The sequence below is a fragment of the Trifolium pratense genome, linkage group LG5 (genome assembly GCF_020283565.1).
Source record: "Trifolium pratense cultivar HEN17-A07 linkage group LG5, ARS_RC_1.1, whole genome shotgun sequence".
NCBI lineage: Eukaryota > Viridiplantae > Streptophyta > Magnoliopsida > Fabales > Fabaceae > Trifolium > Trifolium pratense.
This window is the reverse complement of record NC_060063.1, coordinates 43,175,101-43,247,189: the sequence shown is the minus strand read 5'-3', so window position 1 is coordinate 43,247,189 and position 72,089 is coordinate 43,175,101. Positions and strand designations below refer to the sequence as shown.

General features: G+C 32.0%; 4 protein-coding genes and 3 long non-coding RNA genes across 7 annotated transcripts; 5 read left to right on the top strand and 2 right to left on the bottom strand.

The window, feature by feature from the left end:
* The first annotated feature begins 4,222 nt into the window (after positions 1–4,222).
* Positions 4,223–7,820, top strand: LOC123883053. Its single transcript, XR_006800105.1, has 3 exons — positions 4,223–5,407; positions 5,534–5,612; positions 6,054–7,820. It is a non-coding gene; the product is annotated as an uncharacterized LOC123883053 (long non-coding RNA).
* Positions 7,821–11,971: 4,151 nt separating this feature from the next.
* On the top strand, positions 11,972–15,189 carry LOC123883051 (DEAD-box ATP-dependent RNA helicase 35-like). Its single transcript, XM_045931745.1, has 2 exons — positions 11,972–12,232; positions 13,154–15,189. Exon 2 carries the CDS (start codon positions 13,165–13,167, stop codon positions 14,926–14,928), a length of 1,764 nt encoding a protein of 587 aa, XP_045787701.1. The 5' UTR covers positions 11,972–12,232; positions 13,154–13,164; the 3' UTR covers positions 14,929–15,189.
* Positions 15,190–18,277: 3,088 nt separating this feature from the next.
* LOC123883050 (linoleate 13S-lipoxygenase 3-1, chloroplastic-like) lies at positions 18,278–26,489 on the bottom strand. The gene is made up of 8 exons (XM_045931744.1): positions 25,762–26,489; positions 24,876–25,156; positions 23,248–23,488; positions 22,344–22,676; positions 21,071–21,264; positions 20,281–20,582; positions 19,592–19,858; positions 18,278–19,305 (listed from the first exon to the last, which is right to left on the bottom strand). The coding sequence occupies exons 1-8, from the start codon at positions 26,165–26,167 to the stop codon at positions 18,549–18,551; spliced, it is 2,781 nt and encodes a 926-aa protein (XP_045787700.1). The 5' UTR covers positions 26,168–26,489; the 3' UTR covers positions 18,278–18,548.
* An 11,014-nt stretch (positions 26,490–37,503) lies between these two features.
* LOC123886736 (bidirectional sugar transporter SWEET5-like) lies at positions 37,504–39,721 on the top strand. Its single transcript, XM_045936028.1, has 6 exons — positions 37,504–37,543; positions 37,882–37,918; positions 38,516–38,732; positions 38,943–39,113; positions 39,221–39,361; positions 39,587–39,721. Exons 1-6 carry the CDS (start codon positions 37,504–37,506, stop codon positions 39,719–39,721), a joined length of 741 nt encoding a protein of 246 aa, XP_045791984.1.
* A 12,715-nt stretch (positions 39,722–52,436) lies between these two features.
* LOC123883049 (bidirectional sugar transporter SWEET5-like) lies at positions 52,437–54,687 on the top strand. The gene is made up of 6 exons (XM_045931743.1): positions 52,437–52,476; positions 52,815–52,851; positions 53,449–53,665; positions 53,876–54,046; positions 54,154–54,294; positions 54,532–54,687. The coding sequence occupies exons 1-6, from the start codon at positions 52,437–52,439 to the stop codon at positions 54,664–54,666; spliced, it is 741 nt and encodes a 246-aa protein (XP_045787699.1). The 3' UTR covers positions 54,667–54,687.
* A 39-nt stretch (positions 54,688–54,726) lies between these two features.
* On the bottom strand, positions 54,727–58,463 carry LOC123883048. The gene is made up of 3 exons (XR_006800104.1): positions 57,896–58,463; positions 55,197–55,267; positions 54,727–55,013 (listed from the first exon to the last, which is right to left on the bottom strand). It is a non-coding gene; the product is annotated as an uncharacterized LOC123883048 (long non-coding RNA).
* A 7,698-nt stretch (positions 58,464–66,161) lies between these two features.
* LOC123883047 lies at positions 66,162–69,221 on the top strand. Its single transcript, XR_006800103.1, has 4 exons — positions 66,162–66,448; positions 67,551–67,639; positions 67,729–67,844; positions 69,030–69,221. It is a non-coding gene; the product is annotated as an uncharacterized LOC123883047 (long non-coding RNA).
* Positions 69,222–72,089: the final 2,868 nt, after the last annotated feature.

Genomic DNA, 72,089 nt, shown 5'->3' with positions numbered 1-72,089 from the left:
TAATATTTGTACATATATATATACCGGGTGACTTAATATCATTAATAATTTTTTCCCATTAAAATTCGCTAATTTTACAACAAAAAAGTAATAAAAAAATATTGAGATAGGACTAAAATTGCAACAAATGTGAAAATATGGGACTTGAAAAATTTAATATTAATTAAACATATTTTTTTATGTCATTTCATATTTATATATGTTAGTTCAATTGCTAATTTTATCTATTATTATAAATTCAATTAATTATGAACTAACATTTACACTAATACTTGAACTAATATGTGTACCGAATTACTTATAATCATCAATACTATACTATAAATTAATATTTACATTAATATTTGTACATATATATATACCGGGTGACTTAATATCATTAATAATACATTTAAATTAATACCGTACATATAAAAAAAAATTATTTTTTGGGGGTGGGGGTGGGCCGTGGCCCACCTCAGCCCACCCCTAGGTCCGCTGCTGACAATAACTGTACCTGTATCATATCCTGCCGCAATCCAGTGTTTGGTGATACAACAGGATATGATAAGTTAATCCTGAAGCTTATCCTATTTTGTCTCTCTAGTTATAATTCTTATCCTGAATTTGAGCTGGGTTACCAGCAAGATAGGATAAGAAAAAAAAATTACTGACTTATTTTATAAAATATATTTTAAAATACATAAAATAAAACTAATAAAATATAAATAATAAAATAATTAATTTTTAAATATATATGTTATTTTCTCATAGGGGTAATTTTGTAATTTATATATTCTAAAAAATCAAAATCTTACTAAAATAACAATATTTTAAAATAAAATGATTATTAAAAAAATTGACAAATAGGGATATTAATTTAAATTTTATAAAAAATTAAATATAATTCTTTTACAATAGTAGTTTTATTATTTACGTATGAGATATATAATATATTTATTTGGCTTATCTAACATGTATATATTATTGAGTTATTTATTTGATCATGATTCATATAAAAAATTAAACTTGATTATTTTCTCATGATTTTTATTCGAAATTATATAAAGTTATTTGATTACTATTATTTATATTTTTTATTTATAAAATTCAAAGTATTACAAAATAATTTTAAAAAAACAACAATTGTTTTACAAGAGTAATTTTGTAATTTAAATATGTTATATATCTTATCATATTATTATGAGCTATTAAAAACAAAATATAATATTTATCATGTTTGTTATCCTGTGTGCACCAAACACAAAATATGATAACTGATCATAACTGTTATCCTGCTGTTATCCCATCTTATCCTTATCCTGTTTTATATCCTATCTTGTCACTATACTATCATGCGCATCAAACGGACTCTAATGGTTTATGGACTTTTATTGAATACCATTAATATTGATCTATCTCAAAATCATATCAAATGATTTTAGAGTTTTATAAAATTCAACATAAATAATCTATATAATATAAACTTTCAATCCAACGGTGAATTTTGTAAAATTTATATTTGTTAAAATGTTATTGAATGGTGTAACATTATATTTAATTATAGGGAAAATTACAATGCTCCCTTGAGATCTCACTCACACCCCTCTAGTTTAATAAATAACAATGACCTCCCTTAATTGATTCTCTTATTGACACATACCTCCCTTGCAAGTTAACGTCGTTACTGCTCTGTTAGCATAAGTTTTGGTAAGTCATGATGCTTCCTTTTTGTACATTACAAGCAAAAGCAATTCCTTTGAGATTATTTTTATAACAACTTTTTTTCTAACAATTAATGTTTAAAGTATTCCAAACAACTTGAAAGTCACGGTCGGAGTAAGCAAGTTCTTGGCAAATATATAAAACTTTATTTGTTAAATAAATTGAATAAGTGGAAGACCATTGACCAATATATTTTTACGTTTTAAAAAAGACTTAGACTTGTCATACTAAAAAATACCAATATATTCTGGGTTGTTGCCATTGCAATTTCACAGAAATTTCAATATTGATTAATGGTCTTAGTATTTGCGAAATGGTTAAATTATTACATTGGCATGATCATCTTGGGTCCATATCCACTGAGTGTGATGGTGTTATTTTTGTTTTGTACTCCTTCGTCCAAAAGATTGTCATAGTAGGTTATGAATTAGGCTAGATATTTTGTAACACACTATCTAATTTCAATGATTAAATTTATGTAGGACCTATAAGATACAGTGGAACCTGTTTTCATTTCAATTAAGTTTATGTTTGGTAAAAAAAATTTTGCGGATAATAGATAAAGTAACTCGGATAAATAAATCAATTTAATTTGTATTATATAGTAAAATTAATGGTTGAAATTACCATATAATATAATAAATATAAAATGATATAATGTTTAATGATATGGCACTGCTTGAAAGCCGTTTGACTAAAGTTTGCTCAACTCTTCTTGGAGATGTCATGTGTGTTGCCTAATGATGTGAACCTAAGATAATGGTTCATGGACAAAGACTTCTTTTTCATGATTGAAATCAAATTTTCCCGAATAATTTTTCAAGAGTTAACCTAAAATCACAAATCAAAAATAAAGAAAAGAATTCAAAACTTACAAAGGTGAATTTGACAAGAAAATGAACATGGGAATGAATGATAAACAAACACTCCTATGAGGTAGATAAGATCAAATGATAATATCTAAGAGAGTTTAAATAAGATGGCGCAAGTTTCTTCTATCTTAACCGACATTTTTAGTTTGGGCACGCAACAACGTTAAAAATTTAGTGAGAGTTTATCATCCATTTAGGTTCACAAAACTCGAGGATTAATCACTGTAATTACGTGCGCAAGATATCCAATTTATGCAAAAAAAAAAATTAAAATCAAATGATGTTGCAGAAGAGAGTTGGAAAACCCCTTCATAATATTCTCAATGGTTTAACCAAAACTCCTAAGAGAGAATTTTCTAACCCAAACACAAGATTGAAGATAACTCTTAATCTTATTTAGTATTTAGAAATGAATTTATGTATAACCTATTAATCATAAAATTTTGGTGTTCGATCCAAGTCACAGCGAGTGTGACTGCAAGGTCCAACGATCCATGTCAAATCAGTTGATGAGTTGAGTAATTTATAGCAACCCATCTCATAGGACCAATATATGAATAAGAATGGTTCATTTGATGTTGCACTTTTTACTTATCTCACGGTCGAACTTTGAATTGTTAAGGTTTCTTTTCTCTATGAATCAGAAGGTTAAAAAAAAAAAAAGAGGAAAATACAACCCATGGATTGTATCCTTTTGGGACACCAAAAATTTGGATCCTCTCAAACCTTTATTATCCTTTCCATTCTGTCATAATTTTAAGAGATTAATTGATATGCACCAACAATGTTAAATAGTTTTACACGATCGTTTAATAAACAACCACCATTTTGTCATGTCATATCAATAAAGTGGGGTGATGTGGCGTAAAACATGGTTGATATTAATTGACGGTGTAAAGTTATTTTACACCATCTATGTAATTTTACACCGTCTGTGTATATAAATTAAATCCTAATTTTAACCATTCATCTCTCTCTAATATGTTTAATTTTTCTTTGTGGGTCAATCGCTGATCTAAATTCATTGTTCCAATGTATGAACAACTAGTCTTATATAGAGGTAGAGCTGTCAAAACGGGCGGCCCGACCAATTTCGGGCCTGCCCGGTCGGGCTTCGGGCTTCGTCGGGCCGGGCTAAAAAGCCCGGATAAAAAAACGGGCTACCAAAATTAGTGCCCGAGCCCGGCCCGGTACGAGTAGTCGGGCTTTCGGGCCGGCCCGGTTTATTTAATTTTTTTTTTTACTTCTAGTGCTCAAATTCAACCATATAAATAGCATTAATCACTACCACAAAAATTAGTTTTAATAGCGCCTATTTAATAGCGCTTATTTAAAAAGAGCTATAAAAGATTAACACGGAGGCCCTATAATAACGCTTTTGAAAAACCCGCTATTGAAACTACTAACACTGATACTCTATAATAGCGTTTTTGAGAAAGCGCTATTAAAATCATGTCTTACAATAGCGTTTTTCATTTAAGTGCTATAATATGTGAAATTAGTAAATAAAAAATATGATGTTGCTGGGTGTCGAACCTGTGACCCTCTCATTATTGTTTTTTTTTTAAACAGATCTCTTATTATTGTTAATAAAAAAAACAAATTGATATCAAAATTAAAATTAAAAAATAAACATAGAGTCATTCATCTCCGTCGAACCTCCATCGATGTCTTCTTACCTTGTCAAGGTCCACCGATCTCGTCGTCTATGTTGAACCCTATGTTCGTCGTTTCGACCCATCACCTCACAATCGAACCATATATCATTCGTTTTCTCTCCTTCAAACCCTAAATTGCTCTTCGTTATTAACACCTCTATCAACCATGTAACCAAAAAAAAAACACCTCTATCAACCACGCCCGAACACCAGATTTGTCGCCCTCACCCCTTCTTCGATGCCTTTCGTTGACAGAAAGAAAGAAACTATCACGCAAAGGAGCTTTTTGCCAACCCCTTCACTGACGACATTCTGCCCTCATACACGAGTTTGATTTGAAACCCTAATCTTGTCTGATCCTTTGGTTTCTTGATTTTTCAATTAATTTAACTTCTTTCAGTTCAATGTTGCAAATTGACAAGGACCAGAAGCTATAATCTTTCCACCTCCTTGATTTTTCAATTGCTTAAATTTCAGGTGTTGCAAACTATTTGATTTTGGATTTTAGTGTGGTATCATCTATTTGTTTTCAATCGCTTAGTATTGTTTATTTTGAGGTGTGTTCATTTCAGGTAATTCATTTTTTAAAGATAATTGTTTGATGATTAAGAATTTGAAACACCCTCACTTGCTTGTTTGCTTGTTGTGTGGTTTGTGAATGTATTGAAGAAATTGAAGTTGTAAATTTTAATCCATGTTTACATTATCTTCTTGTCATATATTAGCTTAGGTTGTTCTATCTTTGTGTGATTTTAGACATAGATTGTTGATCATCTTTGCCACATGAAAAAGTGTAAATCTATTAATCTTGCTGTTGTGTTTGAACAGTTGGAATGGTTCTTGTATAAGAAGGGTTGCTCAAATGCATCTTCTCCATAAATTTGTAGGTTACATTATAGGTGATGATTTTCAATTTTAAGTAAAAAAAGCTAAATTTATAATGTTTTCAATCCCTATAATGATGCCTCTGCTACTGGAATTTAATTTAACTTACTCCTATTTCTAGTTGATATATTATGATTTCTCTTTGTTTTCATTGTACAGGAAACTTGACATGCTTTGATATATAAATTAATAGGTTCAAGTTCTTTGAAATTTGGTGGATGAGAATTTTCTGCATTTCCTCATAGGATTGATTGAAAAGGAGCATTTTTTCCTGTGCGTTTTTAAATGGTAGGTAGATTGGAACCGCTGCTACAACTATGAATTCAATATGCATCTTTTCTCTCCGGTCGAGCCAAATTATTGATTCTTCCTCTTCTATTCTCTTTCGTTACCTCTTCTTTTTTCCTTTTTCAGTTAGAACGGTTATTGAGTCCACCAAACTACCTCTTATTCCTTTCTTCGCTGTTGTAGGTTTCAACCGCACCAACTGAAGGTATTTGTTGCTCTTGTTTCCTTTCATTGTTACTGCTCTTTTGTACAGTTTATCTTTTAGGCATCATTTTCCACTTGATTATATTATTGGGTTTGAATTTTTGCTTATATTTCCTCTTCATTGTGGTTCTCAATTTGGATTTTCAGTTTTTTCTAGTTAATTTATAGTGTACTTATTGTGAATACTAAATCATAAGTAAGAATCTTGTATATATGTGTGTGTATTTAGTGTAGGATATTTGTTTGTTGAAAATGCTATTGTGGTGCATAATTGTATGCCTATGTGTAAGTCGTTTGAGTTCTGTTTAGTGTAGATTCAAGTGTGAATTGTGAAACTAGTAATGAATTTAAAATTATAACTGTAAAGTGTAAATGTTGAAGTTCTTCAATACTAGTTTCATTTTGTTTTGCTAGTTCTCAGTGTTTTATTCTTATTTTTCAGTTCTTTCATATGTGGGGAGATCATATACTGGTGATATTTACCAAGTCTTTAAAAAAATCATACAGGTACCAAGCTACCAAGCTTACTTTGCACATGTAACTTATTTTATGGTAAATCTTGTATGTATCTGCAATTGTAAATGATTCAGGAAGATAATAGGTATGCCTCAAATCACACATTGGGAATGGATCTGCCACTCTTAGGTAAGTTTTAACTCAAAACACTATATATTAGTGTCCTTTCTCTATTTTTCTGAAGTTCCAGATTACTAGTCCTGCATAATATTAGAAGTTTAGTATGCTTATTTTGTTCTTCTATTATTTTGAATGACTTGTGAAAGACACATTCATCATGACCTTGTAAATCATTCGTATACAAGTTTTAATTACTTAAATTTATATTGTTTCGTGGTATTATGTTCCAAGTTTCAACTAGCAAGTTTCATATTTTGCCTTTTATTATAGTACCAGTATATTTTTGTTCAATATGAACAATTTTCAACAAAGATAGCATATTTGGCATTGTATGAACTCTCTCCTATTGACAAGTCTTAATTCATAACATTTTGGTTCTCTTGCTTTCTGAATGTTCAGGTAAACAACAACTCAGACTGGGGCCATGTCAGTGATGCCATAGTTGTTTAGCTAAAGTATGTTATGTAGGTTCTACTAGTTTGATAACTACAATCAATGATCTCACCCGTTTTTCTTGTTACTTTCCAATTATGCTTTACTAGATAGAATTATCTAGTAATTACCTCTTTTTCTTAGAGACAACTTTTTTGGTTACTTTCTTAGAGACAACTTGAGTATGTATGTATTGTATGTCTAGTTTAATTATTTCTATTGATGAATTCTATTGTTAAACTGAAAACCAGTAAGATTCTTTAATCTTATATATATGCCACTATAAGACCAAGACACTAAAATCGGGCATACGATTCGTAGTTAGAACCAAATTTTAACAACAATGAAAACTTTTTTATGGTATTCTTTGTTTTGAAGTGATTCTAGGCAAGCTGTCAGAGGCAGCAGTACTGTACTTCACAAGCCGACAAAGGTGTTATCAAGGTTTCTTTGTTTCACCTCTGCTCTCTGTTCCTTTGTGCTTGTCTCTTGTGAGGTAGTGTTTATGATTTTACTTCCTCTCTTATGGACTCTTGTCTATCCCTAGGATCAAATTTCTCATATGTTATCTATCACATACTCACATGTCAAATTTTATGGCTACTTAGGAATTTGGACATGTGACACTAAAATTTTAGAGTAATGGGGATAATCATAATGTCCCCAAGGTCATAATACTATTTTTCCTCTTAAAAAGATTATTTGTAAATGGGCTATTGAAACACTAGAATGAATTATGAGCATGCTGATGCACCAAAGAATGTATTATCTAGCAAATGCCTATGTACTTGATTTCTTGTACATCTATTATATACAATGACTATGTTTTATTATACAGGTAGTTTGAGGCCTTCCTTTTTCAATGAAGTGGGTGGTTCTCATCAAGTGATAGGTCGTAGAAGAAAGTAGGGCTAGAGTTTGACAATCTCTTTTGTAGTGGTCTTTGTGTTTGTACTAAAATTTGTCATTGATTTTCTCATAAGAAAGTATGGCCAAAGTTTGACAATATCTCTTTTGTAGTGGTCTTTGTGTGTGTACTATTCAATTCGGATTTGTCTTGTACTCGGATTCGTATTGTTTATGAAATGAATGTATTACAAGAGTTTTTATTTTATTAGAGTTTGCCTTGTGTGGTACATCACTATTTTTGTTTTTTACATTAATAATATATGTTTTGAAAGTCTATATATATATATATATATTGGTACTATTTTAAAAGTTCAAGAGCAAGTTGTCAAACAAAAAAATGCAATTTATTGTAAAAAAAGAGCAATTTTAATAAAAGGGACATGATTAGTCAAAAAAAAAAAAGGGAAGGACATACAATAGCGTTTTATAAAGGGGCGCTGTTACAAGTTGGTCCAGACAAGGAATTATAATAGCGTTTTATAAATGCGGGCGCTATTATAAATAACATATAACATCGCTTTTATAAAAACGTGCTATCGAAAGCCGTCTCCATAAGCCTGTTTCTTTGCGCGGGGGTACATACTACAGCGCTTTTTTGTAAAACCGCTATTAAAGGTGCACATCTGATAGCGCTTTTAAAACGCTATTATAGGCACCCAGACCTATAATAGCGGTATCAGTAATAGCGTTTTTAACCGACGTTAAAAGTTAAAAAAAATGCTATTAAACACCTATTTGTGTTGTAGTGAATAATTCTCGCGCGTCCAATTTTTTACTCATCCGCTATATATATATAATTCTCGCGCGCCGTATTTTTACTCATCCCCTATCTACGAGTTTCTCGCGCGCCCTATTTTTACTCATCCACTACCTACGAGTTTCTCGCGCGTCATATTTTTACTCATCCGCTACCTACGACTTTCTCGCGCGCCCTATTTTTACTCATCCGCTACGTACGAGTTTCTCGCGCGCCCTATTTTTGTTCATCCCCTACGTACGAGTTTCTCGCGCGCCCTATTTTTACTCATCCACAACCTACGAGTTTCTCGCGCCCTATTTTTACGCATCCGCTACTTACGAGTTTCTCGTGTGTCATATTTTTACTCATCCGCTACCTACGACTTTCTCGGGCACCCTATTTTTACTCGTCCGCTACGTACGAGTTTCTCGCGTGCCCTATTTTTATTCATCCACTACGTACGAGTTTCTCGCACGTCCTATTTTTACTCATCCGCTACCTACGAGTTTCTTGGGTGCCCTATTTTTACTCATCTGCTACTTAAGTAGCGGACGGTGTTTTATAATTTATATTACAAACTAATTTCAAATCATTCAAAACAAATTATTTATATTTATATTTTATTTTATTTTTTTAATTTTAATTTTTTCGGGCTTGCGGCCCGCCCGCCGCCCATTCGGGCTAGCTCATATTTTAATCGGGCTTTGTCGGGCCGGGCTAAAAAGCCCGGAAATAATTTGGGCTAGGATTTTCAAGTTCCGAGCCCGGAAAAAAATCGGGCTTGACGGGCCGGCCCATTCGGGCTAGCCCATTTTGACAGCTCTATATAGAGGTAGGACAATATATGGAACGAATTGGCATATTAAAATTTATATTTTAGTATTTATTTTCTAAGGAATAACTCCACATTTTGACACTTATTTTCTTTTTCCTCTATTTATTTAAAAAACTACTCATAATAGTTTCTTATTTACTGTTATTTTTTTAAATTATGATTTATTTATTTTTTAAAACATATAACAGACAGATGCAATACTCTTAAAAGTAAGTGATTTACAAAAAAAAATAGTGATATCATTTTTAATAAAGTTGTAACCATTTGGCTCTAAATATATGTTAACAATCTCACTCGTACCCTTGATTATTCAGTTCTTTTTATTGATAATTTTATTTATGTCTAGGATCGACATACATGACAGACAATTGGAGCAGGGAGTGAATCTATAGGATTATATATATCATCTTTCACTACGGATGGCACGTGTTTGAGTGTTTCTGTTGCATCGCCTTTTGCTCTAATTCATTCATATATTTGGGGTCCTAGTCATGTCAAGTCAACTTTAGGTTTCTATTACTTTGTCACTTTCATTGATGATTTTTGACGATATACTTGGGTATTTCTAATTAAAAACGTTCAAAAGTTTTCCATATATTCCAAGAATTTTATGTGGAAATTTAAAATCAGTTTGACACTTCCATTAAAATTTTATGCACTGATAATGCCCGTGAATATTTGTCATCCCGATTTTAACCCTTTTTAACTTCATATGAGATTATTCTCAGTCTTCTTGTCCTCATGCACCACAACAAAGAGGTGTCACTGAACTAAAGAATCATCATTTAGTGGAAACCGCATAGACCTTTGTACTTCACCACGATGTTCCTTTTTGCTTTTGTGGTGATGCTCTTCTTATAGCTTGTCACAATCAACCGAATGCCTTCGTATGTTCTTCAAGAATCGATTTCCATACTCTATCTTGAACTCGCAGGCTGTAACATGATCTCTACCTCATTCCTCTCTGTGTCTTTGGTTGCGCATGCTTTTTTCATGATCTTACTCATAGCAAAGAAAAACTTCCAGCCAAATTTCTCAAATGTATTTTTTCGGGCTACTCAAGTATACAAAAAAGGTATCGTTATTTTTGTCCACAACTTCAGCGATACATTGTTTCCGCTGATGTCACATTTTATGAAACTTGTCCATTCTTCTTTGCTTTCGTGCCATTCGTTGACAGTCATACTTCATATGTTCCAGAAATCCCTCCCATTCGTGATTTTGATAAAATATGGACCAAAAATGCAATTAAGTTAAAATAAATTAATACTCCCTCTGTTCCTTTTTAATTGTCTTTTGACGCCGGATTTATCGTTCCTATTTAAATATGTTTTTGGTATTTTAAGAGTATGATTTGTCAATTATACTCATTGTCAATTATTATCTTTTTCAATAAAACTAATTATTGCTATATATTTAAAAAACTAAAGTTTGTTTTTTTTTTTAAAAAAAAGTTGTTCATAACAATTTTTTTTGGTACATAATATATTAACTTTTTTATTTTAAAAATGAGCTGGGAATCGAACCCAAGGCGTATAACGTACTACACAAATCCCTCACCACTAGATCAAACTCAGTGACTTCATCTATACTTCTATACTATATATATAGAGGATACATGAATTTTGGTGTGGACTTTTCATAATACCAATAATACCTTATATTTTTTTTAGTAGCAGCAAAAATCTTTTATTAACAAATTTTTTTTTTTGACGTTGGCTCCTCCTCCTTCCACCGTCGCTCTATTTACGGTGGGCAACCGCCGCCCTCTTTTCTTTTGGATTGTAATTTTACTATAGTTTCTTGACTTCTTGAGATTTGGGGATTTTGTGTTGAATGTTTAAAAAAATCTATTTGTCTTCTATCTTCAAGAACCCAACCGGATTGTGGGGTTTCAACCAATAAAATTGATTTATCGTGCCCTCTTGTTTGTTGATCAATCCAATTTTATGTTGAGGATTTTTTTAATAGTTTGGATCTGTATAAGATTATAAATAACCAATCCAATTTCATGTTACGATTAATTAAAAAAAATCATGTTACAATGAAGATCTGTGAAATTCATTTGATTTTTTATAATATTGGACATATTTCAGAGTTAATGCATGGTAGATTTGGTGTGGTTGTGCAAAATTGGTTGCTCTGAATTTGAATTTTGAGAATTCAAGTGTTGTATTAAGGGGCTCTGAATATTGGTGGCCGAAATTGAGAAGAATGAGATGGGAAGACGGCGGCCAGAAATGAAGAGTCGATGACGGAAGACAATAGTCACAATGTGAAGAAGAAGAAGAGAATTGGTGTGAAGGAGAATGGATAGAATAGAAAGAGCACATGTTATTGTTTTTAATCTGAACCATTTATTTTAATTTAAAGGCTAAAAATTCATTCTCATATTCTCATATAAATATATCATTCTCATGTGATACATTCTCTATATATATTTTTTTTTGACGCAATACATCCTCTATATATATATATATATTTTTTTATTAGGCTTAATTAATAAAATGGTCCCTTAAAGACATTTTTGGTTTCATATTGGTCCCTTAAAGAAAAAAAGGTCTAAATAGGTCCCTTAAAAAAAAAAAGTCTGAATAGGTCCCTTAAAGACATATCCGTTAATCAGTTTGGTCCTGTTTATACCTCTTTTTAGGGACCAAACTGATTAACGGAGATGTCTTTAAGGGACCTATTCGGACTTTTTTTTCTTTAAGGGACCTATTTGAACCTTTTTTTCTTTAAGGGATCAATCTAAAACCAAAAATGTCTATAAGGGACCATTTTATTAATTAAGCCTTTTTTTTTTTTTAATGAAAACAAAAACAGAAAAAGAATGAAGAGAGAGTAGTTTGCTTTTTGCTTTCTCGATCCCTCTCTCTCAAAATCGCTGCTCTGCTCTCAATCCCTCTCTCACCCGCCGGCCGCCGCTCTCAATCCCTCTCTCACTGCTCTCTATCTCTCTCCCTCGCCTCGCAGTTCAATTTCCGCCGCAGCCGCACGCACACTGCTCACCAGTCACCGCGCCACACAGCTCTCACTCTTTCTCCTCGTCTCGTCACAAAGTTTTGAGGTAAGCAAACTACAAACCTAAAATCCAACATACTGCAATTAATTTTTAACAACCTAACCTTCTCAATCTAGAATCTTTGTTTGATGACTTTGTGTTGTTTTGAATTTTAAATTTATGAAGCTGTTTTGATTGTTAAGTGATTATATAAATAAGCTGTTTTGGTTATATAAATAAGTAGTTTTGGTTGGTTCTGCAATAGGTAGTACTTTGGTATGCACAAAGAATCTCTTCTTAGTTTGTGTAGCTCTTATTTTGTTAAGCCTTAATTATGTTGGAAACATAGCTATACTCTTGCTTGTTGTTTCTTGTTAAAAAATTCCTTCCAAAATTAAATATTGAAAAATAGGATTTAAATATTTCTATATTCGAAATTTGTGTTGATAAAATTGTCTCCAAAAATTTTCCCAGGCTCTCTAACATTCCTGGAGTCGCCACTGGGTTTAGGTAGTAGTGTAGTACGCTATATGTCCTGGGTTTGATCCCCAGCTCATTGTAAACTAAAAAAAAATGAAAAATTGATTCTTTTTTCAAGAGGAAAATTTGCATTATAGTTTATTTTTGGCCATCCCAAATTTTGTAGTTTAGTTCTGCCACTATGTATAAGCTATTTCGGTAGCAACTGGTAAAATAAAGTTAAATTGTCTCCGAATAAGCTATAAGTTGTTTTTATAGGCTATCTTTGATAACTTATGAAATTAAGCTAAAAACAACTTGTAAACATGTCATAACTCATAAGCTGTTTATATAAGTTCTCATTGGTCTCACAAAACTTATGTTAGTAGATAAGCCCATATAGGCCCAATATGATATATCTTACTCCTTTTTGTGTTGCTTGCTATTTTATCATCCATGACTCCTTTTTTTGCTTCAATTTATGTTTGAAATGCAAATAAATTAAAAAAGATGTTATTTTGAATTCAGTGGTAGATAAAATGGAAGAAGATGATTATGAGGAGTATGTGCCTGTGGCCAAGCGTCGTGCAATGGAAGCTCAGAAAATTCTCCAACGAAAAGGGAAGGCCTCTGCTGCAATCGACGATGAGTCTGAAAAACTAAAAGTGGTTGAAACTAAGCCAAGTCTTCTTGTTAAGGCGTCACAGTTAAAAAAAGATCAACCTGAGATCAGTGTCACAGAACAGATTGTTCAACAAGAGAAGGAGATGATTGAGAATTTACCAGATAATAAAACCCTAAAGTCGGTTCGTGAATTAGCTAAGGGGATCACTTATACAGAACCTTTGCCTACAGGGTGGAAACCTCCTTTGCATATAAGAAGGATGTCGAAGAAAGGTTGCGAATTGATTCAAAAACAGTGGCATATAATAGTTGATGGTGAAGAAATTCCACCCCCGATTAAGAATTTTAAGGATATGAGGTTTCCAGATCCTATTCTGAAGATGTTGAAAACCAAAGGTATTGTGCAGCCAACACCCATTCAGGTGCAAGGTCTTCCTGTTATCTTATCTGGGAGGGATATGATTGGAATTGCTTTCACGGGTTCTGGTAAAACTTTGGTTTTTGTGCTTCCGATGATCATGATGGCAATGCAGGAGGAAATTATGATGCCTATAGTTCCCGGGGAAGGTCCGTTTGGTCTGATTATTTGTCCATCAAGGGAACTTGCTAGGCAAACTTATGAAGTCATTGAACAATTCTTGTTACCTTTGAAGGAAGCTGGATATCCGGAGCTCAGGCCTTTGCTTTGTATCGGTGGAATTGATATGAGATCACAACTTGAGATTGTGAAGAAGGGGGTGCATATTGTTGTTGCCACTCCTGGGAGGTTGAAGGATATGTTGGCCAAGAAGAAAATGAATCTTGATAATTGCAGGTATTTAACATTAGATGAGGCTGATCGGTTGGTAGATTTGGGATTCGAAGATGATATAAGAGAAGTTTTTGATCACTTCAAAGCTCAAAGGCAGACTCTCTTATTTTCTGCTACTATGCCAACAAAAATTCAGAACTTTGCTAGAAGTGCTTTGGTAAAACCGATTATTGTCAATGTGGGACGTGCAGGAGCTGCAAATCTTGATGTAATTCAGGAGGTAGAGTATGTCAAGCAAGAGGCGAAAATAGTTTACCTCCTTGAGTGCCTACAGAAAACCCCGCCTCCTGTTCTGATATTTTGTGAGAATAAGGCTGATGTGGATGACATTCATGAGTATCTTCTCTTGAAAGGAGTAGAAGCCGTGGCTATACATGGAGGCAAGGATCAGGAAGAGAGAGAGTATGCCATTTCATCTTTTAAGGCTGGAAAGAAAGATGTGTTGGTTGCAACTGATGTTGCATCCAAAGGTTTAGATTTTCCTGATATTCAGCATGTGATCAACTATGACATGCCGGCTGAAATAGAAAATTATGTTCATAGGATTGGACGTACTGGAAGATGTGGCAAGACTGGTATAGCGACAACATTTATAAACAAGAACCAAAGTGAGACAACATTGCTTGATTTGAAACATCTTTTGCAAGAAGCAAAGCAAAGGATCCCCCCAGTTTTGGCTGAGCTTAATGATCCAATGGAAGATAATAATGACATCACAGACATAAGTGGTGTCAAGGGATGTGCATATTGTGGAGGGCTCGGTCATCGTATTGGTGATTGTCCCAAATTAGAACACCAGAAGAGTATGGCAATTGCAAATAATAGAAAGGATTATTTTGGATCCGGAGGTTACAGAGGGGAAATTTGAAAGGTGTTGATCCCTTGTTTACTGATTTTTCTTTCAATGCTACTGGCTTATATCTGCAAATTTAAAGTGTATTCTATGAAATCTTATGACCATCCATCCTGACATCTGTACTGCTATTTATGATATGTATCAGATTTTCTTTGAACACTACTGTGGTATGTACAATATATTTGCAACCTATCTATACCATGAAGTTTAATGAATTTCATTATCTGTACCAGTGCGTTTGGTAACAATATGATTGAATTGGCACGTGTTATAGATTGTTTGGACTGAATTGTAGATTGATTTTTTTTTTTGACACAATTGTAGATTGATTTTGATCTGTATGATTCATTCATGTTGTAGTCAGGTCTGGACCTGGTGGCTTCTGCTCTCAGTTTTTTACCAAGAATGTTAATATTCTTATTGCATGTTTTTTCTAAGCAACAGTACAAAGCCATTTTCTCCAATGAAATAAAACTAATGGTGTGCAGTGGAATGAATCTGTGGAGTATATCTAGCCAAATTACTTGGCCTAAATTTAATGATACAACTGTTAAACACTCTACAGAAAACAATTAAGGCAACCTGTTCATTTCAGTGTTTGAGGTAACGAAGGTTTTTGTTGAGTTCATTGCTATTGTCTTTGTCTATAGTATAAAGCTTCCAGGTTTTTGTCCTTGTTGCAGCTCTGTATCTTTTTGCTTTTACAGTTTTACTCAATTGTGAATAGCTGACCTTTGTGCAAACGTCGGTGCTTTTATCCCTACCGGATAGGAAATATTATTATCTTAGTCAACTACATTGAAGAGAATAGTTAGCAATCTTGGCTTGTGGGAATTTGTCCATGATTTTGCTAGAATGTGTAATGCTGGAATGTGTACATTTAATGTAAAAGAGAATTGTCCAGGAGTTCTGCAGGATCTGTTTGTTGTTGGCAACAGGGGATGTTATTTTGCTGCTGTTCAGGTTGTTGGCCACGGATGGTTTGTTTTCCTCTAGGTCCCTAGTCGATTTTGGAGCCTCACGGTTGGTTTATTTTTGGAGTTTGGGTGATATAGGAAGCGGCACTGTTTTGTTCTAGTTGGTCCTAGCTTTTCTTGTATGGTTTGAGACTTAATGGTGTTATTTTTTTGACTCTGGTAGTTCTTCTTTATGGAGCTATTAGAGTTGGTCTTTTAGTTTATTTGCTCTTGTAAATTGCGGAACTATCCTGTTAGTGCAGTATTGGTAACATCTTGTTTTTATCATCCAGTACGTCTTGTGCTCGGATTTGAGTATTAATAATATTTTGCCGTTATAAAAAAATGTAAAGGAGAATGGAAGATGCTCTTTTAATGGATTTGTGCTGGTTTAGCAGTTCAGTTTCCACCATTTTGGTACGGTATACAACTTTTTTATTGAGAAGTCTTGATGATTATATGAATTAGTTGATTTTAGTTCTCTTATAAGTAAAAGATTCATGTTGATTGTCAAATATCATATACTCAAACCCAAGAGCACTTAGATGAGATGGCGCGGGTCTCTTCTAGCTTAACCAAGGTCTTGGGTTCGATCCCTGGCTTGGGTATGCAGCAGTGTTAAAACTCTTAGGGAGAGTTTGCCACCCATTTGGTCCCACAAGGCTCGAGGGATTAGTCTCTGCAGTTGCGCGCAGAGGATACTCAGTTTACACCAAAAAAATATACTCAAGCAAAAGGTACTTTAGTTACCAGATAATTCATGATAAGAGTCTGGGCACACATTTTTGGGAGTGATTGAGCTAAGTTAACTATAAACTATTGCTTTGCAAGTAGTGGGTAGGTTTAGGTTAGACATTTGGTAGTTTTCAAATGTTTTTTGTTGGTTCTCAATCTCATATTGGAGAGCATGTAGGAATGGAATGTGAGTGTTGTGGGGATCAACGGTCGCTGTTTTTGTGAGGGAGGGTGTGGGTGTGAGGAGAATTGGTATCTCATCATTGTTTTTTTTTTAGTATCCGATATTTTCAGGGTTTTGGTATTCAATTTGTCAATGGCTTAGGATTAAGTTGGTATTTCAAAGGGAAAGCATGGCACATATGGAGCAGTTCACATATATAATCGATAATGGCAGAGCATCTCCAGGCGAGTCAGTGTAATTTGGTTTGCTTGCATCTGGACTATCTGGAAGGCAAGAAATGACAAATTGTTTCGCAACAAAGAGGTAGGCCTCGACAGAATGACAGAGAATGTAAAAATCACTTCATGGAATTGGTTGAAAATCAAATCAAATAGCATTGCCTATAACATAGCTTATGTGGTGTCAAATCCAACAGCATGTCTCGGTTTCATGGGGTCCTAAAGAATCCAGGCAATTGTTTCAATTCCAAGGGGCACTTAAAATTGATTCCTCAAGTTTTGGTGTCTCTGTGCGTCAGTGGAAGGGTGGTGAGAAGTCTCTTTGCTATAAATGGAGGCTTAGTAATAGTTTATTTAGAAGTGGAGTTGCACTTTCCTGTTTGATAGTGGCAGACTGGTGATTTGCTTGATATCATGAGTTGGTATAGTTTTGTAGGGAAGCGATCTTCTGGTGTAGCCTGGTTTTTGAGACAGGTGATAGTTCGGTATCGCTTAATTCGTTATATTTTGGTCGCATCTCAAAATCCATGTTCAGCTGGCAGCGGTTATAAAAAATGTTTTTCTCGCATTTTCTGTGTGTCCGCCGACCGTTAGTGACATGGAGCGAGGTCCCTAGATATCCGAATTGGCATCTCAAATTGCTCAGGACAGTTTTGGAGTTGCTGTCACTGATGAAGAGGTTGATTGGGGGCAATCTTTATAATGCCACATTGCAAATACAACATATCCTATCTTCAGTTTCAAATAAGACAATTTGCAGTATCAAAATAGTTCATTGTTTAGCCTAATATATTGACGGGAGTTCTTTAAGTTTCGCATTTGTAAACAACTAGGCCTTTTAAGTTTTTAAGATAACAGTTAGGTCCTTTAAATTTTTTAGGTAACAAATAGGTCATTTAAGTTTATAACTTGTTGCACCATTACTCTTCCCGTTATCTTCTGTTACAAAAATTTGTTGCATGGTTACTCTTTCGGTTACCATGTTGCATTGTGGCCATTAACATTGACTTCCACTATGATGAATAGTTTGATGAAAAAGGCACATATGTTGGAGGAGATTAACTGGAGGGTTAATAGTGCAACAAGTTAAAAACTTAAATGACCTATTTGTTACCTAAAAGACTAAAACGACATAACTGTTACAAACATGAAACTTAAAGGACCTTTGAATGCATTTACCCTAAAAGAAAATATATTGAAGTTCATCGAGTTAACCAATAGTCTGCATAGTTATTAATGTCATCACTCATTGTGTTTGAATATCATTTGGGAACTTGGTTTCTAATATTTTCAATCAATAACTGAAAAATGGTGCAAATCACACACTGATAATGATCTTATAATGCTATACAACACTACATAATTAAGTCACCAATATCTACTAGTAATATTTATCAAATCTAAGTACAAATTGTGAATTATCCTCATAAGTACCACTGAGTCACTTACCATAACTACTACTAAATAAACCAACCAACCATAATGCTTTAGCAAAATGTGATTTATATGTGACTCATTTATTTACTTTCTAACATTTTCTTATACGGACACACTATTTGGAACCCCTCTGCATGTAACACCAGGTTCAGAACTAGGAGCAAGCAATTCATAAGGCAAAACACCAGCACCACAACGGTTCCTCAAATTCCTATCACTGTTCCTACTATCAATCACCTTCTCAATCTTTCCAATTTCAGCAGAAAATTCATGAAAAGCTTCGACAATCTCAGCATCACCGTTCCAAGTCGAAGGATGTTGCCTCTCACCTAAATACTCTTCGTCAGCCGAATGAGTGGAAAGAGTATCAACAACAGCCATATATTTTGAAGCTTGCAACAAACTAGGCAATGCATTGAGGAAATACTTTTGTGGATCAGATATGAAACTTGCATATTCAGGATCACTTTCTTCAGGTATCAACCTTCTCATCAACGGTGGACGATTTGGCACATACCCTCCATAAGGATACTGACCGAAATTAAGTGCGGCATGTTGCGCGGATGCATTCCAAATTAAGATTGTTAGCACCGAGACAAGATTGTCACTGTCATACAATTTCGGCCACCATGTTTCGTCCTTTAAATCAGCATGGCCTACATTGATTGATTCCGAGTACCAAGCTTGTAACTCTCTATCATTGATTATTAGGCTTGGATTTGGATAATAATAGCTCACATATTTTTGGACCCAATTTTCGATTGCTGACCAAATTAGAAGACCATCTTCTGCATAAGGGTAATCTTTCATTGTTAGCTTTAGGCCATGTGGTTGCGTTTGATCAGGAACAGCCATTCCCCTGCAATGTTAAAAAGTGAAAATCTTAGTTAGATTTATTTGTTATTTTCTTACACCAAATAAAGCAAACATCAATAGCTTGTTGAGAAAAATGTAGGGCCTTTTTGTCTTTTCACACTAGCCCAAGCTAAAGTTAGGCGGGGTTTCTGAGTGAACCAATCATAAAGCAAGCGATCGGCCCATGAATTTGGGTCGGCCTTTGTGAGTCCTTAACTAGTTCTTAGAGATAAGAACTGGTTATTGAAAGATCTTATATTTAGAGACAGAGATATTATAAGGAATTTTACCTGCGGATGAGATCTTGAGGGAGGCTTTCTTTGTCAAAACGCCAAGAGGTTTTGTAAGCAGCTGAACTAATCTCCATTGCATAGCGACCAGGAGTGAAGCAAGACTCGATGACACCGTCTGCATTGATCAAGCTCTGGCGAGCTAAAGCATTGATCTCCAAAGTGTACCTCATGTGTGGATCCAATAACTTGAAAATTGGATGCATTGCACTTAATTGCCTATGAGCAGACAATATAAATGGTTCCATGGAAGCATGTGTGCGTAGCCTATATAAATTTCACAAAAAAAAAAAAAAAAAAAACAAGTTCATGTCAGGATCTGATACCAACATACTTGCAAAATAATTTCTAAACATTTTTTCCAAACCTATGTAGCATCGACATTTTCACTGAAAGACATGTTTGATGTCCAACACATGTCAAGTTCTAGTACCAACATACGCATTTACTTTCAATTATTTCATTAAATTGTTATCAGTGACGACATGTCAACATAAATGTTGTGTCTGGTGTTCGTGTCATGTATCAATACTTCATAATAGAGTCTTGTGTCAAACTGTCAATGCTTCATAGTTGTGTCTGGTGTTCATGTCATGTGTTAATTTCATACGTCAAAGTATTCGTCACATGTAATTTTAGGACTAAATTGGTGATTAACTTAATAAATGAAATTTTGGGTATTTGCTTACCAATGGTGAGCAAGTTGGTGCACACCAGCATCATTGGAGCAAACATGAGCTTTTGCAAGCATCCAAGTCCAATTAGTAGTTGCATCTAAAGCAGGTGTAACTACACGTTTTGATGGGGTGTTTGGTCCAGATGGAGGTAAGCTAAGTTCTATAGCAACTGGCTTTAGAGTACCAAGTGGTGTCAAGAAATATATGGTTCTTGTTGCATATGATTTTCTACCATCCAAAGCATTGATCCTTTCCAAAAATGGAAGATAGATGTCATGATAATCAATTATATACAGCTTATTTTCATCTATTGCCTGCAAAATTCCAAAAGAAAAAAATGTAAGTGGGAGTTTGGTATACATAAGTAATGTATTAATAAAAAATTCAAAATTTATATGATGTACTATTTTTTATTATTATTCATTCACAATTTCACACAATATGCAATCTCAACCGTTGATTTGAGATTGAATGATTTAAGATTGAATGATTCAGATTATACAGTCAGTTTCCTAATGTTAATCAATCTTGACCATCAATTCAGATCAGACAACCACAACGAAGTACTATGTATGCCTAATCCAAATCCATTTAGTACATAAGTTATGTATTTAATCAATCATGACATTATCACCGTGTATCGTCGTGATTTTGTTAAATTATGAAACTTATAAAAGAAAATCACGGTGTCGCTGTGATTTCGTCGAACTCAGGGTCCATGCAAATGTGCCCTCAATAAGACCATTATAAATTTGATTGCATAGCATATGGTAAGCAAATTTATGATTGCTTTGATGAGTACCTCTTGGACAGTCATGCCATTAAGTTGATGTACAATGTGTTCTTCTTTAAGGGCAGACTCTTGTGAACCATAAATTTCAGGATCTAATTTACTAACTGGTGGAAAAACTGTAAGCCTCTCAATGGTAACAGGATTAACTCCAGCTATTGCTTGACGTGCAAATTCATCATCTCTCAACCAAGCAAATTTGTCCTCTACACATTAGTCACATGAGTTGATTAATAATTTAACAATTAATCAACAAAAATATAATACACATTAGTCACATGATTTGATCAATAATTTAACAATTAAAATAAAAAATTTACAATAACTAGACACACATGTGAAACATTTAGAATTAACAATTGAATAGTACAACTTTGGATACAGCTTAATTAATAATTTCATATAATAATAACAAATTGGCCCAATTGTAAACATATAGTATTAGTATAGTATATAGAAAAGGAATAATATGAACATTAGATCTAGCTTTGAACTGAAAAAAAAAATTGGGGTAAAATTCAATTGTGACAAACACTAAAAGCCAAATAACATGTTGCAATGTGGCCCTCTTTAGAGCACTATCTTTTGATATGGCATGCTTAATGCTTATGACATACATGCAAGCCATTATAGATATATATTCATGACCAAGGACCCTACCACATTGCAAATGAAACGAAAGTAAAAAAAATAGAAACTTTCCTTTAATATAATTGATTGATTGATATATGATTTGGACATATTTGAAATCTAAGGTGAAATTTTTTTAATAAAGACATAATTCAATCTAAAAATCTTCTACTTATTTTTTTATCAGCTATCTTATCAATTATCTGCTACTTATTATTTTTTACCGACCCGAGTATTTAATATGTAATTACATTCGCAATTGTGTAGTCAAAGCTAAGGATCCGGATACTCTGATGTCATTGATTGCATGCAGTCGTTCAGTCATGAATTCATGACTGATTGATCTTGATCAGACGGTCCATGATAAAGAAATATTCTGATTTTATAAAATGTGAAGTTTCAGTCATAAAATTTTAGACTGTCCATTGAGATTAGATGGTCATAAAGTCGTGATTGCACAACTGCATGCATCCAGTGACCGCACATAATCAAAATCCCAAAACCAATGAAAGCAGACCTGACCCTTTAAAGCAGACCAATGAAATCATGTCATTTGCCTGAATTTCGGGTGGGTCGATACGGGTCTATGGTACAAAAAAGTGAAAAGCTATTAGTATAAAGGACAAGAAATTAACAATAAGAAGTGCATACTCACTTGATATAATCTTGGGAATGTCATACTTAAGAATACCCTGGCTGGATTCTTGAATCTTGCTAACAATTTTAGGCAATGGGAGTTTCTTCAAAACATCATCTTGCAAACCCAACTTAATGAGTAGCCCTACACTATAAAGGCCATCAACATCTGAGAATTCATTGAAGTCTTGATTGTGAGCAGAAAGACTTGATTTAAGGCCAGGGAGCAAGTTATGTAGCACTCCTTTAAGCCTCTTCACTGAAAATGTGTTCTTTTTAGATTCCTCAAATCTTTCATCTCTTGGTATATACATAGGAAGTGGCTTCTCTATTCTACTCTCACAAGTAATATCTGCAGCACCATCCAATTCAACTTTGCTTAGTTATTTAGAATAAAAAAAAACAAAATAATATATTACTACATCTTAATCAAATTAAATTACTACTAATAAACAACAAAATAAAAGTACAAGTGTAAAAAATTTAAATATATATAACCCACGAAGTAAAGATTTGTACAACTAAGGTATCAACTCAATCCGAAGAGTTTGACATTATAATATTAAGAGACAACAATTTTTAAATCCCATTAGAAATGGTCGTATCACTTTAATTAATAATAATTTTTGTTCTTGCCAAATTTTTTAAAAGAAAAATATGTGTGCAGTTTTTTTTTTTTTGGTACAAAAAATATATGTGTACAGTTATTTTAGAAAATGAATATTATGACATGTAATATAATTGGAAAAAAATAAATGCATCCTCCTCATATATTAGTCTCTATAATTTTAAGTGCCTATATAAATATTAAACTCAATTATCCAATTAAAGTTTTACAATGCAACATTATTTACTAATGTAAAATTGTTTATTAATTATATTGTACCAAAAAATAATTGCTTATATATTTAATTTAAGATTACCTGTATCACTTGGTCCACGGCCAGTACGACACCGTCTTGGGTATGGATACATTTTAGAAGCTCCAAGAGTTGGTCTAACAAGATCAAGTCCTTTATCTGGATTTCCCAAATCATTGTATATATCATAATCATAAATTCTATCAGATAATTTTCTAACTCCTCTTCCATCACCTCTAAGATTTTTCAAATCTTTCTCCCTCAAAATTTTAATCCCAGCAGGTGTATCATCGGGTAAATAAGCCTGTTCAAATTAAATCACAGTAAATTAACAAAGGTTAATTACCAAAAGAAAAATTCGATTTTATTTGTGACGAAACAACAATTAGGGAGCGATACTTGTTACATGAACGGTGTGGACATGTGACACCGGCACATATGTTACCAATGTGAAATTGGCCTAAGAAGAGAACTTGTGACTAAAATTTCAACTCTTATATATGTGTGTATAATGTGATATCGCTACCAACTAGATTAGACTCGTGTCAATGAAAATTATTAGTAGTAATTTGTTGTTGGGTACAACCATTATTAGTAGTACTGTTTACATTGAATTAGATGGCGTATTTGCCCAATTGCATAACGTAGGTAGTTGGTAGGTCAATTCAATGGGGCTTGGTCCATGCATAAATCTGACTAAATGTTTTTCAAGCTTAATTTTTTATTGACTCAAAAAAATATTTCGTTTATTTATTATAATCACTTTATCCAGGATAATTATTTAAAAAAATACAGTGATATATATTATAGAATTTAATTTATATGCATGCACTGTTAGTCTAAAGTTATTTTGCACATGCGTCCAATAATATATCGACATATCATGTATGATAATTAAAAATACATGATGTGTCACATTCATTAAATGATGTTGCAACGCGTCATTGGATATATGTGTAAAAAAAAATTACACCGACGGTGCACAACAATTAAACTCTATATTTATATATAGAAGGATAATAATAAAAGTAATCTAAAATTACGGACTGTTTGCCATTCAAAAAATATATAAATGAAATTAATTTATTTATTTTTCGTAAAATGAACTTTGATGTGTTGTCCTTTTCAAGATTCTTCAAAAGAAAAATTAATATTATGTAGCTTTTAACTTTTTTAAGTTTCATATTTTTCACGTTGAAAAAAAATGAATCACAAAACATAAAACAAATATTGTTGCTTTATCATATTGCTATTTTTTTATCATTGGTATCTGGTCCACTGAACCGTCTAATTTGGTTCGGGAGTAGGTACTAACATCAAGTAGTTTCATCCCTCTTCAATCGCAGTTGCGGAGGATCAAACAGTGGTCCTTCCAACCAAGTCTAGCGCCAATCACAACCAAATCAACTAACTATTGGTTATCATATTGCTATTGACCGTATTTTTTTTCCTACTGGGCCATGTTATTATGACAGAAATAAAAATAAATTAAACTAAATAATAATAAATAACATAAAACAAACACGTAGTAGTTGAAGACAACCCAAGAGCCTTTAGAATATACCATCGTCTCTTCTAGCTTAACTTAGGTCTCATACTCGAACTTGAAGTTGGACATGCAATAATCGTGCTAAATATATATACAATTTACAATAATAAAAAATAGTTGAAGAGAGAATTAAATTAAATACCTTATTAGAAAAGAAAATTCTTTTTCCAGGAAGATCTTTTCTAGCTTGAACCCAAGAATTGCAAGGAAAATGAAATGCTCCAGTAGCAAAACCTTCAATGGTTATACTTTCCAAAAAAAATTCTTGTTGATGATTATTTATCATAGTAATAGCACCTGGTTCTCCAAAATTTGAATCAACTGTAAATTCAGCTGTGTAACTAACTCTCTCTGCCTTAACATTAGTCTTCTTTGACCAATCCTTAAGCACAGCTTCATTACTCTTCTTTGGGCCTTTTGTTTCTGTAGATCACACCCAAAAAAAAAAAGTCAATTAATTTAATTTAGTTTATAAAATTCAAGGTTATTATTCCAAATAAAATAAAAGTAGAAAAATGATTAAAATTAAAAGTATTAATTATTGAAAGTGATCATGATGAACAAAATTAATGAACTATTTCTTGATAAAAAAAAAGTATATTTTTTAGGAAATTAGTGACATTTACAAGATACCCTTAAAGAGAAAAAATTATGGGGTGGCTTTAAATTTGAAATGATTTTTTTTTTTTAAGTAAATGTTTTTTATCAAAAATTGGGAATTATTTTTAGATGATTTTTTATTATTATTATTTTAGAAAATTAGTGACATTTCTAGAATATACCCTTATAGAGAAAAATTTATGGGGTGCCTTGAAAATTGAATTGATGAATTTTTTGAAATAAAATATTGATTTTTAAACAAATTAAAGAAAAGTTTTACTTGGATCAATCTCAGTATTTTAGGAAATTAGTGACATTTCTAGAATACCCTTATAAAGAAAAAAAATATGGGGCTGCTAAAAAATTGAAAAGACTAATTTTTTAAAAATAAATATTAATTTTTAATCAAATTAAGGAAAAAGTCTTACTTGGATCAATCTCAGTACTAAAAAGTTCAAGAACAACATTTCTTCCAATTCTATCAGTCAAAGAATCAAGATGTTTCACAAAAGTCTCTTTGAAATCTTCTTTGATCTTGTTCCTCACTGTAACAACAGCTCTAACTTTGAATTTCACTGGTTTCTCAGAAGGAACAGAAGAAGAAGATGAAGATGAAGATGAAGAAGATGAAGAGCCTTTCATCAAATCTTCACTTATAGCTGCAACAGGAAACATAGCAGATTTTCTTAATTTCAAAACTTTTTTGTTTCCAAAAGGAACAAAAACAGGACTGATTAAAAATCTTCCATTTTTCTGTTGAAAAATTTGTGATGAAGAAGGAAATAATGATCTTTGTATAAATGATGAACCCATGATTTCATTTGTTAGAGCCATTAATCAATGGTTTCTTTGAGGTTTTTTTTTCCTTCTTCTAAGGTTGTTTTGCTCTGTTTGAGGAAGTGGAACAGTGAGAAATTGTTTCTATAGTTGTGTCGGTTTTTTAATGTAAATAATAATATAGCTGGCTTAGAATTGTGTTTTATATATATAGAGAGAAGAACTTAAGAAAAGTAGATTATATTAAAGGTGGCAAAATATGAATCATGAATCTCTCTTCACCGTCCACACACGTTTATTTTTCCGCAGCTTATGTTTATGCATATCATTTTTTTTATAGTTGACTCGTTTCTAAGGTTTAGTTTGATGTATTTGGTTTAAAATTTGAACTAAAAATATTAATTGATTTTGAAGTTGAATTAATTGATAGTTGAAATAATTGTTGATCAAATTATATTTATCATTTTAATGAACTCTAAATTATCAATTATTTATTTTTAATTTTTTTTTGACTAAATTATTTATTTTTAATGTTGACGGTAGTTGTTTAAGTGATCTTGTTCGAGTTGAATTTGGAGAACTTCTTTGTCACCCTTCCAAAGCTTAGATCATAGGCTTCTTTGGATTCCTCTTTGGATCTTTTGACATCCTTCATGTCGGGCTACATGTAATTCATCAAGGTTGTTATTTGCTAATCAACTTTTATATTTTTTATTGTCCAAATAATATTTCTGGACATATTTTAAATGTGTTCGTGGATTGAGTTTAGAATTTTAGTCACATTTATTATCCGAAACGATTAAAATTAATTGGCCTTTGAGTAAATTAGTATTTTTTTATACCAAATTAATTGGTCTTTGGGTTAATGAGTTATTACATATAGTTTTTTTTTTTTAAATTAAAAACCCAAAATAATTTATAATTAATTGATGTTTTCTTTCATAAAAGTTTTAAAATTTAGACTAAATTTACTATTTAAAATTTTAACACTTAAAATCACTTGAAACATTTCAAATATAGTATCAAAATTTAAGATTTTAACACATACAAATTTTACACTATATTATCATAAATTAAAAAATGTAATAATTTTTTAAACAGATTGCTGCATTCGTAGGTTCATGAGTTTAAAATTATAAACTCATTACCGGAATCAAATCACTTCAAATTTGAACGGTTGGTTCATATCGGATCCACACTTGTACAAGTACTAGTAAAATAGTAAAATACAAGTTGAATTGGGTTAGGTCAATTGCATTCATGAACACCCAATTTAATTTGATTGTTTCTTCTCGTGCCCTCTCCCTTTCTCGTGCTCCCCCTAAAATTTCAAAAATAGTCATCTCGCAAGATAATCAGCGAGTGTTGAAGGGGTGCAAAATCTAGAAAAACACAGTTTACTACTTAAAGTATGAACTGAGTTCACACTTTAGCTAACGAACCTTATAAAAATAGTTTTATAAGGGGTGAAGAAATGGTGAGGGGGATAATAATATTAAATTTTATAAGGAGAAAATTTCCAAAGTTTAACACTCAATAATTATTTGGCAAAGGAGAAAATTTCAGAGAGCGCGCCAGTAACTCTCATTTAATTTAATCTTAATGGATTCGTGTTACTAGTGGATAAGTATAAAGTCACATTTATCTGAATTTTTTTATAAGCTCGTGTTAACCGGTGGATAAGTATATTTTTTTAGGCAAATGCTAACGAGTGCCCCATGACACTCTTTAAGACCTTAAATAGTAAGTTTTTTATACAATTATTATGTACATGCGTAAAGTCAATGCAATGAAAATTGTAGTGATTATTTTTTTTAATAATTTTTTTTTAAATGTAATACTTAAAGAGTGCCCTGGAACCACTCGTTAGCGAGACCCATTTTTTTATAAGCCCAAGACGGCTCAAACTCGATATTTTTTAAAAACCATATTTCTCGTCATTTATTAGAAAATTAAGGCATCTCATGCTCTTTAATGAAAATGTAATAGTGTCTCACATTGGCAAGGTTTTAAGAGGGATGAAAGAATGTTTAAAACACTTTTATCTTTTGTGCTATAACTTAGGGGATGTATTTTCATCGGAAGGTGTCCTGTGTAGATCTTAGCTATTCAATTGAGATTTAATAATGTTGATTAAGTTAAATAGTAGATGTGATTTCACTGCACTCTACAGTAACTACCGAGCCTTTTTCTTTATCTCTTAATATAAGTTCATGTACATATTTTCCCATGCATTAATGGAAAGAATATAAAATAAAGAATATCTCAACTCCAAAAATATTCTTACTAATTTATCATTGAAAAACGTAAATACAATTTCTCTCTTTTGCACCCTCCGTCTCATTATAAGCGTCATTTTTGCAATATTTTTAGGTTTCAAATTATTTCCCTTCTTTAACATATCAATCTAACATTTATTAAAAAAAATTCATCAATACACATTGTTTTGTATTTCAACTCACATAACCACTCCACTAACTACTACTATAATATAATATCACAAACATAATGTGACACAAGTGGTAGATATTTGAGTCTGATCCCTGGCCGGTGCCCCTGACCGGTGCGTATGAAGAAACATTTGTTGGGAAAGGTCAACCCATTAAATGGATCTCAGTTAGCTTGAGGGGATTAGTCTCTGCAGTTACGCGTGGATAATACCTTTGGTTTACAAAAAAAACTATAATATAGAGTTCGTTTGTTATAGCTTATTTTAGAAAAAAAAAATATTTTTTTATAAAAATAATCACTTTTAATTGTTTAGTGTCCGTTTGATACATATTTTTAAAATAATCAAAAGTTAAAAATAATTAGAAAACAGCTAAAAATGAGAAGCTACTTAGAGTAGCTTATAAAATAATAGTTTTTTTTTAGAGGAGAGAGAAAAGAAATGTTAAAAAAAGAAAGTTGTTTGTAATTAAAAAAATCACTTTTATAAGTTGTATCCAAGCAAACTAAAGATTATTTTATTTAAAAAAAGTGATTTTTATTATAATAAACAAACACAAAGTAAATTCAACTTTTCTAAAAATTTTTAAAAACTAATCTCTAAATTATTTTACATCAAAATCACTATTTTTTTAATCTGTAACAAACGCACAGATAATATAAATAAGAGTAAGTCTAATACATATTGTACCCATGAACTTAGTTCAGTTGGTAGAGACATCACACTATATGTGCAGCAGCCTGGGTTCGAACCCGAGACACTCCACTTATTTACTTTTAAAGTGGATACTAGGCTACTTTGCAAAAAAAATTTAATACATCTTATATAAACATATAAATTTATTACTCCAAGTCTGCAACAATTTTTTTTAGTGGGAGTATGTAACGATGAGCTTAAGCGAAAGCGACTCATACTTTGAATACTCATAAGATGTTTGACTTACAAATATATTTCTTTTCTTTTTTATTTTTTCGACAAAAATATATTTCTTTTCTTAATAGTCATTAGAGTGTGAGTCATGTTAATAGTAATTTTTTATATTTCGACTTTTGCTTTTCTTTGGGGAGCAACTATTATAAATTTATTTTCTTATATATTCATGTCATAAACTTCAAAATCTATGGGATTGTGAGTCAAAACAAGGATAATGAGATTTTTCCAAGTAAAAGACGCGCTATTTAGGAAACAACAGAGAAATTGTGTGTTACATGCTTGTCCTTAGATTTTAGTACTACTAGTATTTGTAAATAATTGCATTGGTGTCCCTAGAACTTGGTTTTTTTGCAATTATGTTTTGGTCAAAGATCTTGAATTTTGAAGTACTTGTTGACCAATGGAGAAATACAAAACGAAGAGAATAGATATTCATGGCCGGTACCAAATGGACGGATCCAGTTCCAATTCTGTATGAGGTCAGAAACTTGGTCAAATTAAATTCCTATTGGTTTTGGATAGTCAATAAGAAAAATTATGAAATTTTTATCAATATTATAAATTCCGTTGTATTCAGTAGTTCGATCATTGATCCAGGACCTTCACCGGTTCGATGACTGGTTCAATTTTTAAAACATTGTTATTACAATGAATTAGAAACTAATAAATAGTAGATTAAAATAATATATCATACTAATAAAAAAATTAATAAATATTAATGTATGAGGTTTGATTCGAGTTTAATTAAAAAAGAAATCTAAAATCTAATTCGATCTGAGCAATTTTAACAAAAGCACATTAAAACACATCCAATAAAATTCAAATTTTATGCGGTCTTTAATTTTTTTTTATCGGTTTATGATTTTATTTTGGATCGGTAATTTTTTTATTTTCACCACCAGTATCCATCCCACATGATCGCTTAATCTGGTTTGGGGGTCAGTTCAGACATCAAGTCGTTCTAGCCCCAATCGGATCACAAGTGTCGGGGATCGCATCGTGGTCTTTCATACCAAATCCAACGTCAATCACCACTAAACCAACTAAATGATCAGTTAATTTAATATGAACACCCATTGGATACCCGGTACTTATATTTTGTATTTAAATAAGATGAGTAATATTATCAATTATTTAACAATAATATAAGATTTATAATTATATTTAATTTACTTAATTATTTTATTTTTTTTGAAGAAATTTTACTTATTCAAATTAGGTAATTGGTTTACTTATATTTTACTTTTAATTAGCCACAACTTTTTGTCAAATCTTAAGAGAATGTAACCGTTGTGCAGACAAAATTGCTTCTATCGGGCTCTAAAGTAATGATTTTGTTTGATGAAATTCTTTCTCCCCTTGTGTTTTCGATTGATTTAACCACGGTATATTAGAGCTTTTGATTATCGTTTTTGTTGATGTAGTTCTAGGGCTTTTTCTTTTGTTTGCTCTGCACTTTTTTTTCCGTCACGATGGTTTAATCCCATTGAATTTTTCTGGTAAAGTTTTTAACGAGACAATTGTTGTTAATGCCATTGGCTGTTTATATTGAGTTTTAGCCTAGTCCCCCAATATTAGTTGTAATTTATCTTATTTTTCTTTTATTTGTTTTTAAATAGGCATTTATGCCTTTTATATATTTATAAAAAACGGTGTTAAACTAGCTTATTGATGATAGCCAATTATATGATATTTTTAGTAGTAGATTAGAGTAGTTTTTATAGTAAATAAAGACCAAAAGCAAGCTAATATCGGGAAAAGTGAAGACACAAGGATCAGAAGCAAGAAAAGTGGAAAAAACATCAAAAAGGGCAAAAATGGAATAAAGCAACGCACCATCGTACCCACTATGAGGTTCAACGTGGAGCGATGAGAAGACGGATAAAATTGAAGAAAATCTGCTGAAAATCTTTACCATCGTGGCACGATGGCTTGTCATTGTGGCACGACGATGACTTGAAAAATATGCAGAAAATCCCGAGTAAATCTTCCATGGCACCACGATAAAATTACACGCCATCGTGGCCATGATGGGTGCGATGGATGCGCAGAAAAAGCCCAAACCCAGCTGTAAAACTATAAATAGAGTCTTCCTCCTTCACAATTATTCATTCAGAAATATTGAGAGCTATTCAATATTCACAAGAGAGTTAGGAGAACTCTAAAGAGGAGGCAAGGAGGCCAAGGAACTCCAACGCCAACAAGGTTCTTTTCTTTCTGTCTTTGTAATTTATTTTTCCTAGGTTAGGTGGAGTCGAGAAACTCCCTTACGAATGCTTGGTTGTAGTATTTATAATATTTATAAATTTTAGTTATTTATATTGAAACTCTTTCGTTGTCTGGTTTTAGTTATTTTAATATTGATCACATTAGAATAAAATCTAAGAGCCTAGTGGATATCGCATAGGAAACGAAGCTAGTAATCCCAACTGAAGGATGACATATTAAGGCCTACATGAGACCATTTAATTCAGTATCTGCCGTCTTAGTATAAGATTGGAAAGAACGATAATTTCTACCTTGCAAAGTATGCATGTGGGTAGGTGACTAGTTTTAGGCACACGTGACAGCTTATAATTTAGGGGTCCCTAGGGCGATGAGACCAAAATTTAAACGAAAAAGTGGAGTTCTGGATCATGGTGTCTAAATAAAGATATGGTAACCTTTAACTAGGCTCTGTAAAAGCTTGTAATAGAAATAAGAACATATATTGCTTCAAACCTATTTTCAAGAGTCTAAATCCTTAAAGAGGGAAATAATTAAGCCACCAAGCAGGAGTAAGGGAGGGATTCGACCACACTTAACCAGCCCGTGTGGTCACACACCACACACCTTTTATTTTCCGCTATTTATTTTCTGTCATTTATTTCTTGCATTTTACTAAAGTACCCGCAAAGATACCTTCTTAAACACACAAAGCGAAGACAACTATCATATTCCTAAGCGAAACTAGTAACCTTGGCACAATCCCTGTGGAGAACGATAAACTTACTACTTTATTACTTGGTAGCGATTCTGTGCACTTGCAGAGCCGACCGTCACTTATGAAACTAACAAGTTGAACTATATATAGTTTGAGTTTAACTCATAATTAACGAATATAATTTTCAGCTCATTTGATTCGCGAAACAAGTATAATGAGTTAATTGTCAAATTGAGTTCCAAATTATGCTCGAGTTGGCTCGGCTCAGTATCAATCCTATATATATATATATATATATATATATATATATATATATATATATATATATATATATATATATATATATATATATATATATAGACTAAAAATTTATTTAACGCTAAATAAAAAATAAGCTTACCAAAAACAAAAAAATCTATACTCCCGATTTTAAATATAAAAAAAATAGATTTATTAAATAATCGAAAACTTAGTTTATAATATATAGATTAAATTCATAATTATTTAATGAATGTAAAAATAAGACACATTCCACAAGTTGGATAGGTATACGACTCAATCTTATAAGATGAATAGTCAAATTGCCACCTAACTTATTTGTGGTGGCAATTTTGCTACCCATCTCATAACTAAAAGAATCGCGATATATTTATCCTAGCTTAGCTAGTATAGCTATGTACTTACGTATCTTGCCAAATTAAATTGAATATATGATATATATTGCTAATTAAGTACTTTATTCATCCAAATCTTGTATACAAAGAAGAAATTCCGCAAGTAGTATACAAGTGTGAGTGTACAAACATTTGGAAAGGAAAAAAAAGGAAAAAGAGAGAGCGACGTACAACATTAGAATATGTCAAAATAACTGTAGCAATTTGGTGATGACGAACTTGTGGATTAATGTTAACAAAACCATGTTATTTATATTATATGGGTCTTGCTAACCAGTGCCCCGGGGCACTAGTTAAGGAACAAAAAGAAGAAATAAAATAAAAGTTGTGCATGGAAAACATCAAAATATAAACTTTTGTTGTATTGACTACACTATTTCCAAGTAAAACTTTCTAAATTTGAATCCTTAACAAGTGCCCCTGGGGCACTATTTAGCATTTGCCATATTATATTTTTAGTAGGGCTAAAGAAGAGGAAAAAAATAAATACGAATCCATGTTCTACATATATACACTTAATCAATATATTATGTGGTCATGTGGAAATGACTATCGATCATTTTGGTTTGAAATTTCCACAGAGTCTTAGGCTCTTAGCAATGCAAGTGAAAAATGGAAAACGGTTTGGTAGGTAGAAGTTTCAACGTTCCAACACCATTGAATTGAAAGAGAATAAAACAAATTCAGATGGAAAACAACTAAATAAAAGTTGGCATGTGGATATATGTTTTGATATTGCAATTATGTTGCCATATGAGAAAAAACCTAATCATTCCTGACACTTAAAATTTTAAATACAGGTTTTGGTCTTTAAAATTTTATGTATAATTGTTCGATTTTGACCTTTAAATTTTCTTTCATTTCTAGATTTTCAGAGTTTTGATTTTATGAATATTTTGGGTTTTGTTTAAGGAAGGAAAATTCCTGAACTTTTAATTTTAATTTTTTTAGTTTTTTTATGAAGATAATGACGGTCTATAAAGATGAAGAAGAAAAAAAAAGCACGAAGAAGAAGAAGAAAAGAAAAAAAAATTATGTATTGGTAGTTCACTATTAGATAGCATACACAAGATTCAATGGTTAGATTTTGACAAAAATATCAAATAGGTAAATTAAAAAATTTATTGAACAAGATTAGTGACAACTAACAAGACTACCAAATTAATTTGTTTGAACTTTTGGTATTTTCAATTTTCAAACATTTGAATTAGATTTGTTTTCATTCATTAATTTATTTGAACTTTTGATATTTTCAAACATTTGAGAATTAATTTAAAAAAGTTTCAAAATAATCCAAAATATAATTAAAAACAAAAATTCATCTAAAATACATTTTATTAATAGAATTCTAATAGTGACTCGATAGTTGTCTAATGAAAACTGAAAACCAACATTATTTAGGTGTACGCGGGTTGGGTTGGGTCGGATTTGGCCTAATCCGTTACCCAACCCGTTTAATATTCAATGGGTTGCGTTCATCATCAAATTCGCACTTACACTATCAAATCTGAACCGAACCAACCCGGTATTAACGGATTGGATTGGGTTCGTGGGTTGCTCAGAATATTAAAAATAATTTTTATATAGAAAAAAATACATTTTTTAAAATCTTCTAAAAAAAATCTATAATACAAATTAACATAATTGTGACGCATTTCTAACACTTAAATTGAATAAAACAGTCTCATTTAAGTTCAAATAAAAATTCATCATTAATCATAACACTTAATAAACTAAACAAGAGTAGTAAATTTTCAAAAAACACATCATTTTCATGACCGGGTTGGGTACACGGGTTCAAAAATTCAAATCCAATACCCAAACCGATTGCTTGTGGATATGGCGGGTTGGACCGAATTCTACCCCCAAATGAACGAATTCGAGTAAATAATGAGTTGGGTTGGATTGGGTCGGCGACTTCACGGATTGACCCGCACCCATAAACACCCGTAACATTATCCATGTATTGTCACAAAATACATAAACTAGTTTCAAACATTCTCCTTTTACACATGTATCTAAAATACTATTACAACACTCCAATTCAAGAATATAAACTTAAATTCTAATTTGATCAATGATTCTTTAAATTTTTTATTTGTCTAAAAATCAAAGTTATTTAAAAGTTAAGATACAACACTGTAAAAAATACAATTAAGCATTCTTTCTCTCTCTAACACGTGGCAAAATAGATATCAACGGTGTAGATTTGCTCTTAAATCATTTTAATTTTTTCAATTAATACATTAATATATAGATTTGCTCCTATTTACTACAATATTTTTTTGTTAAGATTGTCATGAGATTATTCCACTATATCCAATAAATGTGGATTCCTGCAAACAAACTCTGAATTTGTGAGTGAGAATATACACGTTTTATCCACACAAGACACACTTTTAAGAGAAAACTAGATAAGTTTCAAACCGATTGATGATAAGTTTCATACTTTACTCAAATGATTGAAACCTAATTAAGGAATATCTTGGAGTATCCTCGGTCAAAGCTGTAGGTGTCAAATATGGTAATATACATAAAAAATATGATTCCAATCTTTCCTAATTAACATTCTAATATGTGATCGGGAGTTTATCAAGCTTTCCACTTCTTTTTTATTCTTCTCCAATTCCATCGTGCTCAATTAATAATGTAAACATATATGAATGTAATGTAGGACATTTGAAATGTTTTGGAGTAAGAAGAAGAGGCCACTAATCTTGAGAACTTTGTTGAAAGCTGGAGTTGACTAGACCTTCAGAGTTCTTTGTTGGTCACCAGAGTTGACTAGACCTTCAGGGTATGTTTTCAAAGTGCATTCAATATGTTCTTCAGATGCATACATCTATCATCAGTAGTAGCATATTTTTATTAGGTTTTGCATACTTGAACATAAATTAGATTTTCAATTGTTTTAATTTCTTATACATTGTTATCATCAAAACTTCAGAGTAATTGTCCTTAAACCACTTTTGGTTTAACAAATACTTGATTAAAAATATATGTGATAAATTTCAAAGGCATTGAACAATATATTGTTTCGTTTTATATTTGGTAGGCAAAATATTATTTTGGTATTTTATAGATTTGAACATATTCCGGCAAAAAACTTTCATGTAGTTTAGGGGAGCCAAAAATTTTGCTTAAAACTTTTTAAACGGTGGACATTTTTAAAATTTTTCCTTTTGAATTTGAGATTAAAATGAAGGAAAGAGTTAAACATCATCATAGGTGACAAACCTTAGCCAATTTCTGAGATTTAATTTTTGTTACAATCAAAGTGATACCACATCATTTTTAAGGATTAAAAAATAGAGTGATGATTTACTCTTAAACAAAAATAATACTAATTTTTTTAAAGTAACTAGTCTTTTGACAATTGAAGCACTTCAACTTGTTACAACACTGACCTTCAAATATTTGAGCTTAGTTAGCTCCTTAGTTTGAAACGACTTTTTAATCTTCTTTAAAGTACGTAATAGTGTTTTCCTTTTCATAAAGATGATCATTCTTAAAGTACTCGAGAATCTAGGTAAGGAACACAAAAAGAATAAAATCTCATCCTCATCAACAAGTGTCAATTCAATATGTTCATCAAATCATTAATAATTTTATTCTATTTTATATCGATGTATCCCTTTGGGTTCTACCTTGGTCAGATTTAATGTCCCCCGGTCTTTGTAACTTTCTCTTTTAATTTATTTAATTTTTCTTTTGACTAAAAAAATCTTTAATAATTTTGTTGAATTTCACCGTTCTAAATGTGTATAGTTGCTGCTTCAAGCATAACCTATGTGCCAATGACTTCACCGTTCTCTTTTAAAACTTTTTTATGCATGTATTTCATAAAATTATATTATAGTGATACTTTTATAAATTTGTTTTTAAATTATAATCTCGAATATTTATAAGCTATAATTTAATTGAATGTATATGTAAAATATATTTACACAGCGTATATGAATTAAATCCAAATACTTATAAATAAAGTCATAATATAAATTAATCTAATGAGCCCTTTACCCACTTGTCTTGTTGCAAAAAAAAAATATATATATATATATATATATATATATATATATATATATATATATATATATATATATATATATATATATATAATCATCACAGATCATATTCGCATATAAGTATTAATTCCAATACCGGATTTTTCAAAAAACTAAAAAGAGAATAAACTCACAAATAAAGTTGTTCATTTTGTTTAACAAACAAATTAAGCTAATCATCTAAATTTGTAAGAAATAATTATAAAAAAAAAGCCTATATAACGGTCACTTGTTTCATTTCTTCTTCATCTTTTGCTCACGCTTTCTCTTCTTCTTCTTCTTCTTCTTCTTCTTCTTCTTCTTCTTCTTCTTCTTCTTCTTCTTCGCATATATTTGTTGTTGCAGAGAAAATGACAAGCGCTTCATTAATTAACACTGTTGGCGCTATAGGTTTGTTGTTGTTCTTCTTCTTCTCTCCTTTTCAATCGCAAAATCATATGTCAATTATGAATTTGATTTTTATGTTTGGTTTCGATTTGTATTATACTGCATTAATTAACATGTGTTTGATTTGTGTTAATTCGATTAGTTTCACAAATTTTTCAGTTTCAATTAATTTTAACTTTTGTGTTAATATCCATTTGCATGAAGGATAAAATTAATTTGAACTTAATTTTAAGTTTGCATGAAATTTCTTCAAAAAAAAGTTTGTATGAAGAAAAACTTGAACTTTTTATGTTAATCAATTCATGCATGGAAAATAATTTTCACTTTATTTTTGAATGCAGGGAATGTTATCTCCTTCGTATTGTTCTTCTCACCAGCGTAATTTAACTCTCACTCTCTATTTATTTACTCTATTTTATGTATGCATGAAAATGCCGTGACAAAATAATATTAGTTGTATGCGGGTTACCATTTAATTTGCCTCCGATTGTTTTGATTGAGTGAACAACTGCACTACTTGTAATGAATTTCATTACGACCAATAATACGAATTTATTAGTGTTTAATTTGGTTTTTACAAAAAACAAATTCTTTAAAAAAGTTCAAAAAGAATTAGAGTTATGAAATTAGGAAGAAACAATAAGAAATTAAATTATTATACATTGATAGCACAAATAATTTTAATAATATTTGTGCATGTTTGTGATTAATTCACACCGCAACGACAACAATCTTTAATATTTGCAAAATTGTTAACACGATTGCAACTTCTACTGCTATTTAAAATCATGGGAGTAAAAATCAAGAGAGATACATAGTGTGTGTATCACTTAAAGAAGTCAAGATTAAATTATAGCTTTCAATTTTTGTGTCACAAAACTTAGATTTTATATTATTTTAGCATTGTTTATTTTAATTTGAAAAATGATGCTAATGTGCTCATTAATATTGATTGGTAATTGGTATGAATTGCAGTCCAACTTTCTACAAAATTATAAAAAAGAAGGATGTGGAGGAGTTCAAGCCTGATCCATACTTAGTTACTCTGTTGAATTGTGCTATTTGGGTATTTTATGGAATGCCTTATGTGCAACCACACGGAATTTATTTTGTTATCGTAGATGGGGCTGGCTTTGTGTTTCAGTTCGTCTATCTTACCATATTTTATGTCTATGCCAACAATAAAGGAAGGGTATGTATGTAATATACTTTCACCATGATTATAGTTTAAATATTATTTAGGATGATAACAAAATAACTATTAATGTCACTTTAATTAATTAATAATTTTTAATTATTTAATTAATTTAAAGTCCAAACCAAAACCTATAGTTGAATGTTTAAGACTTATATAATCATCCCAAATCTTCTACTCATACCTACTATTTTTCCCTAATTTCAGAAGAAGTTCCTTCTTTATCTTCTTATTGAGGTTATTTTCTTTGCTGTCATTGTTGTCATAACAATGTTGGCACTACATGACACTACCAAAAGGTCATCAGTTGTTGGTATTCTTGGTATTCTATGTGCTATCTTCAACGCACTGATGTATGTCTCTCCTCTTACCATTATGGTAAGTAACTTCTTCTATCCCATTAATTTATATTTAAATATGAAAATTACATTTTATAATTTTTTTTACTAATATCAATTTAATTTTTTGTTACATATAATTAACAGACAAAGGTTAGAAAAACCAAGAGTGTGAAATATATGCCATTTTGCCTCTCTTTGGCCATCTTCCTTGATGGTTTGGTCTGGACAATAAATGCTCTCATCACCCCCTTCGCTCTCACCCACGCTTTCGGCATTTATGTCATGGTAATTATTTCTCTCTTCGGTTCTTATTATAAAAAACAAATCATTTTTTAGATTTAGTGAGTAAATGGTTTATATATATATATATATATATATATATATAATCTTAAATATAGATTTCAATAAAATTGTGAGTTAATAATTGTAGATTAGTTGGATATACTAAAGATTTTTGAGTTTAACTATCCTATTGTTAATTAATGGATGTATCTTTGCATATTTTTGCAGATTAGCACCAGTATTGGAGCAATATCTGGACTTGTTCAACTCATACTATATGCTTATTATTGGTGCATGGGAGAAAATAATGTTGATGATGATGATGCTGAGCATGTTCTAAATCTAGCTGTGGTGTCAGTATGATCAGGCACTTGTTTATATTGTTTTTCCAGCTCCATCGGATTTGTAGATGATTAACCATAATTCCATTGTTTATGAAGTTTTTTTTACTCAAAATAAAGATATTCATTCATTCAAATTGATAATACGATGCAATACAAATTCAAAGTCGCTAAAAACAAAAAAGATAAATCTGTGAACAAACTCACAATATACATGTTAATAGCATAAAACGACAAATTGCATAGCCTACAAATTTAAATATGATATTATTGAAGTGTCCGGAATGTTCATGCCTCCGAATCCGTAGCGTTGATAACACCAAAGTCGACATTGATTGAATCTTCACTATATAGAACTAATCCTTCAACCTGAAACAAATAAACACATGGATATCATATCACCAGCAACATCAGAAGTGTGGGCATTGCCCATCTGCACTTTCTTGTTTTCAGCATTCGTGTATGTTTTAAACATAGCACGTTCATAACAGACATGGCGAGTGGCGCCAGTATCTATCCACCATCCATCAGTTACACCGACCATATTAATTTCGGTGATCATAGCAGTATATGCTTCATCAGTAGCATTTACCTGAGCATTTAAAGCAGCTGGTCTAGGCCTTTTCTTGCCTCTACATTTTCTTGCTACATGACCTGGTTTCCAGCAATTGAAACAGAGGAATTCACCAGATTCATTCACAGGAGGAGGTGGAGGCTGTTGCTGCCTTACAGATGGGGCCCTAGATGGGTTCCCATTCTTAATCCGGTTTTGATTGCGGTTCTGATTCTTAAGAGGTTTGCCCGTAGGCTTCAGAGCCGCACCGAATTTCTTTTTGTTGTTGGAGACAACGAGAATTTTTTTCTTCTTCTTTCTGATCTTGTTTTCGAGCCTCTTCTTCAATGCGTAGACGAGTAATCAGACTCTCGATGGAAAATTCTTTTGTTTTATGACGAAGCTGATTTTTAAAATCTTTCCAACCCAGGGGGCAGCTTGTCTATTATCACAGCAATCTGAAATTGTTCATCTAAAGGCATACCTTCTGCTATTATCTCATGAGCTATTTTCTGGAGTTCATGAGACTGCACCTCTACAGACCTTTCATCCATCATCTGGTACTTCAGGTACCGACTCACAACATATTTTTTCACACCAGCCTCTTCAGTATCATATTTCTTTGACAATGCTTCCCAAACATCACGAGCAGTACTGTATGTTCTATAGTAATCATACAGGTCATCTTCCAGTCCATTAATGATGTAGTTTTTGCAAACATAATCATGACTGATCCAAATTTGTTTTTCCTTTTCAGCTTGCAAAGCCTGGGCTCTTATCTGGTCTGTGTCACTATCTTTTTCACCAGACACAGATTTTTCACCGTTGGTAACCGTTTGTTCCTTTGTTCCTGAACCAGAAGCAGCAGGGATTTCAGGAACAACAGGAATAGGCTCTTTCAGAACGTAGGCACATTTTTTCAAAGTTAGAAAGAAAAACATTTTTTGTTGCCAACGTTTGAAATGAAGACCTTCAAAAATAAACGGTTTCTCAGTATTACCAACAGCAGAATTACCGATAACTTCTTCAGTTGCCATGATAGTTTGAAACGTCTTAAAATTGTTAATTTTCGGTTTTTAAAAATCGTTTTGAAAATAGTAGCAACTGTGAATTTATCGGCCGAGTCGCGGTTCGATACGCTCTCTTTAAGACGTTTCACGGCACTACCCAAATTGTGCAAGGTAGACTATCAACCGTGAAGTCCCCAGGATAAAACAGCCAATTCAAGCGAAATACCGTTAACTACTGCACTGTAGAAAACGGCCAGAAAAACACCTCCGATGGTTACTACGAACTAGTCTAGATTGATATGCAAATATCAATTCGAAGTGGTAAACCACTTTCTCTGAAACAACAAGGAAATAATTTTAGAAGTAAGAATATTGAGTGAGAGAGAAGAGAGAGTTGCAGTTTTTAACGTAAAAGAAATTGTGAGAACTGATGTGTATTTATAGAGAAAGAATGCAACTGATGTGGAGCAAGAAGTGGGAGAGAATCAGGGCCAGCACATCAAAAACGTGGCCATGATTTCAGGAATCTCAGTTATGACTGAGTTCAAGAATATAAACTTAAATTCTAATTTGATCAATGATTCTTTAAATTTTTTATTTGTCTAAAAATCAAAGTTATTTAAAAGTTAAGATACAACACTGTAAAAAATACAATTTAAGCATTCTTTCTCTCTCTAACACGTGGCAAAATAGATATCAACGGTGTAGATTTTCTCTTAAATCATTTTAATTTTTTCAATTAATACATTAATATATGGATTTGCTCCTATTTACTACAATATTTTTTTGTTAAGATTGTCATGAGATTATTCCACTATATCCAATAAATGTGGATTCCTGCAAACAAACTCTGAATTTGTGAGTGAGAATATACACGTTTTATCCACACAAGACACACTTTTAAGAGAAAACTAGATAAGTTTCAAACCGATTGATGATAAGTTTCATACTTTACTCAAATGATTGAAACCTAATTAAGGAATATCTTGGAGTATCCTCGGTCAAAGCTGTAGGTGTCAAATATGGTAATATACATAAAAAATATGATTCCAATCTTTCCTAATTAACATTCTAATATGTGATCGGGAGTTTATCAAGCTTTCCACTTCTTTTTTATTCTTCTCCAATTCCATCGTGCTCAATTAATAATGTAAACATATATGAATGTAATGTAGGACATTTGAAATGTTTTGGAGTAAGAAGAAGAGGCCACTAATCTTGAGAACTTTGTTGAAAGCTGGAGTTGACTAGACCTTCAGAGTTCTTTGTTGGTCACCAGAGTTGACTAGACCTTCAGGGTATGTTTTCAAAGTGCATTCAATATGTTCTTCAGATGCATACATCTATCATCAGTAGTAGCATATTTTTATTAGGTCTTGCACACTTGAACATAAATTAGATTTCCAATTGTTTTAATTTCTTATACATTATTATCATCAAAACTTCAAAGTAATTGTCCTTAAACCACTTTTGGTTTAACAAATACTTGACTAAAAATATATGTGATAAATTTCAAAGGCATTGAACAATATATTGTTTCATTTTATATTTGGTAGGCAAAATATTATTTTGGTATTTTATAGATTTGAACATATTCTGGCAAAAAACTTTCATGTAGTTTAGGGGAGCCAAAAATTTTGCTTAAAACTTTTTAAACGGTGGACATTTTTAAAACCTTTTTCCTTTTGAATTTGAGATTAAAATGAAGGAAAGAGTTAAACATCATCATAGGTGACAAACCTTAGCCAATTTCTGAGATTTAATTTTTGTTACAATCAAAGTGATACCACATCATTTTTAAGGATTAAAAAATAGAGTGATGATTTACTCTTAAACAAAAATAATACTAATTTTTTTAAAGTAACTAGTCTTTTGACAATTGAAGCACTTCAACTTGTTACAACGCTGACCTTCAAATATTTGAGCTTAGTTAGCTCCTTAGTTTGAAACGAGACTTTTTAATCTTCTTTAAAGTACGTAATAGTGTTTTCCTTTTCATAAAGATGATCATTCTTAAAGTACTCGAGAATCTAGGTAAGGAACACAAAAAGAATAAAATCTCATCCTCATCAACAAGTGTCAATTCAATATGTTCATCAAATCATTAATAATTTTATTCTATTTTATATCGATGTATCCCTTTGGGTTCTACCTTGGTCAAATTTAATGTCTGTAACGACCCAAAAATTAGTATTCGTTATTTAATTATTTTATTATGCGAGGGCGTGATTTATAATTAAATTATTAAGCGGCGAATAATCATTTAGCGAGAACGTAAGTTAATGAGCGAGAAGTTATGTTGTTTGGGCCTTTGGGCGTGGAATAGGCATTGGGCCTAAGCCAAGTGGGCTTTGATCCATGAGAATAGAGAGAGCTATAAGTAGCAAGTCAAACCAATGAATAGTCTCATAAGTTGCAATTCTTGAGAAAGAGCAAGAGGAGGAGCTCATGAGGGAGAGGGAGAGCTCGTGGGAGAGAAAGAGAAGAGCAAGCTTGTGGATTCGTCGAGCTAAGGTACGAGAGTTAGATTACATATTCGTGAGTGATTCGGAAGAGGGGAGGATGTCGATTCCTCCATTCCCAAACTCTTTCCACTCTATTTTCTTGTGGGTTTTGTGGGTGATTTTCTTAATGGAAAATGGATTCTTTTGATCCTAACATGTGTAGTGAACTCATGGTAGATGAGGTAAACAACTTTGGGGAGTTGAAAATGGGAATATGTAGATGTTTGATCAATGATTTGCATGTTTATGCAACTTTGCTTATTTTGCAAGAAATTGGCATGATTTTGATTGTTTGATGTATTTGGATGTTTGGAAGGGATGATTAATGTTCCTTGATACCATATATGCTTGAATTAGCTGTTTATAAGAATTTATAACATGTCTAGATGGATTTTTGAGTGGATTCAAGGTTAAACCGCCTTAGAAACTCAAGAACAGATATTTCTGGTGTAGTTCGCTACGGGTTCGCTACGGCTTCGCTTAGCGAATAAGTTCGCTACCTGTTCGCTACGGCTTCGCTTAGCGAATAAGCTCGCTACCTGTTCGCCATGTACCTGCAACCCTCTGATGTAGTTCGCTACGGGTTCGCTACGGGTTCGCTACGAATTCGCTACGGGTTCGCTACGGATTCGCTTAGCGAACAGCACTGTGACAGCAACTTTTTGATAATTGTTTTAAGTGCAATTAGGCACTTGTAACATGGTTTAAGGGTATCCTTACATGTTTGTTGATACATGTTGATGTTGTTAATGCTTATTGTTAATCGTTATATGATTCGCACGCGTATGCAATGACTTGTAGTTCAAGTGACTATGTTTATGTTTTAGCATTAATTTGCAATGTTAAGGAAATGATGTGTGTTTTATGACATAAGTGTAAATGAAACTTTATGTGTATAAAAATGGTTATGCAGATAATTATCATGTGAATAATTATGATTTGAGTGATAGGATATTGTGTTATCCTAATGTGTTAGATGTTGGAATTGTGTTTCCGCATCAGTGAATGAATAGCTTCGAGCTAGATAGCGTCATGTATTTGATGTGTTTAAAAGTAATCATGCATTCATGAATAATTGTGTTATGGGAATCATGTGAATTCCAATAATTGATGAAAATGGACTATGTTTATGAAAAGTGGCCGAAGATGGGATTATGTTATCCGAGATCTGGAGCCCATATCCAAACATGATATAAAACTGTGTGACTCCTCTTTATGGGAGAGATGGTTGATGATAACCATATCCTACATGATATAAAACTGTTATTGAGCTTATCCAAGGGAGATAAGGTGGTTCGGTAAGTTCCGACGCATCCAACAAGATGTAAAACTGGGTTCATCTTAAATGGGGTGAATAGCAGCATCCAACAAGATGTAAAACTGGGTTCATCTTAAATGGGGTGAATAGCAGCATCCAACATGATGTAAAACTGGTTTGGTCCACCATTGGTGAGACGCTTATCCTGCATGATGTAAAACTGCAGATGTAGAGTCCGTGCATGACTATAATCTGAACAGTCCGTACATGACTATAATCTGAACAGTCCGTCATGACTGAAATCTGAACAACGTGGAAATGGTACCACATGCATTAGTCGTGTCTAGGGATGACATGACATTGGATAATTGGCATTAGATGCATTAGGGTAAATGCACATGTATTTGATAATTGTTATGTGACATTATCTGATTGGATTGTAATGTGTTTTCCGTATGTGTTAAGCTTTGGTATTTACTAATTGTTTAATACTGTGATTGTTGCCATGTCTTGGCATATGAGTAGAGTCCGTCATGACTATAAAATGAACAAGTGTAGAGTCCGTCATGACTATAAAATGAACAAGTGTAGAGTCCGTCATGACTATAAAATGTACACTTTGGTAGTGTCCGAGAAGACGTGAAACTATATGATTGGTGTGTTTGTAAATGAATGATTAATTGGTAGTCGTATTCGACGATGTATGTGCGTGAGTTAGAAATGTATGATAGCGTGTGAAGTGTGTAGTATACTACTCACACTTATATTTATGTTTATGTTTTCTAACTCTCTGCTTTGTGTTAATTGCTGGACCTTTGGGGGTCCAGGTTGACAGGTAATGTGTTAGCCTCGTCCGAGTGCAATGGTGAAGCTCTGCTCTGATTGAGACACGGGAAAAAGGGGTTTTTATATGTATATGCATGTAGTCCTCTTAGTATACTCTGTTGGTCTTAAGCTTTCATTTGAAAAGTATCCGTTTTGTATAACTAATAACGTATCGTTCGATGCGAGGTTTTGTTTTTAGTTCATTCGAATATTCTACTAGATAAATGTATAAGTATTATCTTTGAATGAAGTTTGTGATATTCAAACCAGCGCTTTATAAATCAGATTTTTCAATTTTTCCGCTGCGTATTTTCGAAAAAGATTTTATAAAGGCAGAGTTAATTAAATAACGGGTTTGGGTGTTACAAAGTGGTATCAGAGCAGGTCGTCTTCGGACTGTGAGGTTACGTGTCAATCAGAGCCGGTCTGTGCAGTCAGATCGAGTGAGCGTGTGTGCCAGTTGTGTCTGTCTTTTCTTGTTGTGTGTACTTGATGCGATTGATACTTATCATTGTTATAAGTTATCAAGTCAAGTAGTGGTTGAGTATTTTTATGCTTAAGTTTTAAAAATTTGTGTGGTTTGAACTTTTGGTTTGTAGATGCTTATTGCTAACAGTTGATGATCCAGCATGATGTAAAACTGCATGTGATGAAGATTTTGTTGAAAATATAAGATTATTTTCTTTTGAGTAAGTGAAAATGAATTTTTCACTAGAGTGAGAAAGGAGTAGGATGTAAGTAGATCCTAATGTGTGTTGTTATATGTTTGTTTATAACATGTGGTAGATTGATTACTAGTACTTAGTGTGGTTCTTTAATTGAACTATGTGAATGTATTCTCATGATGAGAACTTGTTTGAGAACATGCTATGTTTTATACATGTTTGAGTAGATGTTGTAAGTATGCGGACAAACGAAATGTAATGCATGTACTTGACTCGATGTCTTGTGTACATGGATGTTTCATTGTCTTACATATAGTTTAGTTATAAATATATGTATAGACATGTGGTAGTAATTATGTATGCTAGTTGTTACGTAGGTTGTTACGTTAGCATAGACGGGAATAGTGTGTTTATGTATTTTGCAGTGGTGTGTATGTCAAGAGGACTGCACCGGGGTTTTGAGTAGATGCTTAGATATCTTACCTTATGTTTACCCTTTGCATACGACATGCATGTGAATGCTGTCGGTATTAGATTTCTCTTGAGAGGAATATATTTGGAATCGATAGGACGGTTAGGTGCTTACACCGGATGTTCTAGTGGAAGTGTAAAGGTGGGTTTGAGATAAGTGGGGGAGAAGATTTTGTCTCTCCAAGATGTTTCGAACGCGAGAAGTAAGGACGAATAGAGATGTTCTTGAAGTGGATTGTTTAAGATTGAGTAGCATTGTTCGAAGTGGAATTCTTATTTGGAGAATATTTTGGAGGAAGTATCAGATGATCATTTCGGAGTGAGTCGGAATGAAGTTGTTTAGCCGTAGGGAGAATGTGGCCATTGGGGAACGATGGAGCAGATTGAATGTTAAGTGAACACCGTTGCTGGGAAACGGAGAAGACGTGTGCGTCGAGGGTAAGAAAACCCGATTACAATAAGTGGGACTGGTGGTGTTTCTAGAGGAACTCGTAGCAAGAATGTTCCATTGTTTGGTTGTCTTTCACTTGATAGTTCATCCTCAAAGAGGAGGAAGAGTGATAAAGATGGAAGCTTTGTTGATGAAAAGTTTTCAGAGGAATCTGATGAGAGTTGTGTTGGAATCAACAAGACGGAGATCATGGTTGTTTGGAAATCAACTTTTGATAGTAGCTGAGATTTAAATACAGAATTACTAGGTGATCAAGAAGAGCCTAGGAAGGATTTATAAAGGTTGAGTATGTTTGAACCGAGTGGTCATTTCTTGGAAAGATTTGAGAAACTAAGTGCGAAGTGTTACCTTTGGATGTTTGGGGATAAGAAAGTTAGCCTTTGGAAACGTGTCAAGCACGAGTATTAGAGAGACGTAAGAAAGTGACTTATGTCAAGTAAGAATTTGCGGAAAGGACTATCTCACACATAAGTGATTGTTGTGTTTGGAAAATGTGTATTAAGAATTTGGAAGCAATGCTCAAAGTAAGTGTCAAATGATGTTTTGTAGCAATTGGAAAAAGTTAACTATGAAATGGAAAAGTCGGTGGAGATTAGAGATGTCGGACACATCGTATCTATGGGAATAGTATAGTAATACCATGTGGGAAGGAAATAAATGATTATGGATATTTTCGTCGTGAACGGTGGGATGATAGTGAGTCGACGAGTGACTTAAGGTAATATTTTGGATAAGAATATTTCGACAGGAAATGATATCGGGAAGGTCATGTTAAGGAAGTCAGAAATTGGATAAGAGATTATTTGGAAAATAAAACAGTTATGTTGAATGTTCGACGCAATGATTTGGGGAATTGCAAGGAAAAAGAATTTGACGGTTGGATAGTATATTTTTGGCATGTGTTAAGAAATTTGAGAAGTTAGACAGCAGATGAGCGTAGGAGTTGTGCTACCGAATGAATGGTTGGAGTGAGATTCGACGCAGTTAAGAACTTATGGAATTTGAAAAGTTGTGAAGTGTGCAACGGAAGGGTCTTTCGGAGTATTTTGGGTTAAGTGGTTTTGTTTTGGAGTGGTGCTGCGAGTACCGTAAGATGTTAAGAGAAAGTTTTAAGTAGTTTGATGAGAATGGTTTATGCCATCATCACGATTGTTGACTATCTATCGACAAATCAAGGGATTAGCTGTCCTTGATCTATTGTTGATGAGTAGACGAGATTGTGTCGATTGGGATTGACTGATTTTGTCAAACTTGGTTTGGTTTGGAGTTTGTATGTTTTGTTGGTACGAATCCGGAAGAAGTGTGAATTTGAATCGGAGTTTGTGTAAGAGACCGTATCGGCTAAGGTATTATGACTAGAAAACCCGTTGGATTGAATGCAAGTTGGGAATTAGAAAATCGGATGAGGGAATTTATCCGGAGTTGTGTTTTAGTCGGGTAATTTTCGAGGGCGAAAATCTTTTAAGGGGGGTAGAGTTGTAACGACCCAAAAATTAGTATTCGTTATTTAATTATTTTATTATGCGAGGGCGTGATTTATAATTAAATTATTAAGCGGCGAATAATCATTTAGCGAGAACGTAAGTTAATGAGCGAGAAGTTATGTTGTTTGGGCCTTTGGGCGTGGAATAGGCATTGGGCCTAAGCCAAGTGGGCTTTGATCCATGAGAATAGAGAGAGCTATAAGTAGCAAGTCAAACCAATGAATAGTCTCATAAGTTGCAATTCTTGAGAAAGAGCAAGAGGAGGAGCTCATGAGGGAGAGGGAGAGCTCGTGGGAGAGAAAGAGAAGAGCAAGCTTGTGGATTCGTCGAGCTAAGGTACGAGAGTTAGATTACATATTCGTGAGTGATTCGGAAGAGGGGAGGATGTCGATTCCTCCATTCCCAAACTCTTTCCACTCTATTTTCTTGTGGGTTTTGTGGGTGATTTTCTTAATGGAAAATGGATTCTTTTGATCCTAACATGTGTAGTGAACTCATGGTAGATGAGGTAAACAACTTTGGGGAGTTGAAAATGGGAATATGTAGATGTTTGATCAATGATTTGCATGTTTATGCAACTTTGCTTATTTTGCAAGAAATTGGCATGATTTTGATTGTTTGATGTATTTGGATGTTTGGAAGGGATGATTAATGTTCCTTGATACCATATATGCTTGAATTAGCTGTTTATAAGAATTTATAACATGTCTAGATGGATTTTTGAGTGGATTCAAGGTTAAACCGCCTTAGAAACTCAAGAACAGATATTTCTGGTGTAGTTCGCTACGGGTTCGCTACGGCTTCGCTTAGCGAATAAGTTCGCTACCTGTTCGCTACGGCTTCGCTTAGCGAATAAGCTCGCTACCTGTTCGCCATGTACCTGCAACCCTCTGATGTAGTTCGCTACGGGTTCGCTACGGGTTCGCTACGGATTCGCTACGGGTTCGCTACGAATTCGCTTAGCGAACAGCACTGTGACAGCAACTTTTTGATAATTGTTTTAAGTGCAATTAGGCACTTGTAACATGGTTTAAGGGTATCCTTACATGTTTGTTGATACATGTTGATGTTGTTAATGCTTATTGTTAATCGTTATATGATTCGCACGCGTATGCAATGACTTGTAGTTCAAGTGACTATGTTTATGTTTTAGCATTAATTTGCAATGTTAAGGAAATGATGTGTGTTTTATGACATAAGTGTAAATGAAACTTTATGTGTATAAAAATGGTTATGCAGATAATTATCATGTGAATAATTATGATTTGAGTGATAGGATATTGTGTTATCCTAATGTGTTAGATGTTGGAATTGTGTTTCCGCATCAGTGAATGAATAGCTTCGAGCTAGATAGCGTCATGTATTTGATGTGTTTAAAAGTAATCATGCATTCATGAATAATTGTGTTATGGGAATCATGTGAATTCCAATAATTGATGAAAATGGACTATGTTTATGAAAAGTGGCCGAAGATGGGATTATGTTATCCGAGATCTGGAGCCCATATCCAAACATGATATAAAACTGTGTGACTCCTCTTTATGGGAGAGATGGTTGATGATAACCATATCCTACATGATATAAAACTGTTATTGAGCTTATCCAAGGGAGATAAGGTGGTTCGGTAAGTTCCGACGCATCCAACAAGATGTAAAACTGGGTTCATCTTAAATGGGGTGAATAGCAGCATCCAACAAGATGTAAAACTGGGTTCATCTTAAATGGGGTGAATAGCAGCATCCAACATGATGTAAAACTGGTTTGGTCCACCATTGGTGAGACGCTTATCCTGCATGATGTAAAACTGCAGATGTAGAGTCCGTGCATGACTATAATCTGAACAGTCCGTACATGACTATAATCTGAACAGTCCGTCATGACTGAAATCTGAACAACGTGGAAATGGTACCACATGCATTAGTCGTGTCTAGGGATGACATGACATTGGATAATTGGCATTAGATGCATTAGGGTAAATGCACATGTATTTGATAATTGTTATGTGACATTATCTGATTGGATTGTAATGTGTTTTCCGTATGTGTTAAGCTTTGGTATTTACTAATTGTTTAATACTGTGATTGTTGCCATGTCTTGGCATATGAGTAGAGTCCGTCATGACTATAAAATGAACAAGTGTAGAGTCCGTCATGACTATAAAATGAACAAGTGTAGAGTCCGTCATGACTATAAAATGTACACTTTGGTAGTGTCCGAGAAGACGTGAAACTATATGATTGGTGTGTTTGTAAATGAATGATTAATTGGTAGTCGTATTCGACGATGTATGTGCGTGAGTTAGAAATGTATGATAGCGTGTGAAGTGTGTAGTATACTACTCACACTTATATTTATGTTTATGTTTTCTAACTCTCTGCTTTGTGTTAATTGCTGGACCTTTGGGGGTCCAGGTTGACAGGTAATGTGTTAGCCTCGTCCGAGTGCAATGGTGAAGCTCTGCTCTGATTGAGACACGGGAAAAAGGGGTTTTTATATGTATATGCATGTAGTCCTCTTAGTATACTCTGTTGGTCTTAAGCTTTCATTTGAAAAGTATCCGTTTTGTATAACTAATAACGTATCGTTCGATGCGAGGTTTTGTTTTTAGTTCATTCGAATATTCTACTAGATAAATGTATAAGTATTATCTTTGAATGAAGTTTGTGATATTCAAACCAGCGCTTTATAAATCAGATTTTTCAATTTTTCCGCTGCGTATTTTCGAAAAAGATTTTATAAAGGCAGAGTTAATTAAATAACGGGTTTGGGTGTTACAATGTCCCCCAGTCTTTGTAACTTTCTCTTTTAATTTATTTAATTTTTCTTTTGACTAAAAAAATCTTTAATAATTTTGTTGAATTTCACCGTTCTAAATGTGTATAGTTGCTGCTTCAAGCATAACCTATGTGCCAATGACTTCACCGTTCTCTTTTAAAACTTTTTTATGCATGTATTTCATAAAATTATATTATAGTGATACTTTTATAAATTTGTTTTTAAATTATAATCTCGAATATTTATAAGCTATAATTTAATTGAATGTATATGTAAAATATATTTACACAGCGTATATGAATTAAATCCAAATACTTATAAATAAAGTCATAATATAAATTAATCTAATGAGCCCTTTACCCACTTGTCTTGTTGCAAAAAAAAAAAAAATAATAAAATATATATATATATATATATAATCATCACAGATCATATTCGCATATAAGTATTAATTCCAATACCGGATTTTTCAAAAAACTAAAAAGAGAATAAACTCACAAATAAAGTTGTTCATTTTGTTTAACAAACAAATTAAGCTAATCATCTAAATTTGTAAGAAATAATTATAAAAAAAAAGCCTATATAACGGTCACTTGTTTCATTTCTTCTTCATCTTTTGCTCACGCTTCTTCTTCTTCTTCTTCTTCTTCTTCTTCTTCTTCTTCTTCTTCTTCTTCTTCTTCTTCTTCTTCTTCTTCTTCTTCTTCTTCTTCTTCGCATATATTTGTTGTTGCAGAGAAAATGACAAGCGCTTCATTAATTAACACTGTTGGCGCTATAGGTTTGTTGTTGTTCTTCTTCTTCTCTCCTTTTCAATCGCAAAATCATATGTCAATTACGAATTTGATTTTTATGTTTGGTTTCGATTTGTATTATACTGCATTAATTAACATGTGTTTGATTTGTGTTAATTCGATTAGTTTCACAAATTTTTCAGTTTCAATTAATTTTAACTTTTGTGTTAATATCCATTTGCATGAAGGATAAAATTAATTTGAACTTAATTTTAAGTTTGCATGAAATTTCTTCAAAAAAAAGTTTGTATGAAGAAAAACTTGAACTTTTTATGTTAATCAATTCATGCATGGAAAATAATTTTCACTTTATTTTTGAATGCAGGGAATGTTATCTCCTTCGTATTGTTCTTCTCACCAGCGTAATTTAACTCTCACTCTCTATTTATTTACTCTATTTTATGTATGCATGAAAATGCCGTGACAAAATAATATTAGTTGTATGCGCGTTACCATTTAATTTGCCTCCGATTATTTTGACTGAGTGAACAACTGCACTACTTGTAATGAATTTCATTACGACCAATAATACGAATTTATTAGTGTTTAATTTGGTTTTTACAAAAAACAAATTCTTTAAAAAAGTTCAAAAAGAATTAGAGTTATGAAATTAGGAAGAAACAATAAGAAATTAAATTATTATACATTGATAGCACAAATAATTTTAATAATATTTGTGCATGTTTATGATTAATTCACACCGCAACGACAACAATCTTTAATATTTGCAAAATTGTTAACACGATTGCAACTTCTACTGCTATTTAAAATCATGGGAGTAAAAATCAAGAGAGATACATAGTGTATGTATCACTTAAAGAAGTCAAGATTAAATTATAGCTTTCAATTTTTGTGTCACAAAACTTAGATTTTATATTATTTTAGCATTGTTTATTTTAATTTGAAAAATTATGCTAATGTGCTCATTAATATTGATTGGTAATTGGTATGAATTGCAGTCCAACTTTCTACAAAATTATAAAAAAGAAGGATGTGGAGGAGTTCAAGCCTGATCCATACTTAGTTACTCTGTTGAATTGTGCTATTTGGGTATTTTATGGAATGCCTTATGTGCAACCACACGGAATTTATTTTGTTATCGTAGATGGGGCTGGCTTTGTGTTTCAGTTCGTCTATCTTACCATATTTTATGTCTATGCCAACAATAAAGGAAGGGTATGTATGTAATATACTTTCACCATGATTATAGTTTAAATATTATTTAGGATGATAACAAAATAACTATTAATGTCACTTTAATTAATTAATAATTTTTAATTATTTAATTAATTTAAAGTCCCAACCAAAACCTATAGTTGAATGTTTAAGACTTATATAATCATTCCAAATCTTCTACTCATACCTACTATTTTTCCCTAATTTCAGAAGAAGTTCCTTCTTTATCTTCTTATTGAGGTTATTTTCTTTGCTGTCATTGTTGTCATAACAATGTTGGCACTACATGACACTACCAAAAGGTCATCAGTTGTTGGTATTCTTGGTATTCTATGTGCTATCTTCAACGCACTGATGTATGTCTCTCCTCTTACCATTATGGTAAGTAACTTCTTCTGTCCCATTAATTTATATTTAAATATGAAAATTACATTTAATAATTTTTTTTACTAATATCAATTTAATTTTTTGTTACATATAATTAACAGACAAAGGTTAGAAAAACCAAGAGTGTGAAATATATGCCATTTTGCCTCTCTTTGGCCATCTTCCTTGATGGTTTGGTCTGGACAATAAATGCTCTCATCACCCCCTTCGCTCTCACCCACGCTTTCGGCATTTATGTAATGGTAATTATTTCTCTCTTCAGTTCTTATTATAAAAAACAAATCATTTTTTAGATTTAGTGAGTAAATGATTTATATATATATATATATATATATATATATATATATATATATAATCTTAAATATAGATTTCAATAAAATTGTGAGTTAATAATTGTAGATTAGTTGGATATACTAAAGATTTTTGAGTTTAACTATCCTATTGTTAATTAATGGATGTATCTTTGCATATTTTTGCAGATTAGCACCAGTATTGGAGCAATATCTGGACTTGTTCAACTCATACTATATGCTTATTATTGGTGCATGGGAGAAAATAATGTTGATGATGATGATGCTGAGCATGTTCTAAATCTAGCTGTGGTGTCAGTCTGATCAGGCACTTGTTTATATTGTTTTTCCAGCTCCATCGAATTTGTAGATGATTAACCATAATTCCATTGTTTATGAAGTTTTTTTTACTCAAAATAAAGATATTCATTCATTCAAATTGATAATACGATGCAATACAAATTCAAAGTCGCTAAAAACAAAAAAGATAAATCTGCGAACAAACTTACAATATACATGTTAATAGCATAAAACGACAAATTGCATAGCCTACAAATTTAAATATGACATTATTGAAGTGTCCGGAATGTTCATGCCTCCGAATCCGTAGCGTTGATAACACCAAAGTCGACATTGATTGAATCTTCACTATATAGAACTAATCCTTCAACCTGAAACAAATAAACACATGGATATCATATCAAATAAACCTGTTACAATATTATAAATGAAAGAGAAAATAGAAGGCAAAATGCTTGATTTTTATTGAATGTTAGTGTCAAATTATTTTACACTAACATAATATCATATCCACTAAACTCTAAATTAAATATAAAATTACATTTTTATCATACCTGGAGATCAGAGATTGTGATGGCCAGCAATACGTTCGTTGTTGAGCAATCCACAGAGGGGGGATTTGTACCTGTAGGCAATCTGATGCTTCAAAGAGTAGAATGAATTGAATCTCTGACCCTCCTGATGAGGAGGGTTTATATAGAGCCCCCAACGTTGGGTCAAACGTCTCCTTAATGGGCCGTGTTGAGCAGCCCACTAAGGATGACTGCCAGGACTTCTCCTTGGATGGAGGGAGAGACCGTTCGTGGTCCTCATCTTGGGCTAAGGTGTTCCACTTATTAGGGATAAGGGATAAACTTGGAGGAACATGCGTCCTCGGTGGAGGAGCACGTTACACACGTGCGTCGTAATCCAGATAGAATTTGGTCTTGCTCCTTTGCTTATCATCTTTAAACTCTTTCTATATATTCATTTCATTTTATCTTTTTAGAAAATAAAAGTTTACATTAACTCATTAAGTATTAAGTATCGATTATTATAACACTCATGTCAATTTATCTAGAATATCAACAAGAGTGTACATAACTGAATCGGGAAACATTAAATTTTCATTACATATCGTTTGAAATACATAAATAGGATTACAAAATCCAAGAGATTAATACTAAATTGAGCTAACAACTAAAAACATAAAGAAACTAAATCTTATACAAAATATAAGACAACATGACGTCAGCTCAACTAGCATAATCGAAGTATCTGAACTCCATGCTTGTAGACCATGATATCTGAAATCATATAAGTGGGGGATGCGAACAGTCACTTCGTCTCAGTGGATTCCTACTACCCAGTTACTATTGGTGTCTACACCGGGGGCAATTGATGAACTAATAGTTCTATAATCCTGATAGTCAATATCTAAACATGATTTACATAACATAATTTCATAACATAATACATAAAGGTGTAACACAAATTATTTATCTTGTTCGTTTTATTCATAACAAAGACACTCTGAGGTGAGCCGGTCTCAGAGGCCTGACATGTCCGTTTGGGATAATAATGTACATCGACACGGCTGAAGCTCACAATCATAACATGATTGGATTCTAACGAATCCCATAACGTGGTACATAAGTAACCACCATAATTAATTGACTTTCTTAACTTAATAATCCTGATTGTTATCCTGCCCATGAATTCCCTCCCAGGGTATCTCTAAACCGTCCTGATTCCTGATACTTAATTTCCTGAGGTGTGATTAACATTCTAAATGAAATTTTTGGCACACAGTGGACATGTGTTGATCAAGGTGTATCAACACTTGTCTGTTTTAGACAGATGTTGCTAAAGGTGCACCAACACTTGTCTATAAACAGAGTACAGAACATAAAACAATAACGACAATAAAGTAAATAACACACAAGAGTTGTTAACCCAGTTCAGCCTAACAGCCTACTCTGGGGGATACCAATCCATGAATGAAGTCCACTATCAGCAGTATTACTTCGAAGCTAAACTCACCCGTTTACAACTTCTCACTTAATCACTACCCAATGACACTTCTACCTAGGAACTCCTAGATATGAGACCCCGTCCCAATTCCCACCTTAACAACACACTCAGCGTTGTTATCAACTTCAACGATTCCAAAAGGTGGAGACACACTCCTATGAAAACTAAGATTCACTCTTGCTTAAAAGTTTGCGAACAAATCACACAACACACAAGAACAATCTATGTACTTCAAAGCTTAGGAGAAGTTCACACTTACAACTCAATAAACACAGGTCCTAAGCTTGCATCAATGAGACACAAGAAATGCTCACAATTAACACTCTAAAATCCCTAAAACACACGCTTTGTAAGAACACGATTTTAGATGCTTGAAACCATATGCTTGCCTTCGTATTTATAGTAGTAGAACGACTTGGGCTTCAAGACAAAATTAGGGCTTCTAGAATTGCGGCAGCAGCTGATATATTTTTGAAAATAATAGTTCTATTTTTGAAACACAAAAATATATTTTCCAAAAATATAATTCCTTTAGAAAATATAACTAGGGTTCGGCTGCCTCCTGAAACACATTAAACACGTGCGCCTTCCTCTGTAAGAAACCTTGAAACAATTCTTCAATCAAATCTTCGAAAGATTGAATAGAAAATAAAAACCCGCTAGCTGGCACGCACAGTCAGACAGACAGGTGTTGTTCCAAAGTGTACCCACATTTGTCACAACACTTGGCGTAGGCACATATGTCTCAACACTTGGCTAAAATATGTTTTTGCAAAATGTAGCCAACATACAACAACCCAACACTAAATATGCAACGATGTTACACTGTCCACAGAAACACATTAGGAAGAATAGGAATATAAAACAAGTGACTTGGCAGTTAAAGTAAAATTATGCGGTGTTCTATTATGACACTCTCGCCCAGCGAAGTCATTCCTCGCTAAGCGAGTACATCAGTACAGAACCCTGTTTGCATTTTTTTTCTTTCTAAGAAATCAAGCCAATATTCACCTACAATCCATATCTTCCTAATTTCAAACACTGTAATTATTCAGAACGGAGAATAGTTTGGGGATTTAACCATTCTCACACAATAAATTCCTTAAATCTTAGTATTGTCATGCAATTGATAAATTGGGGAACTAATATTCTAACTGAACTAATGTTATCATGCATTTATTTTATTTGGGAAAACTAATGGAGCTAAACTAACTAGAGTTTAAGGCTCTAAGGAACCCACCTTTAAAATTGGAAGCTTTCTCAACAATTGAGCATCACAACCATAGTTCCAAGCTCCCACTTTTAGTTCCCTCCAACAAGCTCATTCTTTGATTTGATCCTAGTCTGTAGTTTTATTTCCAACTTTGAACTTTGTCATTGAAACCCCTTTACTGTGAAATGTCATCGACAGCTCCCGGACTCGTCAAAAGACGAAATTTACAGAAGGAATTTAAATCAGAGTTACACAGAAGGAGCAGTTACCGTTTTAGTAAAGCCCTGTTCTAGAATACGGGTTTGACCCAAGCTCTTCCAACCTTTTCACACGAGGCTCTCAACTTGATTTCCCTTATCTTCCATCAACTTGTGGTTACTCAATTCGTCACATGCACCAACCAAAAGAGAAGGCATAAAGATTGGGGTTTTGAGATTTAACTTGAATAGATGGAAGAAAATAGGATTTATGATGGAGTTTAACCCACATGTATGTTTGGATGAGTGAACTTGAAGAATGAAGATGGACTTGGTGTGTTGTGCTGGCAACGAAGCAGAGAAAGAATTGAAAAGGACAGACTTCATACAATTCGTAAATTTACTAAAATGACACTCACCAATTCCTGCATCATTCTCCTTTTTATTTGCTTCTCCAATTCACTCATAAAATCTCATTAATTTGAGTTTCTTATTAACACTATTAGTATGGGAGATTCTATGGTGCAGTCCTGTTTTAGACTATTTTGGTGCAATCCATTTAATTGACCAATAGAATATCAATTAATTCCATATCAGTGCAAGTCCATGGTAAACCTTAGAAATATTTTATTTATTGCACATCAGTCCCTCATTTAGTTAATAATAATTTACAAAACGGAAATTAATGTCAGTAAAAACGGAAAAAATTCCTCACAATTAATAATAATCTTATGAAATTAATGTGAGTAATTGTCAAAGAGAAAAAAAAGGGAAAAAAACATTGAAGACATGATGACCAAAACGGATGCTTTTGATATTACTAATAATAACTGTGAGCAGGATTCTTTCAAGGTGATTGGATAAAAGTGGAAACGAAAAAAAGAAACAAAAGTCTAATTCATCATAAGATTTCAAATAAATCGAGTAACATTAACAGTTGATATGGTGAAATCAGTCATCGTCAGTTGTGGCATATGCGGTGGTGGCAATATCTAGTTTTCAAGTTTTAAAAATTTTAATTTTAGGTTTTTTGTTTTAGACGATTTGAATCAAAATTTAAATTATAATTGTATTGCAAATGATTTTGGTGATGTTTCTGGGTAACTAATTGTTACTTTTGACGTCTATATGGACCTGAAACTGTCGGGTCAACGCTGGATATCGCGGATCTAAAACGGGTCGAAGTGACCCGGCTGAAGGTTGAAGATGAAGATTTATTTAATATAATATTTTTATCAACTCTTCGTTTATAAATATCACATAACACATTTTTTTACACAACTTATTCATGTGTCTTGGCGGTTGAGGTACACAAGACAGAATAAGATAATACAGGACAAAACTGTACCGGAGAGATATAGGGCGATAATGTTTTTATATTCGGAAATAAAATGGGTATTTTCGTGTTTTTTATAGGTGTTCTGTGGACAAAAAGTTGTAATGTGGTTTAGTGAGGGACAAAAATTCTTGTTTTTGTCCTGTCCCTTGCTACCTAATTTGTCCAGTCCCATAACCAGTTTCAAATCAAACAGGGTAAAACAAAAGTTGTCCAGTCCAGTCCCCTGTTTTTTAGCAGATCAAATGCACCCAAAGATTATACTCTTGTTCGATTAAACCACAATTCACCAAAGTCTTTGACTTAACATTATACTTGATTCAACGGAAACACTATTAACTCTAATTTTTTACTCGAGGTTATACTCCGGTCGAAGTTAATGATTTGAATACTATATAAATAAAGAAAAATAATAATTTTAATTAATTAAAGTGTAATTTTAATATTTTAAAAATTTTAAAAGTTAAACGATCAGGGTTAATAATTAATAGTACTTCAATTGAACCTGAGTATAATCTAAGGTCAAGTTATACTTAATTTTAATAATTTTTAACTCAATAACTTCAACCGGAGTATAACCCAATAAGGTTATTAGTGCTTCAGTTGAATCGGAGTATAATTTTCGGTCAATTACTAGGGTTAGTAGTTCTTAAGTTGAACCGGAGTATAATTTTAAGTCTAATTATACTTTATTTTAAAATTTTAAGTTATTTTTATAATTTTTAGGTCATTAACTTCAACCGGAGTAAAACACTCGGTCAAAATATATTTTATTTTTAAATATTACTTCAGTTGAAGACAAGTATAATCTTAAATCAAATTCAACTTTATTTTTAAATTTTACTTTAGTCATATTATTTTTAAGTCATTAACTTCAAATGGAGTATAACCCTCGATAAAAATATAAAGGTTAATTGTGCTTCAGTTGAGCCAGAGTATAATATAAAGTCAAATTATACTTTATTTTAAAATTTTACTTTATTTATATAATTTGTAAGGCATTAACTTCAACCGAAGTATAACCACCAGTCAAAGACTAGGGTTACTAGTGCTGCAATTGAATCAGAGATCATTCTCAATAAAAAATTAAGGTTAACGGTGTTTCAATTGAATCAAAGAGTAATTCTCAATAAAAAAAATTACGGTTAACAGGGCTTTAGTTGAATCGAAGTATAATCCTCAGACAAAAACCATGGTTAATATTACATTAGTTGAACCGGAGTATACTTAAGTTAAATTATATTTTATTTTAAAATTTTACATTTTTATATAAATTATAATAAGTTTAATAGTGTTTAAGTTGAATTGGAGTATAATCTTAAGTCAAATTATATTTTATTTTTAAATTTTAATTTAGTTTTATAATTTTTAAGTCATTAACTTCAATGAGAGTATAACCTCCGGTCAAATACTAGAGTTAATAATGTTTCAGTTGAACCAGATTATGATCATAAATCGAATTATAGTTTATTTTTAAACTTTATTTTATTTATATAAATTTCAAGTTATTAACTTCAACCGAAGTATAACTCTCACTCAAAGACTATGGTTAATATTGCTTCAGTTGAATTGATATATAATCCCTAGTCAGCAACTGGTGTTAATAGTGCTGAATTTGAACCGGAGTATAATCTTATGTTAAATTATAAATTTTACTTTATTTATATAATTTTTAAGTTATTAACTTCAATACGAGTATAACCTCAGTCAAAGACTAGAGTTAATAGTGTTTTATTGAACAAGTGTATAATCTTAAGTCAAATTATATTTTATTTTTTAAAGGGTAAATAGGGTTTTACCCCCCTGCAAAATAAGCCAATTTTGCATTACCCCCCTGCAAAAAAAAAACTTGGGATTACCCCCCTGCAATATGAAGATTCTCTCTTTTTACCCCTCTGCTTGACAACTTGGCATATAATCTTTATTTTTTATGAGGTGGCATGCATATGTGACATTTATTTATTTTTTATTTTTTTAAATTTGCACGTCATTTTTATTATTAAATAAACTAAAAATTAAAAAAATAATAATAAATTCTTTTCTAATTTCCCCTTCATCCCTACCACGATAACTTTCATCATTCAACAAGAACAACAACATCAACACCACCAAGAACAACAACAACATCAACAAAATCATCAACACCACCAAGAACAACAATCCAAAAAGAACCCAATTTTTTTTCTTCCAAAAATCAATCTCGGTAAACCCAGAAACATAATCATAAATTTATTTTGTTCTTCTATTCTTCATCCCTTTGCAACAACCCAATTTCTTCCTAACCCAAAAACATAATTCTTCTTCCCAATTTTTCGTCCCATCAATTCAATCTCTAACCCATAAATTCAAAAACCCAGTTTCTGCCTTTATAGGAAATCCGGTTCCTAGTTCCTGCCTTTGTTCTTCATCAATCATTTGTTTCGACGAATTCGGCGGAGTGATTCGGCGGATTTCTAGGTTTTATTTTAGATAAAAAGGATTCTGGGATTCTGAGTTTGTGTTAGAGAAAAAATAATTTTGGGTTTTGAGAAGAAGAATGAGAAGGAGAAAGATTTGTGTTATGTTACAGGAAAAGATTGTGAGTTTTTTTTTTTTTCTCTTTTTTTGCGTTAGAAACAATGGATTAACATATCTTTTTGAATTAACATATTTTATTTTTAATAATTTTTTTTTGACACAATATTTTTTATTTTTTTAAAAACTAATTAAATGGAATTTTTTAAATATTTGTCACCAATTTATTTAATAATAAAAATGACATGTGCAAATTAAAAAAATAAAAATGAAATGAATGCCACATATGCATGCCACCTCATAAAAAATAAAGATTCTATGCCAAGTTGTCAAGCAGGGGGTAAAAAGAGAGAATCTTCATATTGCAGGGGGGTAATCCCAAGTTTTTTTTTTGCAGGGGGGTAATGCAAAATTGGCTTATTTTGCAGGGGGGTAAAACCCTATTTACCCTTTTTTAAATTTCGTAGTAATATTGTTTTTTTTTTAATGAAAAATATTGTTTTTTTTTTCAAAAATATTGTTTTTGTTTTTATTTCTCTATTCTTATTTTTATGCATATTTATTTTATTTTTTCTATATTTTTCTATAAATTTTTTTATTGACTAAACTTTCTATAATTTTGTATTGTTTTTGTTTTGTTCATATTTTTATGGTTAGATTAATATATAATCTCTTTGTATTTATCTTATTCTTTTGATAATTTTTTTTTTGTAAAATTATAATGAAGGATATAAAATTTGAAATATTATTAAAACTGATAAGGACAAAATATAGTTTTTTTTATGACTCAACAAAATATAGTTCTTCGTTACTTTGAAAAAATAAATTTAATATAACTGATTTTTTTTTTTATATAACCTGCTCTTAACTGCTTAAATTCCCATCCGATACACTAAAGTTATTTATTATATATCTTTCATGATTAAATTATTTTTTAATAAAAATTGGTTGTCTTCAACCTCCAGCCGAGTTGAAATAGACCCGATGACCCTAAATGATATTCGACCCATTTTGGACATTATGACACTAAAATCAATTCTTAAAGTCACATACACCATTCAAAATCAATTCCTATGTGATTTTTAAACTCATTTTCAATCATGAATACCTTAAAACTCAGATCTAAAAACATATGTCAAAAATCTAAAATCTATTAATTAGTGTCGTTGGACTATTTATATGTTGAATGTTTTATTTGAAAGCAGCTTTTGATTTTACGTTTGACTTCATCAAAAACTTCATGTTTAGTCGGAATTTGTTTTCGTCTCCAAAATTCTTGTGCTTCATCGTCGGAAGACGTCGTTTTCAAAACATTATCACGAAGAGAGACACATCGCAAAAGAGACGATCTGAAGGCAAAATAGATTTTATTAATACTGCAAAACTTGTTTGCCTCTTCAAAAAAAAACTTTTTTTTTTGAGTAAAAAAAAATGTTTTGTTTTAATTGTTTTTAGTTTTTTACAATAACAATTAAAATTAAAAACAATTTAAAGATTGGGGTAATTTTGTAACTTTTAATATGATAGGGACTTAATTGCAATATTAATAGATATGAGAATACATGATAAGTACCACATAAGTGGTATGTACCATATAATTAAAAGTGTCATTGATTGAGTCAATATTGCTTTCTCATTGGTTAGATTTAGGACTGCACCAATAAAGTCCAAATCAGAAATGCACCATAGAATTTTCCTATTATTATTGGGAGATTCTATAGTATATTTAACTTTTGGACTGTTTTGGTGCATTCCTTTTTTTTTTTACCAATATAATTCAATTGAATTCCACATTAGCGCAAGTCCATGGCGAGTTCTTTTTTTTAACAAACTTTTGTTTATTGCATATGAGTCCCCATCAACTAAATATTCATTTACAAATTACAAAAAAAAAATTATTTCAATTAAAAACAAATCATGTGTAAAAAAAAAAAATAATAATAATAATATATGTGATAAGCCTCAACGATCTATTTCCTTTCTAGCATCAAGTAAAGCTAATACTTGACCAAATTGAAAACCCCAAATCCCAAATTGAAAATCCATCGTGTGAGCCTGAAAATCCATGACAAATTTAACCTTAATTCCATATTCTTGTCCCCATTAGAAATTCCATCTATTTCACTCACTCAGTTGCGCTATCAAGCAATCCACCAATATAATGAACAACGACGAATTCATCTTCTTCGTTCCAATGTTTTTTTGAATTCGTTCAACCTTCACTCATGCCCTCAAGCTTCGTTCCAACAAATTTCACTCCTGCCCTCAAGCTCCAGGTTCAGTATTCAAATTCGTCTTCAATCTATCAAGGTTCATTCAACCTTCAACATTCAGATTCGTTGAACTTGAAGATTCGTCCAATTTTTTCATGATTTGATTTCATAAATTGGTAATTAGGTTTTTGAAATTAGTTTATTGGTTTTTTGTATGTTTTGGTTGAGCTTGAATATTTAGGCCAAAACCAACATTGAATAGGAAAAGAAAACTTCATGTCATGAACAAGCATGGACTAGCACATAATTATTTAGAATATGATTCAGAATAAATAAACAAATAATAATTTGTATTGACATTGAACCATTAGAACATTACATGAGTTGATATTACTATAAGCATTTGACGAAAATTAGTAATAACTAATACGATAAAAATGCTTCGTTTTGATATACCAGGAAACTGTGTGTACCAGAAAACTACTTACTTTGTGACTGGTTATTATTTATTCCAGTTGAAGCTTATTGTCATGGAAAAGTGGAAAAAGAATAGGGATGATCAAATAGGAAAGCCTAGTTTCAATTTTATGCGACTTTGTTTTTTTTTCTTTTCAATTTTAGTTTTAATTTTGTTTAATTGATTTACAATCACAATTAAAATTAAAAACAATTTAAACATTGGTGTAATTTTGTAACTTTTAATATGATAGGGATTTAGTTGAAATATTAATAGATATAAAGATGCATGGTAAGTACCATATAAGTGGTTTGTAACATATAATTCAAAGTAAGTCAACAATGCATCCTCATTGGCCAAATTAGGACTGCAACAAAACAGTCCAAAAAAGACACTGCGCCATAGAATTTTTCTTATTATTAACTAGGGTTGGGTTGTTACAATTATTATTTTTGCACGACAATAAACTTTCTTCCAATTTGTTCCCAAACAAACAATGTGTATAAATCATTTTCAAACTATTATACATCTTTTTTTGACAGTTAAAACTATTATTTTATTTCATGCACTTACAACAATAACTAATACTCTAATGGTTAATAATGACAATACAATAACTAAAAAATTAAGATATTGTACTCAAAATAGTTAACGAACTCCTCTTAATACAAATTATTTGAGAGAATTTGAATTTTATGGAGTCAGTTCTTCGCTAAACTTTACTTATCTCGCGGTCAAAAATAAAATAAAATAATGACAATATAGAAAATTATTTTATTCATTAAGTGAATCTCGACTTAATCACTTGTTTGAAGGGGAAAAGGATTGCACACAGTTATTGCATGCCGCTCTGATGATTTTCAGCCGTCCAATCTTGAATCAAGGGTAGAGATCATTTAGTACTGATTTTTTGAAAATATAATATAAGTCGTCCGATCATAAATAAATGGATGAGATCTATTACTATGGAAAACTGTGTACCTTTGGACGGAGTCCTGCTCCATTTGAAAGGTGGAGAAAATGTATTGGAGATACCACTAGCACTAATAGCATTGAACCCATAATGTATTTTTAAGAAATCAAACACTTCCAAAACTTTTATTTCATCTTTTGCTCTCTTATGTCAAACAATACATCAAATATATTTTATATTTCTCACATGTTTTCTCCTTTCACACTCTTTTTCACTTTCTTCTCTCAACCAAACACACTCTAAGATGTTGGAGAATTTCCTGTTTCAAATAGTTGATTCCATGATCCACTTTCTAGTAATAGTCCTCATTCAGTAAGAATGTGATTATGCGACTAAAAACTTGCCATCCAAGGAATCAATAATCACTACAAGAAAATAAGCATTTTGCGACACTTCCATTGCGACAATTTAAAAAAAACTGTCGCAATGTGATTTTGTAATGACATTTGCAACGGTTTATGCGACAGTTTCTACAACCGTCGCAGTGTTTTTGTTTCCATGACCGAAAATTTCATCTTGGCGCCTTGTTAAAATGGAATCCCTCTTTTTCCAAACAAAAAAATTGAAAAATTAAATTGGAAATAGAATCCTCACACTCACACAAAAACACTTCCTATGTTACAAAAAAAAACACAAAACACTCCTTCGTTGTCACTGAGTCTGCGTCATCACCGTTTCTTCACCGCCGTTTCCATCACCGTCGTTTCCATCACCTTCGTTTCCTTCTCCGACCATAACCCTAACTGTTTTCTTCATCACAGTTTCCTATCACGCCTAATCTACTCATTTTCTTCATCAACCCTAATCCCTAAATCGTTTTCTTCATTCCTTAAATCGCAAAATCGCAAACTGGTTCGTTGCTCTCATTTCAAAACAAGATGATGAATGGGGTATTTCGTTTTCTCTTCAATTTTATTTTTTTGATTCAGAGTCAATTGAAAATTGAAGAAAACAGGGATCTTTTGTGGTTTTGGTGTTTTTTTTTCCTCTTCGTTTTTGAGATGGGAACTGGTTTGAATTGTTCACTGATTAATAATCCGTTGATAGGTATTTAGCATATTGGAGCTTTTGGGTTTTGTTGATTTATTGCATTTAGATGGAACTCTTGTGAATCACAATACCAAATATTTTTCAATTGGATGAGTTTATTTGTTATCTGTTTTATTTTGAAGCTGTACGGGTTTTTTTTTTTTTTTTTGCTTCCAATGTGTTGATGCTTAAGGCCCTGCACCTGGTGTGTGTGGGTGTTAGTACCACTGTTAGTTTTTATTTCCCTTTGATATGTGGAGCCTTTGTAAGGTTGACCACAACCAATATTTCAACTGATGGGTGAGTACATCATAGTTGGTGCAATTGTGTTCACTTGTTTTGTAGTAAAATAAATGTCTTGTTTAATATATGGCTTCATTCTTGCTTGAGTACTAGATTTTGGGGGTTGGGGCATTACTAATAATTACTGAGCATGAGTGCAAGTTCCTAACTATGCTTGATTGTAAACTTTTGATTACTTTATATAGGTGTTGTGCAAAAAGGTTTTAATGCTATTTTCAGAGACTGTAATGGTATTTCCATTTTCTACTTATGTTTTATTGATTGAAATTCTATGGTGATTGAATTTGCTTCATCGCCATTTTCTAAATCCCTAATCGTCGACCTTAATCCCTAATCGTCGACCTTAATCCCTAAATTGTTTTTTCCTTCATTCCAATCCCTAATCCCTAAATTTCCGGCAAGTGACAAAGCTTCTCTTTCTTTTTCTCATTGAACATAGTTCATTGTTTTCATCTCAGGTTACTTGTTCTCTCTTTGAGCAAGTTATCCTTTGAAAAAACAACTATCAATTGATTGTATCATAGCTTTGCTTTGGATCTGTTTTTGTTGGTTGTGAAGATTAGTAGAATGACATGTTAGGTTGAGAATTGAAATTTATGATTTTGTATGATTTTTATGATGTTTTGTTTTGAGGAATGTTTGTTGGTTTTGTTTTGTGAGGTTTGGATGAGTATATCTGCTTCATACATTTAGCTAGTTTTCTTGTGATCTTAATTTCATCGATCATCTAGTGACATTGGATGGAAAGAGTAAGTTTTTCTATCATTTGTTATTGATATTGATTCTTGTTTTGTTTCGGGAATGGAGATTGATTATTTGATGTGTGTTTGTTTATTAGACACCAGTGTGCGAGGCCGATAATTGTTGATCCGGGGTAGTACATGAACAAGAAGTAAGATGTGTTTTGGGTTACATAGAGGAGAAGTAAACCAGCTGCTTTCAAACTTTTCACAGGTGATGATTCTTTTTCTTGTCTTCTGGGGTTTTTTTGCTTTATATATATGTTGCTCTATGTTTGCATAGTGGTTTTATACTTTTTTCAATATTGCCAGCTTTTTAGTGGTAATTTTGGTTTAGCTTCTATCTTATGGAGCTTTTCATTTGAATTAAGTTTATGGTTCACCACTTGTTGAAAAGTCTTTATTGGTGTTCATGAAGAAGTTAAATGAGAGAGCTTTTGAGAAAATTGAGATAAAAACTAATGTCAACTTATACAAGAAGCTATTGTTCAAAAAACTGGGTAGTTTTAGTAAGAAAATTATTTAGTATTGCATTGGTTTTTGCATTGGAATGTTTTGAATAGGTTGAGGCAATTAAAATGACGAGGCTTAAGAAACCTTTTGTGTATTCGTTTCACGGTGCCATGAGTGTCATCAGTTGGCAATTAAAGTGTTGAAGTTTAAGTAACCTTTCGTGCATTTATCTCTTGGCTGCATCTGTTCCCTGGTTGCCTGTTTGCTCAATTGTGTACTATTTGTGTGTTCCTATGTATTCCTTGTACTTGGTTCACTATTTTTTATAAAATTTGGCTTATTAAAAAAAAACACACTTTTTTATCTCTTGCTTAATTTTGTTCTACCTTCAAAGAAGAATTCTGATGTTAGGTGTCTTTAGTGGGTTTTAACATAGTTAATTGGATTTTATTCTATTGACTTTGTATCGTAATTTCATACAAAGTCAATAGAAGATAATGTATGAGTGCACTGCTATTGTATTGCTGTCTAGTTTTAAGGCTTGGTTTTTTTTTTTTTGAACGGCTAGTTTTTAGGCTTGGTATTGCTAACTTTTATTTTTTTTGTTATGAGACACTACTTGTGTCTACAAAACATATTTGCTCTTTGAAAATCCCTGGGGTTGACCATTGATTTGGTTTGAAATTAAGATATTTATAACATTGTAATTTACCGAGTTCTATTTTTGTGAGTTAGAGAGTTTATCCTTTGTTTGCATAAGATATCATATTACTATGGTATTCTTGTTATCGGTTCATTTATTTGATGTGTTTAGAAAAGAGACACCATTATGTATATTTGAAGCTATGAACCATTTATCTTGTGGAATTTATGCCATGAACTAAGTCTATTTGTTCAATACCGTTCATTTTTTTAAGTATCCTAATATATATTTATGTTTTTTCAGGTAATTGAATAAGAAGAATCAAGAAATGATTAAGGATCATGAAGCAACATAACATACTAGGGATTAGTTTTTTTCCTTTTAGAGTTTCAAGTTATTTAATTAAATTTTTTATGTATGGATGTTGTCACTATTGAATTAATTATATGAATGAGATTAAGTTATTTATATACATGTGCATTTTAATTCTCGTAATCTTGTATCGATATTATAACTGTTATTTAATAAGCCATCAAAAGGAATAAAAAAAATTAAAATCATATTTTAAAAAAAATATGCTTGCGACGGTTTTGTAACCGTCGCAATCTCTGCTATTAAATATGTGGGGAAAATATAGGGACAGTTAGGAACCGTTGCAAGAACAACTGCGACAGTTGTAACGACGGTTTTCAAAACCGTTGCAATGTTCTCTTGCGACACACAAATCAGCAACGGTTAGACAACCGTCGCAGATGTGCAATTGCGACACTAGAAACCGTTGCAAACTGCAATTTTAACTGTCGCAAAGTGTTTATTTTCTTGTAGTGAATGATTCCTCGATGACTTGGAGATTACACAACAAGTGGAGGAACTGCATTATGCTTGCTAAACTAATGCATTTTACGTACTCTCACATTTATAGAGAAGAGAACCACTGTGCAGCTAAATGATATCAATCTCTTTTGACTCTTCTCCACAAGATTTTACTTGATTTGTATCGCTTTCATTAATCTCCCATGTGTTTGGTTTTATGTCTCCCCGTGCTCTTTTGGAGCGTTGTAGTAGATTGTGAGGAGACTCGAATATGATTTTCTCAATAGTAGTGCAAGTTAGATATTCTCAATACTAGTTATTCGTATCAATAAAATCAAAATATCTTCAAACACAATACAAAACGGAATCAGATTTTCTGCAATAACTACGTAATGTTAGTTATTGATCTCCTCAATCAACAAATCTCAACCAATGGATGAGAGTATTTAAAGCTAATTTGATAAATGTATAGTTTGAGCCGTCCAATATCAAATTAATGACTGAGATTATTTACTACATGAACATGCACGATGCAGTTACAACGGAAAATCTATATTCGAATAAAACTAGTTAGTAGTTACACACATAATAGATTATAATTAAATTATCACCAAAGGTTTATAATAGATTTTAATTCCTATTGACTTGTTCAACCTCAAAATCAAATTCTCTCTCCCCAAAAATTGAAGGTTCTCACATTGTGAGGCTATCTTAATTTCACTATCACAACAGAAACGTACCTCATGCATGCAAAAGGTCACAAAAAAATCTACGAAAAAAAACAGAAAAAAATAGCGCAAATTGCCAATGACCCAAAAAAATTCACAATCACATTCCATAGTTACCAACAAAACAATCATCAAATTTTCAAAAAAATAATGACCATATAATAGCTTCTGCAATTTTTCATCCAAAATTCTTCATCTTGATTTTCAACATCATCATAAATTTTTCTATGACATGTTCAATGTCAGAAGAAGAAGCTTTATTGAGCCTAAAAAACTCATTTTAAAATTCAGAAGCACTTGATAATTGGATTATTGCCAACACTTTTCCTTCAACTGACGACGATCAATGGGAAGGCGTTGTTTGTTACAACGGTTTAGTAACCGGTCTGCACCTTCGTGGAATTCGACTATTCGGAAAAATTGATGTTGATGCATTGCTTGAACTTAAAGATTTGAGCATGTTGTGGCAAAAAATTGTCATGTAGTTTAGGGGAGACAAATATTTTGGTTAAAACTTTTAAAACCGTGGACATTTTTAAAACCTTTTCCTTTTGAGATTAAAATGAAGGAAAGAGTTAATCATCATAGGTGACAAACCTTAGCCAATTTCTGAGATTTTATTTTTGTTACAATCAGAGTGATACCACGTCATTTTTAAGGATTAAAAAATAGAGTGATGATTTACTCTCAAACAAATAATACTAATTTTTTTAAAGTAACCAGTCTTTTGACAATTGAAGAACTTCAACTTATAACAACGCTGACCTTCAAATATTTGAGTTTAGTTAGCTCCTTAGTTTAAAACGGTTTTTTAATCTTCTTTAAAGTAATAGTGTTTTCCTTTTCATAAAGATGATCATTCTTAAAGTACTCGAGAATCTAGATAAGGAACCTACAAGAATAAAATTTCATCATCATCAAGTGTCAATTCAATTTTCATCAAATCATTAATAATTTATGTGTCGGACGTCAGGACCGGGGTTCGAATCCCGATCACTCCACTTTATGTGTGTGAGTTTTCAATGGCTTTGACATTTCGTCTATCATTAAAAAAAATCTTTAATAATTTTATTCTATTTTATATCAATGTATCTCTTTGGGTTGTACCTAGGTCAGGTTTAATGTCCCCCTGATTTTTGTATTTTTTCTCTTTTAATTTATTTAATTTTTCCTTTTAACTAAAAAGAAAATCATTAATAATTTTGTTGAATTTTACCATTCTAAATGTATATAGATGTTGCTTCAAGCATAACCTATGTCTATGGATTCATCTTCTTTGCGACTTTCCTCAATATACACAATAATTAATTAGCCTAATTTAACTCCTTATATAACAACATATTTACTTATAAAAAAATATTTTGGAGAACTTTTTTATAATTGAGAGTTTAATATCATCCTCTTAAATAAAACTAGTTCAAAATTTAATTTATTTTTAAAATAAATAAAAAGAAATGACATGACAGTAGATATAAAGTCAATTTTTGGCATAAATTATTTCAAAAAGTTATTATTGGAAAGATTATGAATATATATATCCTAAAAAAAATACTGTTATAAATACAATATAAGTTCTCATAAACTCGTTTATCATGTAATAATATAATAAATATAAATACGTATGTACCGACACTTTAAAACTTTTTTATGCATGTATTTTATAAAATTATATTATAGTGACACTTTTGTAATTTTTTTTTTTAAATTATAATCTCAAATATTATAAGCTATAATTTAATTGAATGTATGTGTAAAATATCTTTACACGGCGTATATGAATTAAATCGAATTACTTATAAATAAAGTCATAATATAAATTAAT

Excerpts from the sequence above, each read along its gene's own strand:
- LOC123886736 (XM_045936028.1), top strand. The coding sequence starts at position 37,504 with ATGACAAGCGCTTCATTAATTAACACTGTTGGCGCTATAG. Across the intron at positions 37,919-38,515 it reads GTATTGTTCTTCTCACCAGC|TCCAACTTTCTACAAAATTA; the intron begins GTAATTTAACTC and ends TATGAATTGCAG. Across the intron at positions 39,114-39,220 it reads TCTCTCCTCTTACCATTATG|ACAAAGGTTAGAAAAACCAA; the intron begins GTAAGTAACTTC and ends TATAATTAACAG.
- LOC123883049 (XM_045931743.1), top strand. The coding sequence starts at position 52,437 with ATGACAAGCGCTTCATTAATTAACACTGTTGGCGCTATAG. Across the intron at positions 52,852-53,448 it reads GTATTGTTCTTCTCACCAGC|TCCAACTTTCTACAAAATTA; the intron begins GTAATTTAACTC and ends TATGAATTGCAG. Across the intron at positions 53,666-53,875 it reads ATGCCAACAATAAAGGAAGG|AAGAAGTTCCTTCTTTATCT; the intron begins GTATGTATGTAA and ends CCCTAATTTCAG.
- LOC123883051 (XM_045931745.1), top strand. The coding sequence starts at position 13,165 with ATGGAAGAAGATGATTATGAGGAGTATGTGCCTGTGGCCAAGCGTCGT.
- LOC123883050 (XM_045931744.1), bottom strand. The coding sequence starts at position 26,167 with ATGGCTCTAACAAATGAAATCATGGGTTCATCATTTATACAAAGATCA. Across the intron at positions 21,265-22,343 it reads CATTCCCAAGATTATATCAA|AGGACAAATTTGCTTGGTTG; the intron begins GTGAGTATGCAC and ends ACTAATGTGTAG. Across the intron at positions 19,306-19,591 it reads CCTCAAGATCTCATCCGCAG|GGGAATGGCTGTTCCTGATC; the intron begins GTAAAATTCCTT and ends TTAACATTGCAG.